Raw genomic sequence first — 72089 nt, 5'->3', positions numbered from 1 at the left:
ATGATATATAACTAATATTTAAACGACCTTCGGACGGATACCCGATATTCCACCAGACCACATCTCAAGCGCAAAAAGGAAATAGGGTGAATAGCCTTCCTAAGTTCTTTAAATATTTCTTATATAACCATACATATATAGGCATGCAATTGACAATATAAAAGCATAAAATAAGTTTTGTAAAACCATTTGAATAGGATTACTATCTAAGAAAAGATCGACTTGATGTCAATCTATAAAACAGGTTGGAAGTATTTATCTAACAAAACAATTTTAAATACAAAGAAACATTTGTTTGAAACACAATTGTAAATGAGTTTGAAATGAAACATACAGTGTATAATGAAAAATTAAATCAGGAGTTTTAAACATATAAAACGTATATGAAAATCCTTTAAATAACAACTGTTTGGTAAAACAGCTAATGTGTAGCAAATCATTTATATGTTGCTTATTAATCACATGTGATTGATATAATAACTAGCATGATTCTACTTGTATCCCCCCCCCCCAATAAAACATTTAAAAACATTTAAATCATTGATTAAGGGGTATGAACTCACCTGTTGTGGGTGATACGGATGAACTGAAGAGGTAGGACTGTTAGGTGTCAAGTGAAGTCTTGAACACACTCTATGATCCTAGTTAACATATAATATCACATATATGTAACAAATTAGTCTAAAAACAACTAATAAACAAGTCAAGACACCCTAGGAGATCCTAAACACCTTTATCAAGTGTTATTAGCCTCTAGGATTGCATCTAAGTGTTTGTAGGGGAAGCTATTGTGTGTAGGGCTCAAGGAAAACTCCACCATGAAGTTCACGGCCCTAATGACACTACCAAATGAGTTTACGGTCGTAAACTCATGAGTTTACGGCCGTAAGCTCATACTTAGGTGACCATGTTGTGTTTGATGCTCTACAAGACGCTAAGAAGCATTTCTACTTAATGGCTTGGTCTTTGGAAGAGTTTAGGGCATTATACAACTCCTTTTAGGAGTTCACGGCCCTGGGACCATATCCCTTGGAGATTACGGCCATAATCTCCCTTGGGAGGATGTTTTTGGTGTTTTCAAGTCCCTAATTTAACTAGGAACTAAACTAGGCTATTGTACAAGGCTTTAGAAGAGTTTATAGCACCATTTGGCACTATTGCTTGGAGTTCACGGCCCTGGAACTTCTTGGGCCGTGAAAACCTTACTCTTGGTGTTCTAAAGGTGTTTGCTAGTCCTAAACTCATTAGGGTGAAGTGCTATGCTAGTCTCTTGGCTTAAGGAAGACATTTGGGGCATTTTGACACCTTAAAATGGAGTTCATGGCCCAAGAACATCCTTGGTCGTGAACTCACTTTCAACCCTTGATTCTTAATGTTTTGGATGTCTAAACTAGCAATGGGTAGTCTCAAGGTTCATTTCCAAGGTTTGGAGGGACATTGGGCACACTTTGGCCCTTATAAAAGAGTTTACTCTCCAAGTGTTCTTGGGCGGTAAACTCTCAAATCTTGGGGTTTTGATCCGATTTTGATGTTATTAGGCACAATCTAAGCTATATAATACAACTAGATAGAAGTACCCACGATGTGGGATGAAAACCCGAAGATCCGTGAGAGAGAATTTGGCTTTTCTCTAGTTGGAAATGTAACTAATGAATGAATATGGTTCAGATTTCTATATATAGTCCTGGGATTTTTGGCAGAAAATATTTTATTCCCGGAATAAACTCTAATATCATAGAGTTTTGGAATAACAGTGTTGCACAAAACCCTAGTGCATCCACTCTCCTGATATCTCCTTAAGTGCAAATCCTGAAATACTCAAACTTATACCCAAAGTCTGGAATTTCACTTTAACTGTTCTAACTTCTATTGACTTGATATGGTTTGTTCAGAATGGAAATTTCGGGTTGTCACAGTCTTAAGGGTAAGTCGGGTATTACTCCTACTCCTATCAACTCCGCCCATGTCTTGGCAATCGGGAAAGGGAAGGGTAAGAAGAGGAAAATTCCCTCGAAGGGTACCAAGGGTAAGACCCTTGAAGGCTCCTCTTCCAATGGAACCAAGAAAGGTTTCGTCACTCCTTCTGCTGACCCAAAAGAGGTTGAATGCTTCTATTGCCATGAAAAGGCACATTGGAAGCGGAACTGCCCAAAGTACCAGCAAGATGTGAAGGATGGGAAAGTTAAACCCAACCATCAAGGTATTTACACTATCTTATCTAATAACTCACCCTATTCAAACTCTTGTGTCCTTGATACCGGTTGCGGTATTCATATTTGTTCTGATTTGCTGGGACTAAGAAGAAGTGAGAATGTGGAGCATGGAAGAATAAACTTGATCATGGGGAATAGGAAAGTTTCACATGTCACCAAGATTGGAGTTTATACTTTATCGCTAAGTAGTGGGTTTAGTTTAGATTTGAATAAATGTTGTTATTCGCCAGAAATGGCAAGAAATGTTATTTCCTTTCATGCATTGTACAAACAAGGTTTTACCTTTTCATTTGATAATGAAGTTGGTTCGATTAATGCTTTCTTTAATAATGTTCTTTATTTTAAAGCATTACCTTGTGATGGTGTGTATGAAACTGTATACGTGGTTGATAACTTAGGAAATAATGTATTGTGTATTGATTCTGTTAATGAAAATAACTTGGATAAAGCATCATTATGGCATTGTCGTCTTGGACATATAAGCAAGAAACGTATAGACCAACTCCAAAGGGATGGAGTCTTGGAGTCATTTGACCTAAAGTCAGATGATAGTTGCGAATCATGCTTACTTGGAAAAATGACAAAGTCACCCTTCACAGGTTCTTGTGAAAGGGGTGAAGGTTTGTTGGATCTTGTACACACGGATGTGTGTGGACCCGTCAAACATGCCACAAGGGATACTAATCATTATTATTTAACTTTCGCTGATGATTACAGTTTATATGGATATGTCTACTTAATCAAACATAAGTCAGAGACTTTTGAAAGGTTTAAAGAGTTTAAACAGGAATTCGAGAATCAATTGGGCAGGAACAATAAGATGCTTCGATCCGATCGAGGTGGTGAGTATCTTAGTTCAGAGTTCCTCCACTATCTTAGGGAATGTGGGATTGTCTCACAATTGACAACTCCCAGGACACCGCATTTGAATGGTGTGGTTGAGAGGCGTAATCGAACCTTGTTGGATATGGTTCGTTCCATGATGAGTTGAGCTTCGCTACCAATTCATTTTGGGGGCATGCCTTAGAGACTGCCGCCCATATCCTTAATCTAGTCCCTACAAAGAAAGTTGTTAAAACTCCTCATGAGATGTGGACTGGTAAAGTACCCAAACTAGACCACATCAAGATTTGGGGTTGCGAGGCTTTCGTGAGACGCAAGACTCATGATAAGCTCGAACCTCGAAGTGAGAGGTGTATTTTCATCGGCTACCCATAGAAATCCTTTGGTTACCTCTTCTACAGACCTAGTGAAAATGTGGTCTTTGTAGCTAGGAGGGCTGTCTTTCAAGAGAGAGAGTTCATAAGCCAAGGAAACAGTGGGAGGCAAATTGACCTTGAAGAAATTCAAGAGTCAAGTGGTGAAGGAACTTCAAACCCTAGCACTCAACTTGAGGAGGAAACTCCTGTTGATCCAATTGACAAGTCTGTGATGGGTTGGGTACATACAATCCTATGTGTGCATGCAACCCTAGATTTGGGTCTATGTTTTCACTATTAGATACACAACATTATGAACACATGAATAAAACCCTAATGTGGCCTACTATTTTTGAAATTCACATAGAAGGTTAGATCATATACCTCTTGTTGTTATATTGCAATAACAACTTAAATCTTCAAACCCTAAGTCTTGAAAGCAAGTACCACAAGTGTAGTACCTCTAATGGCTCACAAACACCACAAGCAATTGGAGAGGCTATAGAGAGATAAGGGGAGAGGTAGAAATCGGCCTTGGGATCTCTTAGAAGCAAGTGGACGAATTCTTAAGGCCTTAGGGGTCTTTATATAGGGTTGAGATTAGGGTTTCAGTCCTTATCCTTATCTAGTTGCTTGCCCATCAAGCAATCATAAGATAAGCCTTGATAACCCTTATCTCTTGGACCTTTGGACGATTTCAAGGATATCTTATCCCTTGAATTCTTCCATCCTACAACTAGGATAACCATTGCCCTATTTTGCAACTATCACATAATTACAATTCAGTCCCTCTAGTTTAATTAATTACACTTGATCACAAAATTAATTCCTAATTAATTATTGACCAATATTAATTAAACAAATATGATTTCTCCTTTAATATATTATTCTTATAATATATTAATAGATCATAATAACCTCTCTCTATTTATTTCTCCAGTCAAGTTGCTTTGGTGAAGGCAACCCAAAAGGACCATGCACAACTGGGTCAAGTACTTACCAAATATGGTTACGGGCTTAGTCACTAATCCAACAGTCTCCCACTTGGATAAGTCTAGTAACCACAAATGCAACGTACAACTCGATTAGCAATCGTAGCTCTCAAAGACGCTGTCGAACTCTGATCTTATCAGTAACATGTCCTTTAGATAAGGGATCGTACAGTCCTCTGTTTTGATACCGTGTAGACAATCTCATGAAGCATTGTCATACTTATTGTCTAGCAATTAGTTTCTCGATCTCAGATTTATTTGACATAGAACTTAATTGAACACATCAATTCAGTCCTGACCGGGCCCGGCACATAAGTCAAATCAAATCATCGAGTGGCCGTGGTATCGCTTTTACCCTTTTAGGATAGAAGTAACAGATAAACTTCGACTTATATGCATTTATTATTTACTAGTCAATCATACACAACAATGCGTTTTATGACATCAATTTACTGATGCGGTTTCGCATTATCAATGCACAACCAATTAGTAAACAATAAACCATATATCTTGGTTTTAAGACCATATGATATTATCGTCTTGCGATCACTTGCGGTACATTCCATAAAGTGATTCCAACAAGCGTGGGTTTATTCCAATGCTCAAAACTTGTTCATAAGCACTTATGAACGTTGCAGCAAACCTTTGCTATGTCTAATACCATTTAGACAATCTACACACCAATTCATGACAATCTTCATTCATACCTACTTCCAACATATGAACGATTGTGGACTGTTTGAATAATTTGATTATTCTTAATAAACTCAATTATTATGGAAGTCAAAACATGCAAAGTGAAACAATAGTTAAACAATTAACATAAGACAAAACCCTTAAATAATACTCCTTTATTTAAACATCAAATGTCAATTACATTTATCTATTGCATGTTTCTAAACTATCTAATCCAAACTAATATCATCCTTCAGCCCAATGCTCCTAGCGTGCTGCAAGTGCTTAACCCTACTCAGTCCCTTCGTAAGAGGATCTGCTGGGTTATCTTCTGATGATATCCTCTTAACTACGAGTTGTCCTTCTTCTACTCGATGTCTAATAAAATGATACTTTCTGTCGATATGCCGAGATCTACCATGATCCCTCGGTTCCTTGGTCAAGGCAACCGCTCCTTCATTATCACAGAAAATTTCCATAGGCTCCTTTATGGCAGGCACAACTCCAAGGTCACCAATGAAGTTCTTCAACCATATCGTCTCCTTTGACGCTTCGCTCGCTGCAATGTTCTCTGATTCGCACGTTGAATCAGCTACGGTTTCTTGTTTGGAACTTTTCCAAGTCACTGCTCCTCCATTAAGGGTAAAGACCCAGCCCGACTGCGAACGGTAGTTGTCCCTGTCGGTCTGGAAGCTTGCGTCACTATACCCTCGCACCTTTAAGTCATCACTCCCTCCGAGGACTAAGAACCACTCCTTGGTCCTCCGAAGGTACTTAAGTATATTCTTGACCGTAATCCAATGAGCTTTGCCCGGGTTCCCTTGATATCTACTGACCATGCTCAAAGCAAAGGCCACATCAGGGCGAGTACAAGTCATAGCATACATGATCGAGCCAACTGTGAAAGCGTAAGGTACTCGGCTCATTTCTGCTATCTCGGCTTTGGTACTCAGACTTTGAGTCTTACTCAACTTGGCATTACTCTGTATCGGTAGTTCTCCCTTCTTCGAGTTTTCCATACTAAAAAGTTTTAGTACCTTATCCAAGTAAGTATTCTGACTAAGTCCTATTAGTCTCTTACTTCGTTCTCTCACTATCCTTATTCCCAAAATATAGGAAGCCTCTCCGAGGTCCTTCATAGCGAAGCACTTCCCGAGCCAGGACTTAACTTCCTGCAGAGTCGGGATGTCGTTTCCTATGAGTAGTATGTCATCAACATACAAAACGAGGAAGCTAACTATACTCCCACTGGCCATAACATATACACATGATTCATCTTCACTTCATACAAATCCAAACTCTTTGACTTTCTCATCGAAGCAAAGATTCCATCTGCGAGATGCTTGCTTAAGTCCATAAATGGACTTCTCAAGCTTGCACAATCTATTGGGATGCTTCAGATCGACAAAACCCTCTGGCTGAGCCATGTAAACATCCTCAGCCAACTTCCCATTAAGGAAAGCGGTCTTGACATCTATCTGCCATATCTCATAATCATGAAATACAGCAATGGCTAGCATCACCCTAATAGATTTTATCTTAGCAACTGGTGAGAAGGTCTCATCATAGTCAACTCCAGGAGTTTGAGTAAAGCCCTTCGCCACCAGTCGTGCCTTATACGTGTGCACATTCCCGTCCACGTCGGTCTTCTTCTTGAAGATCCATTTGCACCCAACCGTCTTACGTCCGGGCACATTGTCAACCAAATTCCAAACTTGGTTGTCATACATGGACTGAATCTCGCTGTCCATCGCCTCTTTCCATTTTGCAGACTCTGGGCCTGCCATGGCTTCCTTATAGCTATTAGGTTCATCTAGATTTATTAGTGTACCATCACTAATATATGTGTCCCCTTCGGTAGTAATATGAAAACCATAAAACTGGGGTTGAAATCTAACTCTTTCGGAACGTCTAAGAGGTAAGGACTCGTCAATTGGTTCAACCGGAGTTTCCTCCTCGGGTTGAGCGCCAGCGGTAGAGGTTCCTTCATCGCTCGATTCTTGAATCTCTTCAAGATCGATTTGCCTCCCACTGTCTCCTTGGCTTATGAGTTCTCGCTCTCGGAAAACCCCTCTCCTCACAACGAAGACAACATTGTCACTCGGTCTATAGAAGAGATATCCAAAGGATCTCTGCGGGTAGCCGATGAAAATACATCGCTCGCTACGAGGTTCGAGCTTGCCGTGAGTCTCTCGTCTTACGAAAACCTCACAGCCCCAAACCTTGATATGTGCCAACGGCTTTGCCTGTCCACATCTCGTGAGGTGTTTTGGCAACCTTCTTTGTAGGGACTCGGTTAAGGATATGGGCGGCAGTCTCTAAGGCATACCCCCAGAATGAGATAGGTAGTGAAGCACGACTCATCATTGAACGGACCATATCTAACAAGGTTCGATTACGCCTTTCTGCCACACCATTCAACTGCGGTGTCCTAGGTGGCGTCAATTGCGAAACTATTCTGCATTCCTTGAGATAGTCGTGGAATTCAAGACTTAGGTACTCTCCTCCTCAATCGGATCGAAGCATCTTGATTTTCCTGCCCAATTGATTCTCCACTTCATGTTTGAACTCTTTGAACTTTTCAAACGTTTCTGACTTGTGCTTGATTAAGTAAATATACCCATATCTACTGTAATCATCGGTGAAAGTCACGTAGAAGCGGTTCCCATCCTTTGTGGTGGATCTAAAGGGCCTACACACGTCGGTGTGTATGAGATCCAATAAACCCTCACCCCTCTCACAAGTGCCAGTGAAGGGTGACTTGGTCATCTTTCCAAGTAAACAAGATTCGCATGTGTCATCTTCCCTAAGTTCGAATGAATCCAACACTCCATCCTTTTGGAGTTTGGCTATGCGCTTCTTGTTGACATGTCCAAGATGACAATGCCACAAGGACGCTTTATCCATACTATTGGAAGAATCTATACACAATACATCATTTCCTAGGTTATCTACAACCATAACAGTTTCATAAATTCCATTACAAGGCATTGCTTCAAAATATAAAACACCATTTAGATAAGCATAAATCGAACCATTCTCATTATTAAACGAATATCTAAATCCTAGTCTAAATAAACCATGAAAAGAAATGATGTTTCTTGCCATATCTGGCGAGTAGCAACAATTATTTAAATCTAAATTCAATCCATTACTAAGCACTAAAGAATACACTCCAATCTTGGTAACAGGCGACGATCTTCTGTTCCCATGATTAGATTTATTCTTCCAAGCTCCACATCCCTATTTCTTCCTAGTCCCTGCAAATCAGAACAAATGTGGTAACCACACCCTGTATCAAGAACCCAAGAAATAGCATGAGATGAATCATTAGATTTAATTGTGTATATACATGCGAAAGATGGCTTGATCTTCCCATCCTTGATGGCTTGCAGATATTCCGGGCAGCTTCTCTTCCAATGCCTTATTTTGTGGCAATGGTGGCACTCTGCCTCCTTTGGGTTAGAGTTAGGCTTAGCAGGGCCATCCTTGGTCCCACTAGCAGAGGAACCATCTTGGGACTTTCCCTTTTGGTGGCTATTTGACGGAGCCTTCTTCTTCTTGCCCCTTCTTTGCCCAATTGCCAAAACAGTAGCAGCGGGTGGAGCGGGAGTAAGTGCAACAGACTTTTCCTTGAGGTTGCTCTCAGCATTCCTTAGGAGCCCTTGGAGTTTGCTTAGGGTGACCTCTTCCTTGTTCATGTGGTAGGTCATCCTAAATTGGTTGTAGAATGAGGGCAAGGAGTGAAGAACAATGTCGATGGCCAAATCCTCCCCAAAGTTAACATTTAACTTGCGAAGACGATCAACATATCTTTGCATCTTTTGCAAGTGCACGGTAAGAGATTCTCCACTTCCCATTTTAGCAGTGATCATATTCATGATGATCTCATAGCGCTCTTTCCTCGCGCTTTGGTGTTACCTCTCCATTAAGTCTTGATGCATTTCATACGGATACATGTCCTCATAGAAATTTTGGAATTCTTGGTTCATTGTGGCTATCATGATGCAATGGACTTTTGTTGCATCACGTTCGTGGGTCTCAAAGACAACCATTTACTCGGGAGTAGCGACTTATGGATTGATCTTCTCGAGCTTCTCGTCGAGGGCATACTCTTTGTCCTCGTAGCGCGCAATCGTGCGAATGTATCTTATCCATTCGCTAAAGTTCGATCCATCAAAAGTCACTTTTTGATAAAGAATCATTAGCGTGAATGAGTTAGCAGCAGCGTTGTTCGCGTTAGCCATCTACAAATAGAAAGGACAAAGTTTGATTAGAATTGAATCCCTAATTAAACACCCAAAATGAAAAATTAGGGCTAGGACCCAACAACATTATTTACATATTAGAAAAGGGATGTCGTAATCTAACACACAAATAATTTGGAGGTAAGTGAATGACGATTCACTAATTCTTCACCATGAAAAACATAAGCTTAAGTTTTAAATGTTTTTGAGAATTCCTAGATTTTCTTGTAGATTCATTGAACTTTTCAATGACATGTTTAAATCTCGATATGCCCCTCTCGTTTGTGACTGGGATGCCGAGGATCACAAAGTGGGTGTGAATAACCATGTAAATCTACATGGTGCCTTCATTGTTACAATCACCTATTCGATGTGCCGGTAAACCACACACGCTCCATCGAACTATGATAAACAATGAATAACCCTTTGCCACCTTTGCTTAGAACCAATTAGTGTGCTGGTAAACCACACACGCTCCACTAACTTCTTAGCAAGGGGGCAAAGTGTAATTTCATGGGATTGCATCAATTTCACTTTTGCCTAAAGTAACTAGGATTGGGAATTTGTAAAAACGTTTAGTTACTTTATATAGATTCATTATACTTATTAATGAAGAGAGGATTGCCCTATCCTACCCGTTCGGCTAACGACCCTTCACCAGTCAAGCAAGCGGTGGGTGTGAGTGTACACCCATTAAGCGCCATTTTATAGGCAGCAACCTTATACCCACCTTATAGACCGGCTTCGTGAATGAGGCCTACTAACGGCAAGACTAACATTTTAATTATACATATATATTCATTAAGCTTGTAATAATATAATAGTATAGGGTGTATTTTAAACATTTCAAAATACTAGGGTTTTAATTTTCAATTTAAAATTTTCGAAATTTAATACCATTTAAATTAAAATTTTAAATATTAAAACTCTTGATTTAATAATTATCTCAAATTAAACTATTAATTTAAATTATTAAATCATAAGGGATTATTAAATCTTAAATAATAATTATCATCTAAACAATTAACTTATCCTAATCCCTTTTATCCCTCTAAATTTCGAAAATAATGGGAGGGGATAATTCAAAATCTTTAATTACCATATTTAACCATTAAAAGATAATTACAAGATATGGGATTATCCAAATCCCTAAAATTTAGGATCTTATCTTGGGGAAGGAGGCTAATTCGAAAATCCTAGGGTTTGCAAACCCTAGATTTCGAAATCTTGCACTAAAGGAAAGGATTTAAAAACCCTTTCATAAATTTCGCAAATTAGAGTTAGGAAACCCTAATCTTGAAATTTCTTGCCTCCTAGGGTTTATTGGCTATAAACCCTAATTGTCAAGTTCATACAATTGTATAATACTAATTGAAAACAAGTTAACCAAAGGCTCTAATACCACTGATGGGTTAGGTACATACAATCCTATGTGTGCATGCAACCCTAGATTTGGATCTATGTTTTCACTATTAGATACACAACATTATGAACACATGAATAAAACCCTAATGTGGCCTACTATTTTCGAAATTCACATAGAAGGTTAGATCATATACCTCTTGTTGTTATATTGCAATAACAACTTAAATCTTTAAACCCTAAGTCTTGAAAGCAAGTACCACAAGTGTAGTACCTCTAATGGCTCACAAACACCACAGTCAATTGGAGAGGCTATAGAGAGAGAAGGGGAGAGGTAGAATCGGCCTTGGGATCTCTTAGAAGCAAATGGACGAATTCTTAAGGCCTTAGGGGTCTTTATATAGGGTTGAGATTAGGGTTTCAGTCCTTATCCTTATCTAGTTGCTTGCCCATCAAGCAATCATAAGATAAGCCTTGATAACCCTTATCTCTTGGACCTTTGAACGATTTCAAGGATATCTTATCCCTTGAATTCGTCCATCCTACAACTAGGATAACCATTGCCCTATTTTGCAACTATCACATAATTACAATTCAGTCCCTCTAGTTTAATTAATTACACTTGATCACAAAATTAATTCCTAATTAATTATTGACCAATAATAATTAAACAAATATGATTTCTCCTTTAATATATTATTCTTATAATATATTAATAGATCATAATAACCTCTCTCTCTATTTATTTCTCCAGTCAAGTTGCTTTGGTGAAGGCAACCCAAAAGGACCATGCACAACCGGGTCAAGTACTTACCAAATATGGTTACGGGCTTAGACACTAATCCAATAGTTTGTACCTCTAAGGCGTTCCACGAGAGTTAGGAATGCCCCTGAGCCTTACTATGGATTCCATATTACTGCGGAAGGTGATACACTTATCAGTGATGAGACACTGATAGGTCTGGATGAACCTAACAGTTATGCGGAAGCCATGGCAGGCCCTGAGTCAGCCAATTGGAAAGAGGCAATGGACAGTGAGATACAGTCCATGTGTGACAATCAAGTTTGGAACTTGGTTGAGAATGTACCAGGTCGTAAGACTGTAGGTTGCAGATGGATCTTCAAGAAGAAGACCGACATGGATGGTAATGTACACACTTATAAGGCATGACTGGTTGCAAAGGGTTTCTCACAAACTCTAGGAGTTGATTATGATGAGACCTTTTCTCTAGTGGCCAATATTAAGTCTATTAGGGTTCTGTTAGCCATCGCTGCATTTCATGATTATGAAATATGGAAAATGGATGTCAAAACCTCTTTCCTTAATGGAAAGTTGGCTGAAGATGTATACATGAGTCAGCCAGAGGGTTTTGTCAGTACAGAATACCCTAATAGAGTGTGTAAGCTTGAGAAATCCATTTATGGATTAAAGCAAGCACCTCGCAGATGGAATCTTTTCTTTGATGAGAAAGTCAAAGAGTTTGGCTTTTCTAGGAGTGAAGATGAATCTTGTGTATATGTCAAGGCTAGTGGGAGTATAGTTAGCTTTTTGGTATTGTATGTGGATGACATACTACTCATAGGAAATGACATCCCAACTCTATAGTAAGTTAAGTCCTGGCTTGGGAAGTGTTTATCTATGAAGGACCTAGGAGAAGCTGCCTATATTCTAGGGATAAGGATCTTGAGAAACCGGAGTAAAAGACTAATTGGACTTAGTCAAAGTACCTACTTGGATAAGGTGCTGAAGAGATTCAGCATGCAGGACTCCAAGCAAGGAGAGTTACCTATTCAGTGTAATGCCAGATTGAGTAAGACTCAAAGCCCGAGTACTGAGACTTAGATAGCAGAAATGAGTCAAATACCTTATGATTCGGTTGTAGGATCGATCATGTATGCTATGACTTATACTAGACCTGATGTAGCCTTTGCTTTGAGCATGGTTAGCAGGTATCATGGGAACCCTGGCAAGGCACACTGGATTGCGGTAAAGAATATCCTCAAGTACCTACGGAGGACTAAGGACTGGGTCCTTACCCTCGGTGGGAGTGACGACTTGAGAGTTGTAGGGTATAGTGATGCTGGCTTCCAGACTGAAAGGGATAATTTCTGCTCTCAGTCAGGCCGGATCCTTACCCTAAACGGAGGAGTTATCACTTCGAAGAGTTCCAAGCAGGAGACAGTAGCTGATTCTACTTGTGAATCAGAGTATATTGCAGCAAGCGAGGCAGCAAAGGAGGCTATATGGCTAAAGAACTTCATTGGAGACCTTGGAGTTGTACCAGCTATAAAAGAGCCTATGGAAATTTTCTGTGATAGTGAAAGTGTTGTTGCCTTAGCCAAGGAACCAAGGGATCACGGGAGATCCAGACACATCGACAGAAAATATCACTTTCTCAGACATCGCATAGAAGAAGGAATCCTCGTGGCAAAGAGTGTATCATCAGATGAGAACCCAGCAGATCCCCTCACGAAGGGACTGAGTCGCGTTAAGCATCTTCAGCATGTTCGGAGCATAGGGCTAAAGGATGATATAAGTTTTAGTAGTTAGATAATTTGGAAATTTGTAAAGTTTAATTGACATTTGATGATAAATAAAAGTTGTGTTTATTTATGAGTAAAGTGTTGCTATCTTTTGTCAATCGTTTACTATAATTTCTTTTGCATGTTTTGACTTCCAAAATATTATGTTGTGTTTTACATATTATTTAAATTTTCCACAGTCGGTCATATGTTGGAAGTAGATATGAATTAAGACTGTCATGAAGTTGGTTGTAGGTGTCAAGTTTTGGGACAACACTTCATGAGTACTCATAAGTTCTGAGTATTGGAATCAACCCACGCTCACTGGTATCACTTCATGGAATTTATCTCGAGTGATCGTGAGACAGTAATATCATACAAGTCTTCAAACCTAGAGATATGATTTGTTTCCTATGAGTTGGTTATACATTGATTGTACGAAAACGCATTGGTAACTCGATGTTATAAAACGTGCTTTTGTGTATAATTCAATAAGTAATAGAGCAAACATATGAGTCGAAGTTTATCTGTTCCTCCTTGGATTAGAAGCTGATATCTGGGCCCCTCGATGATTTTGTTTTGACCTATGTACCTGGCCCGATCAGAACTAAGTTGATGTGTGCAATTAAGTTCTCTGTCAAACAAATCGGAAATCGGGAAACAAACTGCTGAACAATAAGTAAGACATTGTTCCATGTATCAACTGATATCTAGAACAGAGGATTATATGATCACTTATCTTAAATGGTGTATCATCATCTTCTCAGTTCCGAAAGACCTTGAAAGAGCTACGATTGCCAATCAGTTCCTGAAGTCATACTTGCAGTTATAGTTATTAGACTTATCCAAGTGGGAGACTTATCCTCCCCATGCACCAATCTCATATCCCCATGCATGTCACCTCATCTTTCACCTCCTCTCTCTTTATCTCCTACTCTCGGCCAAAGGAAGAACACACACACACACAATTCACTTAAGTTTTCTCTCAAGATCTCACAACAACTTCTCCTCTTCTTCATCAAAATTTCGAAGATCTTGGGCATTACAAGTAGAATTGTCCACAAAAATCATCATACTAGGTAAGTTGATGCTTGGATCCATGATCTAGATTCTTTGTTTTATCAAAATTCTCTTCTTAACTCATATAAACTCATGACCATCATCCTAGAAACCCCTAAGATCGAGATCCACCCAAGAAGGCTTGTTAGGACCAGATTTTCTTCATTTCTTTCTTCAAAATCGTGAGCAACAAAACAAGATGAGTTCATACCCCTCTATTTTTGGTTTTCACAAGTTTTATGGGGGAGAATACAAGTAAAATGTGTAGATCTATGTGTATGTGTATGTTATGTGTGATTTCATGTGTTTATGTGGTATATATGTGCCAAAAAGGAAAGAAATCTCGAGATCTATAGCTCAAGGAGGAAAATAAACGTGATCTAAGATATATTACATTAAACAAGTCAAGAAAAATTACCCTCTAAGGTTATATTAAACATATTACAACATAAAACTCATTTTTGGGCTATATTTGTCAAATAAATAAAAGTTTGGTTAAAGGTTGTCATTCACGATTTTCATAAGGACCAAAAGGGTCAAAACAGTTAAAATAGATGTTTTTATGAATATTATGCTCTTCAAAGGACTAGAAATGTAAATTGTAGCCTAATGGGCCAATTTTTGGGCTTTCGGCCCATAGGCCCAAAATTGCAAAAAAATGTGTTTTAAGGGGGTTGAAATGGTAAATTTCTCAAAACAGTGGGTAAAAGGGTAAATAAATCTATTTCAGGGGTTAAAATGACCTTTTTGCCAAAAAGTATCAAAAATGCAAAGTTTTTGGATTTTGGGTCAAAATTGTAAAATTTGCGAAAAGTTTGGACTTTAAATGAAAATTCTTTACTAAAGGGGCTGAAACTGCCAAAGAGTAAATTTTGAGTTAAAAACATTATTTAAACAAGTCTATGGGCCAAAAATGTCAAGAAAATAGTTTAAGGGCCTAAAATGTCATTTTTTTTTTATAAAAAGGGACTAAGATTGTCATTTTTAGTAAAGAAGGGCTGAATAGGTCAAACCAATATTTTTGAGTCAATTATTTTATTATTAAGATATTTGGGTCAAAAATACCAAATTATAACTTATGAAAATAGAATGAAGAATATACATATATTTTCAAATATCATTATAAACAATCGACAAGCTTCGTGCCTTTGCGATTTAACAATTGTTCAATCAAACTTCCGACAATTATACTATACCTAATGCATGTAAATATTCAAATTGTTGGGCTTGAAAGATTCTAATCATGCTTATTGGGCCTTCGTGACCCATTGACATGACTTTTGGGCCTAACAATAATAATACATGTCTATTGGGCCTCCTGTGACCCAATTACATGCTTAAGGGACCCTCAATGGCTTTTACGTGCTATTAGGCCTCAGTGGCCCATTAGCATTGCTAGTAAGGTCCAAATAAATCATATGCGAAATGGGCCAACGCGTCCTTTGTATACCCAACAGCCTTAAATAACATACATAATTAGTAGGACCTCGTAATCCTCTTCTCCTCGTTTGTTAGGCTTACCTTCAATTCAAGTAAACAAATACAGGTCGTTAATCAATGGTAATCAAATTCTTTTGGATTAAGTGAGTAATAACGGGCGACACCTTTAAGTGTCGGTCGTAGTCTGTAGTTATAATCAAAGTCTCCTGGAGGGAGAGCGAGAGTTTGTGTATAGATCTATACGGGGGTGACCCCCCCCCCCCCCCCCACACCTCAGCTGTTCGCTACAGTTAGACTAGGCCAGTCTAGGGTGACACAATCTTAAGAACAGTTTCGGCGTTCGCTAGAATGCTAAGACAGACGAACTAGTCATTATCATGCATGGTTATAACGACTCACATAATAAATCCAATGCTATCCGAGTAATCAAGGAAAATCATAATCATTCGTTGTGACGGTATAATAATTCGAAACAATCATATTATATTATCGGAAAACATCGGGTTTTTCGAGGAAATCAACACCATTCACTTGTATTTTCAAAAACTATTATGCAAAACTTCTCATTTATACACGCTTTGAAATCATTCATGCATAAACCTATGGATCTTCACACTTTAGTATAAACAATTGTCTTTTCAAAAAATATCGGATTTTCTGGGTTTTATAAACTGCACAAAACATTTTCATAACAACCCTGCTTATGAACTCACCAAATTCCACATGTTGACGTTTTTCAAAATGACTCGTATTCTCAGGTAACAGATAAGCTGAAGAGTAATACCAAGTATGTTTAGGATGTTATGTTTTGAAAACTTTCAAACAATTTATGCTATGGATATGTAATATTTAGACAATGTACTTGATGTGAACAATGTCAATTGTAATGTATTAATGCGTGGTGATGTTTATGTTATGTTTCATGTATATTCATTGTGATGATATTCAATTTAAGTCACACGAGCCCTCGGACGTTTCCGCCGTTTGGTTCGGGGGTGTGATAGGTTGGTATCAGAGCTCTGTTTATAGTGAACTGGCATATCTAACCACACATTGATATGCAACTATAAACCAAAAAGGGACTAAACAACTCTGAACAAAACAAATAAAATACAACGATAAAACACCTTTACATGCTCGATATAGGAAAAAGAACATAATACCAAATCAAATAAGATGATACTGGCATCTCGATTAAGTCGGGACTGTTCATAGTTGTATTGAGGGGTGAATGTAGCCTGATCAACTACATTTCCTCCGGAGTAAAACTATCACATGCCCCGAGGAAATCGCGATGGTCGGTAGACTTAAAAACATACCCCTTTGTTACCCAGAAGAACGCATCAACTTAACCTTTTAAAAATACATGAATAATAAACCTTAGGAGTAATAATAGTTTATTCATATACCTCCTCTCAGTCACCACGGAAGGGGAGCACCAGGGCATGATCGAGGGAGAACCCGAGGGAGATTAGGGGGAGCACACGACGATGGGCCCGACGAGTACACGGACACATACTACGATTTTTATGGGGCCGATGACGACATGGAGGAAGAACAAGACACAGACGAGGCCTCTGTCACACCACCTACCAGCGAGACGCAGCAGAACCACCCTGCCCCACCAGGGAATCCCGCGAGGGAGAATCGTTCTCCGGAAGCTGAGATTACCGCTCTGTGGCAACATCTATTCCCCATGGAAGCACGAGCGGTGCAGGCTGAACAGGAAAGAGATGAAGTCATTGGAGAAATGACTGAGATGGCCCAGTTGTTGGCACAACACTTCGATATATGACCTCGCTGCCGCCGTCGGGCGCTCCTTAGAGTATTAGGACCAGCTTTACCCCACTAGTATTATGTTCCCTTACGTACCATCGACTCTATGTTTAAGTGATTACACTACTCATAGAGTCGTTACGCTGCCGAACTTGTACTCTTTATGTATGCTCTTTTGAGCAAATTTTCATGTATCAAAGTACGGATATTATTAGTGGAAGAATATATGTGTTCTATTGTGATGTTGTTATCTGTTATGTGTTATTTTTTCATGATTGTATGTTAATATGTGAAACTACTTAAGTACATGCAATACACCTAGTTTATAGGACCACGAACTCACAAAAATCTTAGGCACTTAACATCTTTCCGTTCCATGACAGAAAAATGCCTCAACGACCAACCCGTGGAAACCCTGAGCCGATACCACCAGAAATCAACTCAGCTGCATTTCAAGCAGCTGTATCTGCAGCGGTCACAGCGGCACTAGAACATATCCACAATGGGAACAATGGTGGAGGCAATGGACAAGGGGCTGGAAGTTCGAACAACGGAATAAATCAAGGACCTACCAAGACATGCTCTTACAAAGATTCCACCAACGCCAAGCCATGAACCTTTAATGGAACAGGGGGAATGATAACCCTAAAGAGATGGATTGAAAAGGTGGAATTGGTATTTGAGATATGTGAATGCCCCGAGGAGATGAAAGTGAAGTTTGCCGCATTCACATTCGTTGACTAAGCTCTCACCTGCCAGAATGGACACGTAAAGGCCACGACTCTCCCCGTAGCCAATGCCATGCTGTGGGCGGAGTTGAAAGAAATGTTGATGGCTGAATACTGCCCGCATGGCGAAATTCAGAATATGGAGCAAGAGTTATGGAATCTCACCGTCCGAAACTCCGACATTGATGCATACATATCAAGGTTTAGCAAACTGTCATTGTTGTGCCCTGGCATGATTACTTCGGAGGGAAAGAAAATCGAATGATTCATATGGGGATTAACCTCCCCAACTCAATGAAATGTGATAGCTGCAAATCCTGAAACCTTCGACAGTGCCAAGAGGTTAGCCAAGAAGCTGTACGACCACAACAACAAGAAGGGTGAGAAGTCAAGGGACACTGAAGGCAAGAAGGAGAGGGACAACAAGAAAGGAAAGAATAACAAGAGAAAGGGGCGACAAGGCTCAGAGTCGTCAAAGAAGCAACAAACAGTGACAGTCAATGCTGCAACCACCCAAGTTCCCTCCACACCACATGCTCTAGTCTCAGCTACTCCAAGTGCCCCTAGGCAGTATTCCGGGAATCTCCCAAAGTGCAACAGGTGCAGTCTCCATCATAATGGTGAATGCAGGGAGATGCATTGTACCAGTTGCAATCGAAAGGGTCACACAGCGAAATACTGCAGGACCTATCCTCCCCAGAACCAGCAGCAGGGAAACAACAACAACAAAAACAACCGCAACTACAACACCAACAACAGCGGCAACAACGCGGGACCAAGCCACACCTGTTATGGATGTGGAAAGACTGGGCATTTCCGTCGAAACTGCCCCAACGTCAACAACCCTGGGAGTAAAGGAGCAGGGAGAGTGATGACCATGGGTCAAGGAGAAGCGGTTCAGTATCCCGTTGTAGTCACTGGTACGTTTCTCCTAAAACACACATATGCATGCATCCTATTTGATACCGGGGCAGAACGAAGCTTTGTGAGTAATAAATTCAAGCACTTGTTAAAACAACAACCCCAGAAGCTTAATGAAACCTTTACGGTGGAAATGGCTAATGGGAAAACAGAATCAATTGGGAAATCTACATAGGATGTACCCTGACCTTAAATCATCACGTCTTTCAAATGAACTTGATGCCTGTAACTATTAGGAGTTTCGATGTGATTATCGGCATGGACTGGTTAAGCCCCCACCATGCTGAAATTATGTGTCACGAGAAGGTCGTTCGCCTTCACCTCCCAAATTACGAAACCCTAATTATATACGGAAACAAACCTAGCACGAACCTTCGTCTTATCTCATGCATTAAGGCACAGAAGTATCTATGAAAGAAAGACTTGACGTTTCTGGCTCATATAGTGGATAAGTCCAAGGAAGAGGTTAATATTCGAGACATCCCAGTGGCTTGCGATTTCCCGGATGTCTTTCCTGAAGTTCTTCTGGGGATACCCCCAGAAAGGCAAGTCGAGTTCCGAATTGACCTTGTGCCAGGAGCTACACCCATCGCCAAATCGCCCTATAGGTTGGCTCCTGCGGAGATGCAAGAACTGTCCAGCCAACTCAGTGAACTTTTGGACAAAGGATTCATCCGACCCAGTTTCTCACCTTAGGGAGATCCGATTCTCTTTGTTAAGAAGAAGGACGGTTCCTTTAGGATGTGTATTGACTACAGGGAATTAAATAAGCTCACTATCAAAAATCGATATCCACTTCCGCAGATCGACGATTTATTTGACCAGCTCCAAGGAGCAAGTTACTTCTCTAAGATAGATCTGCGATCCGGATACCACCAACTCAAAGTCTGGGAAGAGGATATCCCCAAAACCGCTTTCCGAACTCGTTATGGACATTACGAACTTATTGTAATGCCCTTCGGTCTAACGAATGCCCCTGCCGCATTCATGGACCTAATGAATCGAATTTTCCGACCATTCCTCGACAATTTTGTCATTGTTTTCATTGATGATATCCTAGTCTATTCTCAAAGCGAAGAGGAGCATGGCCGACATCTCCGGCAAATCTTGGAAACCCTACGAACTGAAAAGTTATACGCAAAACTCTCAAAGTGTGAGTTCTTGCTCCGTAGTGTGAACTTTTTGGGTCATGTTGTTAGTCAAGAAGGGATACTTGTGGATCCTTCTAAGGTCAAAGTCATTGAAGGATGGGTGATCCCAACGACACCCACATAAATTCGTCAATTTTTAGGTCTCGCAGGTTATTACAGGAGGTTCATTCAGAACTTCTCCAAAACAGCCAAGTCGCCTACCATGCTTACGCAAAAGGGTGTACCCTTTGAATGGACAGATAAGCAAGAAGTTGCATTCCGAACTCTAAAGCAAGCACTATGCAGTGCACCGGTACTATCACTACCAGTGGGAATAGAGGACTTCGTAGTTTATTGTGATGCATCGAATCAGGGTTTAGGTTGTGTACTCATGCAGCGTGGGAAGGTGATAGATTATGCGTCCCGAAAACTAAAGACACATGAGGTGAATTATACCACCCATGATCTCGAATTGGGAGCTGTGGTCTTCGCCTTGAAGATTTGGAGGCACTACCTTTATGGTACAAAGTGCACCATTTTCACGGACCACAAGAGTCCCCAACACATTTTCAATAAAAAGGAGTTAAACATGAGGAAGCGAAGATGGGTTGAACTGCTAAACGATTATAAGTGCGAAATCAAGTACCACCCAGGTAAGGCTAACGTGGTAGCCGATGCCTTGAGTCGGAAAGAATACTCAAATCGTCGGGTAAAAAATCTTTCAATAACCATTCAATCCCATTTGTCCACGCAAATCAAAGCAGCCCGGTTCGATGCTATGAAGATAGAAAACAGAACAAGCGAAGTGTTACGTGGAATGGAAAAGAATTTCGAAGCGAAGGAGGACGGAGCATATTGTTTCATGAACCGAATTTGGATCCCTAAACTTGGGGGATTCAGAGAAGTAGTCATGAATGAAGCCCACAAGACACGATACTCCATCCATCCGGGTTCAGATAAAAATGTACTTGGATATCAAGCAACATTATTGGTGGCCTAACATGAAGACAGAAATTGCCACTTGCGTTAGCAAGTGCCTCACCTGTGCTAAAGTAAAGGTAGAATATCAGAAGCCCTCGGGATTATTATAGCAACTAGTAATACCCGAGTGGAAATGGGAAAGGATTACGATGGACTTTGTGACCAAACTACCCAAGACAACTGAAGGTTTGGATACCATATGGGTAATAGTTGACAGGTTGACAAAATCCGCTCATTTCCTGCCAATAAAAGAGTCATACAAGATGGAACGACTGACAAGAACCTATATCAAGGAAATCGTGAGACTCCATGGAGTGCCAATATCTATCATCTCAGATAGAGATAGTAGGTTTACTTCACGCTTTTGGCAATTGTTTCAGAAAGCTATGGGAACAAAACTTAACATGAGCACTACCTACCACCCACAAACGGATGGTCAAAGTGAGTGAACCATTCAAACGCTTGAAGATATGCTTCGCGCCTGTGTGAGAGACTTTGGAAGGTCGTGGGATACCCACTTGCCTTTAATCAAGTTCTCATACAACAACAGTTATCACCCAAGCATCAAAGTTGCTCCATTCGAGGCATTGTATGGGCGTAAATGTAGATCACCGTTGTGTTGGGCTAAGATAGGTGACACTCAGCTAGCAAGAGGACAGACACCAAGAAATGCATTAACAGGACCAGAAATCATACACGAAACGACATAGAAGATAGTTCAAATCAGGGATCGACTTCAAGCATCACGAGACCGACATAAGAGTTACGCTGATAAACGGCGAAAGCCCTTAGAATTTCGAGTCGGGGATCGGGTGTTGTTAAAGTATCTCCCAGGAAAGGGGTGATTCGTTTTGGGAAACATGGAAAACTAAACCCACGATATATTGTACCCTTCGAGATTCTTGCCCGAATCGGTCCAGTGGCTTATAGACTGCAGCTACCCGCTGAGCTTAGCAGTGTACACCCCGTGTTCCATGTTTCCAATTTAAAGAAGTACTTATCCAACGAAACCCTCATCATTCCATTAGAAGAAATCGAAATCAACGAGAATCTCCTATTCGTCGAGGAACTAGTCGAAATCATGGACAGGGAAGTGAAGTGTACTAAGCAAAGTCGCATTCCGATTGTGACAGTTCGGTGGAACGTGAAACGTGGACCAGAATTCACATGGGAACGCGAAGACCAGATGAAGCAGAAGTACCCTCACCTATTCTTGCATTCTCAAATCTAGCTTTAAAAAGAATTTCGGGACGAAATTCCCTCTAACGGGGGGATGATGTCACAACTAGGAATTCTGATGCTTTGTAAAACCCTTAACCAAGATAACATTGTAGCTACAACTTGAAAACATGTATGGTTCTTATTCAATGACAACAAAATTCCATCAAATACTCTATACAAACATTTAAATAGTCAACACATGGTTGGAAACCCTAAAAATCCCGGATTAAGTCCATTTTGGACTGGCACTTCCTTATTGGGCCTAATAGACCAATAAGCTTCCAATTTGACTATTTTGGGCTTAGAGCCCTTAAATGGGCTCTAATTCGACCCACTTCATAAAATTTAAAATTTTGGGCCATAATGGGCCTAAAATAAAATAAAATTTTCTAATAAGCCTTATTGGGCCATAACTAATCTAATTAGCTTTAATGGGCCATAAAACCCATTCCTTCATGCAATTGGGCCATGATACAACCTAGAGGCCCAATGGGCCGAAAAATGTTATTTAAGCCTCATAAATTCGAGCATAGGCCCAAAATAACTCATTTCTCTCTTCTATAACCCAAATCTCGGCCCATATAAACAAAAAAAAGGGGGAGATATATTTTTGGGCTAAACAAACATGATCTAAGATATATTACATTAAACAAGTCAAGAAAAATTACCCTCTAAGGTTATATTAAACATATTACAACATAAAACTCATTTTTGGGCTATATTTGTCAAATAAACAAAAGTTGGGTTAAAGGTTGTCATTCACGATTTTTATTAGGACCAAAAGGGTCAAAACAGTTAAAATAGATGTTTTTATGAATATTATGCTCTTCAAAGGACTAGAAATGTAAATTGTAGCCTAATGGGCCAATTTTTGGGCTTTCGGCCCATAGGCCCAAAATTGCAAAAAAATGTGTTTTAAGGGGGTTGAAATGGTAAATTTCTCAAAACAGTGGGTAAAAGGGTAAATAAATCTATTTCAGGGGTTAAAATGACCTTTTTGCCAAAAAGGATCAAAAATGCAAAGTTTTTGGATTTTGGGTCAAAATTGTAAAATTTGCGAAAAGTTTGGACTTTAAATGAAAATTCTTTACTAAAGGGGCTGAAACTGCCAAAGAGTAAATTTTGAGTTAAAAACATTATTTAAACAAGTCTATGGGCCAAAAATGTCAAGAAAATAGTTTAAGGGCCTAAAATGTCATTTTTTTTATAAAAAGGGACTAAGATTGTCATTTTTAGTAAAGAAGGGCTGAATAGGTCAAACCAATATTTTTGAGTCAATTATTTTATTATTAAGATATTTGGGTCAAAAATACCAAATTATAACTTATGAAAATAGAATGAAGAATATACATATATTTTCAAATATCGTTATAAACAATCGACAAGCTTCGTGCCTTTGCGATTTAACAATTGTTCAATCAAACTTCCGACAATTATACTATACCTAATACATGTAAGTATTCAAATTGTTGGGCTTGAAAGATTCTAATCATGCTTATTGGGCCTTCGTGACCCATTGACATGACTTTTGGGCCTAACAATAATAATACATGTCTATTGGGCCTCCTGTGACCCAATTACATGCTTAAGGGACCCTCAATGGCTTTTACGTGCTATTAGGCCTCAGTGGCCCATTAGCATTGCTAGTAAGGTCCAAATAAATCATATGCGAAATGGGCCAACGCGTCCTTTGTATACCCAACAGCCTTAAATAACATACATAATTAGTAGGACCTCGTAATCCTCTTCTCCTCGTTTGTTAGGCTTACCTTCAATTCAAGTAAACAAATACAGGTCGTTAATCAATGGTAATCAAATTCTTTTGGATTAAGTGAGTAATAATGGGCGACACCTTTAAGTGTCGGTCGTAGTCTGTAGTTATAATCAAAGTCTCCTGGAGGGAGAGCGAGAGTTTGTGTATAGATCTATACGGGGGTGACTCCCCCACACCTCAGCTGTTCGCTACAGTTAGAGTCGGCCAGTCTAGGGTGACAAAATCTTAAGATAAATTTCGGCGTTCGCTAGAATGCTAAGACAGACGAACTAGTCATTATCATGCATGGTTATAACGACTCACATAATAAATCCAATGCTATCCGAGTAATCAAGGAAAATCATAATCATTCATTGTGACGGTATAATAATTCGAAACAATCATATTATATTATCGGAAAACATCGGGTTTTTCGAGGAAATCAACACCATTCACTTGTATTTTCAAAAACTATAATGCAAAACTTCTCATTTATACACGCTTTGAAATCATTCATGCATAAACCTATGGATCTTCACACTTTAGTATAAACAATTGTTTTTTCAGAAAATATCGGATTTTATGGGTTTTATAAACTACACAAAACATTTTCATAACAACCCTGCTTATGAACTCACAACATTCCATATGTTGACGTTTTTCAAAATGACTTGTATTCTCATGTAACAGATAAGCTGAAGAGTAATACCAAGCATGTTAGGATGTTATGCTTTGAAAACTTTCAAACAATTTATGCTATGGTGTAACGCCTATAGATCCGGGCTAGTCAATTTAGAGATAATAGGGGTCGAAAACGACTTTTCGAAAAAAGATTATTTAGAATAAATAATCTTAACTAAGTTGTAGAATATGTCTCAATGGTTCCGTACATATAAAGAACGCCGAAATCCGAGTTATAACGAAGAAGTTATGGTCCGTCGAAGTTTTTTAGCCTTAGTGAACTAAACAAAAGTTGTAGTATATGTTAAACCGAGAACATACAAAAAAAAGAACGCCCAAATCTGACTTCGTATGAGGAAGTTATGAATTTTCTAAGATTTGGCATAGCAATATACAACCCGAAACTCGAATTTTATTTCGAGCGGTTTTTGGCTTACGCGACCTAAATGAGAGTTGAAGATCTCATTAATAGGAACTCAAAGGTAAAAAGACAGACGAAAACGGAGTCCGTATTAAGGATTTATGAATTCTTCGCGGTCATTCAACAGCCTAATCTCCTCCTACTGTTAAATTTAATATCGGTCGAGAATTAGCCAATGGAGTCTAAATGAAAGTTGTGGATCTTGTTTTTACCTACGCGTGGATATAAAGAACGTCGAAAACGGAGCTCGTATGCGAAAGTTACGGGGTTTAGAAGTCGGCAGGTTGTTGTGCGAAATGGGGTGACATGGCTGAATAAGGGCCAAGGCTTTCTCCCCAAGGCAAGCCACCAGAGGGTGACACCTGGCATGGACTTAATGAGTAGGAGGACCTACTCGACAAGTAGAGTTGTTTTCCAACCTATAAATAGAGGTGTCGGGCTCCCTCATTCTTCACACCTTCCCAACTTCACTTTCTCTCTCTAAACTCTCTCTCTAACCCCCCAAAAAACCTAGGGAACCTCCCTAGCACCCGAAGGAAGCCCCGAGACTCCCGGAGTCTCGAGAAAAGAGCCTTTCGGCTCGGAAACGCTGCTCCAGCGTAGCCCGGTTTTCGATAAAACCCGTTGTAAGTGAGTTATGCCTACCCTATCTTTAGTATAGCTTATGTTTCAATATAGTAATGTTATTAGGACCTTATAAGGAGTATTTGGGCTATTATTATGGGTTATATAAGTATTTTTTAACGCTTATATAATAGTAATAATAGCCATACTATTAATTAGTCTCGGTGAATATTAGACTAAACTCTAGTGGTAATGATACTAGGTTTTGTCCGAGGAAAATTGTGTTGAGAGTATCGAAGTGTTGTTCAAGTGCCGGGTCACCACCTTCCCAGGTGAGTGCATAGTCTCTTTCATCTTACACATAGATATGAAGTAATTAATATAAATTACGTGCTATGTGTGCATATTGTCTGAATACTTGCTGTCTATGCTGCTGAAAGATTTTTATACATGTTTTAAATGATGTAAACTGTATAAAGTATTTTATATCTACAAAATATGTTGGGTAAAACATGGGAAGGTGAATGATGAGGTGTAAAAGCTGAAATAGAGGAACATTAGTAGTATGGACCTAGTGCCCTATAGGTAAACATTGGCAGCAATGGACCTAGTACCTTATAGATGAGCACTGGCAGCTGCGCCACAACCCGTAGATGTTTTAGATCTACGGTAAACGTCCTAGCAGTTGCGCTCTAAGGACAATATCAGCAGCTGCGCCTAATAGGGAGCCTTATGACCATGACAATAGCGTTTAAAGGTCAATACCGGCAGAAGCGCCTCATAGAAAATGTCTCAATTCTGGCAGCTGCGCCTAAGTGGTAATATTAGCAACTTCGCTTGACCACTGCGTCACTGGCAACAATGGACATCATGTTGTTTCCTTAGGATGATCCTTAGGAATGAATGAACAAGGATTAACTGATCCTTAGGGTAAATCCTTAATAAGATAATGGGAATGGGTAATTGGGTTGATTGTTTGATGTTTAAATATAATAATTATATTATTGTGGGTTGAAAACCCTATGTACTCACCAGGTTTCCCAACCTGACCCACTCTAGCTTATTTGTATCACAGGTGTCGATATGAAGCTACTTTACACTGAGAGATTTAAAAAAAGATGTAGATCACTAGTGTAAATGAATGTAAGTTCTGTTTATGCTTACGTTCTTGTATTGACGATGACATCCCAATGTTTTAAAATGAATAAAAAATACATTTCTTCGGAAATGCTTTGATAACGTAATTATCATGTTTTTCTGGGGACAAATTCCGCAACACTTTTATTGAAATAGGTACTCTGATTTTTATAAAGCATAAACAAAATCAGTCTTTTCTGGCTGTGAAAATGGGGATGTCACAGCTGGTATCAGAGCATTAGTTTAAGCGAACTAGGAATATGGATTTATTTCTGGACTTAAACTTAGAGTTCTAAGCGATGATTGTGAGGTGTGAGCACTAGCTTATTTTAGGAATTGTGCCTATGTGTTAAATGCTTGTGTCTGATATGCTGTTATTTGTTCGGATCTATGGTCTATTGCCGACCGGATCTGGAAACCTTATGTGTTTAGGATTCTAAGCGTTTAACTACGATATTAGAACTAGCATATAAATGTTTCGGAGTGATAAGGATGACTTAAATATCAATCCTAAATAAAGATCTAGATTCACCTTATTCGGTGTATAGATCAAGATGGCAAGGACCCGTAGCGGAAACATGAATGCAAATGGGAACCGAGATCAACCCCCAGTGATACAGCAAATACCAGTCGTAGTAGAAGTTGCACCTGAGCCAATCACCATGGCTGGAGTACAAGCCATGATGCGGGCTATGTTAGCTGAACAAAGGGAACAAATGAGGCGGATGATCCAAGTGAATAGGGATGAAGCCACCGTGCCCATTGTGCAACCGGAGCCGATTCCCGAACAATCGGAGGAAGGAAACTACAGTATGTCAGTGGGCCAAGCTGATCCGCCAGTTAATAGGAGAAACGGCCAAGATGATGTAGTCAAGAGAAACAGATGCAAGTACAAGGATTTTCTGACTTGCAAGCCATCGACTTTCACTGGAAAGGAAGATCCAATCGGAGTCATGGATTGCATCTCAGAAATGGAGTTAGCCTTTATGACGTGCGGTTGCAGAGGCAAGCTGCAAACCACCTTTACAGTGCGTCAGTTCCGAGGAGGTGCTGTACGTTGGTGGAATACCTTGGGGAAGACTCTGAGCCCCAATGAGCCCCTGCAACTGACATGTGTAGAGTTTTTGGTGCAGTTCAAACGTAAGTACTGCTCAGCCCAAAATCTACTCGAGCTAGAAAACCAATTCCTTACCTTGAAGAAAGGAAGCATGTCTATTGATGAATACACCAACAACTTCACAGAGAAGATGGAGTTCGCCTTGCATCTTGTTCTGGATGACCTGACGAAAATCGACAAGTACGCAAAAGGACTTCCATGGGAGTATGCGGTGTCAGTGCGTCAGGCACCTACTCTGGAAGCAGCTATCTGGGCTGTCAAATCTGTGGAGGATATGATTAAGGGAAGAGCTTTTAGCAAGGTTGAGGTTGGCGAAAAGAGGAAATTCGAAGGATCGGCAAGGCCCGATGAGATGAGAAATTCCAATACAAGAAAGTTTAGAGGAGGATGAAGCGAAGAAAGATGGTGCGAAAAGTGCAAAAAGAAACACACTGGAAAATGCGGTGAGGAGGTGACTTGTTTCAAGTGTGGGAAGCATGGGCATTATGCCAACGAGTGTACATTCAACAAAAGGTTGTGTTACGGATGTACGAGGAAGGGCTACAAAGCCAAATGTACCCAAAGAGAGAGGGGGCTACAAAGCCAAATGTGCCGCCAAAGCCAAAGGCGAGAGCATTTCAAATGATCCTTGACGAAGCAGATGACAACGCAAGGATTCAGGAGTGAAGGCTTGACATCCAAAGATCGAGTTATGAAGTAGTCGTGTAGATAGTACCATGTGGTGTAGCCTATTAGAGGCATAGTATAGGTTGAACTTGAACACCTATGTAATCGCTTCAAGGAATAATATAAAACCTTCGTTTTGTTATCTGATGTGTTAAACTATTATGTGATTTTCTTGTAAGGTGACTTGGAAAACTGCGAGACAATACTAGGGACGAGTATGAGTAGGTGTGAAAGGTAGTAGATGCATATACTACCGGAAGCACAGGAATCACGCTTGGATCAGGAAAAGTCACAAGGTTACCAAGAAGCTAGTGATTGATACTGTTTTATTTAAATATGTCATTACCATTGTTTCGGTAATGACTAAGAAGATGATTGTTATTCTGACCCTATTGGTCATATCGAATTGAGTCTGACTACGATGAGTATGTTACATGGTTCAGAGAACCAAGTTCGATGTAGCATCTGACTTAAGCCATAGGATTTAAGTAAAAGATAATCGAAGTGATCGGTAGAGGTATCGCGACGGTTGCTTGTAGCAAGAAATGTTACATTTTAAGATGAGATTAGAACATGAAGTAAAGTATAGTCTGTTCTGGAAGACTCTAAGAGACCTGAGTCTAAGCATTGCAACATACGATGATAGGTCATTAGAATATGACACGTCATTCCATTGTAGTAATAAAAGAACTTATCTTATGTTCGAATCCAGTGAGGATCATGTAACATCCCAAGTTCGGAAGCAATAAGTTAGAGGGTGCTGAGTGTAAATTAAGGAAGCTACTCGACGAGTAGGTATGCTACTCGTCGAGTCGGAGCGGGATTGATCGCGGGTTTAAGTGGCCAACTCGCCGGGTCAGCGGTTTGGACTCGACGAGTTGGTGCTGAAGAGAGAAAACCCTAATCCCGAGGGTTGCACCGTATTTAAAGGACTTTATGTCCTTCCCCCAGCCTCCTAATCCCCCTGAGAGTTCCAGAAACCCTAATTTTCGTGTGAGGCTTCATTGTTGAGGAGATTGGAGCTTGGAAGAGGAATTTTGTGGAAAGAGCTTGAGGAATTAGAGTCTAGCATCAAGGAGCTTGTGTAGATTCGGGATCTACTTCAATTGGAGCTGATATTGGAGGTAATAATTTGTTGCTTGGGCTCTTTTGCATCTAGATCTATTATCATGTGAGATTTGGGGCATTTTCGGTATGATTAAGAGCTATTTCGAGTTAGAGGCTTAGATATGAGGTTGCTACTTTAGATCTAGGGGTGTGATGGTCCATAATGTCATAAAGCTTCAGTCCTTGAGTTGTTGGTGAAGCCCCTTTGTCTAAAACCCAAGACCTAGTGTGTGTTTTGGGCCTATATCTCCTTGGTTTCACGTAAAGGTTGCAACTTTATGTGAGGGTTAGGCTGTAGAAGAGTGGATCTATGGATTGGAGCCCCTGCATGGCTCGAAAAGCCTCTGTATGGATTGAGAACTGAAGAGACTCGGCGAGTCACATGGGTGTACTCGACGAGTTGTATGAACATGTGCATGGACTCGGTGGGTTGAAAGAACAACTCGGCGAGTCTGATGAAGATTGCCTTGGACTCGGCGAGTCTGTTCTTGGACTCGGCGAGTCTGGTCGTAGAAACCAACCTCCTGTGGTTAAAGCGTTGGATTAGTGAGTTGGTTGGCGACTCAGTGAGTTGGACAGGATGGAATTCCGAGATCGTTCAACTCGACGAGTCTTGGGGCGACTCGGCGAGTTGAGTTGTGATATGAGAGTTTCTGGGAATGGGAACTCGGCGAGTCAACGGGTTGACTCGGCGAGTAGAATCAACCAGGAAGGTTGACTTTGACTGAGGACTTTGACTTTGACCAAGAGTTCACCAGTTTGATTTCCAAGGGTATTTTGGTAATTTTGGTATTTATGGAATTGGTTCTTTGGTAGTGTTCTGTGGTGGAGTTCGTGTCGGTGGTCGGAGCAGCTTGGTTTCATCTCTTTAGTCGGCATTGCAGCTGAGTTATCCTCACTATATTGACAGGGTCTATGGCACCAAGGCCGGCCCTTTATCGGATGGAAATTCGGGTATTGTTTGTTATGTTTTTTCTCTGCTAGATCTGCATCCTGGTATTTAGGATGGTGTTATGTTAGTGACCTGGTTAAGGTCGGTACCCGGTATTTAGGGTAATGCTATGTTAGTGACCTGGTTAAGGTCGATACCCGGTATATAGGGTAATGTTATGCTAGTGATCGGTTAGGTCGGAATCCTGGTTAGGATGTTGATATGCTATGTGATCTGTTAGACTGTTTGTCTGGTTAAGGATTTGTTATGTGATTAACTGTTATATGTGCACATGGTTGTTTGATGGGGGTTGGGTTGGGGCGGGTCCTGCTTTGTGCTGTAGGCCAACATACCCAGGGCGGACCGGATATTCCGAAGGCCCAGCGAGCGGTCCGGATAGGCTGAAGGCCCCAAGAGGGCGGACCAGACATGCCGAGGATCGGAGAGTGGACCAGGCCGACTGAAGGCCCGGTGTGGGCGGACCTGTCATACTGTAGACTCAGAGAGTGGACCATGTGGATTGAAGGCCTGGTGCGGGCGGACCAATCACACTGTAGACTCGATGTACATGGCTAGACTCGGAGGGTGGACCAGGTGGACTGAAGGCCCGATGCGGGCGGACCAGTCACACAGTAGACCCTATGTGCATGGTTGTTCTATTTGTGATATGTTATGAGTATGTTTATGTGTGGTTGGTATTTTGGGGGTAACTCACTAAGCTTTCGGGCTTACAGTTTAGTGTATTGTTTCAGGTACTTCTGGAGATCGTGGTAAGGCGAAGGTGTGATCGTACCGCTCCTCATGTTTATGATATATGTGATATGGTTCTGGGAGATACTCTGATGTTTGAACTATTTTGAAAACAAATGTATGAACTTAATGGTTTTGAATGGGATAAAATGTTTTAATTTGGCTCAAAATTTATGGTCGTTACAAGTTGGTATCAGAGCCTTGGTTTGAGTGAATTGGAGGAACATTCGTGTGAATCCAGTCTCAAATCAAGGAGGGATTTTCTAAATGGTTTTCAAAAGATTTTTCGAAATAAGTAAAGGAGGATGCAGAGGGTACGATTAGCCAGAGCCAGTAAGTAGACCCCAAAATACCATACAAGTTATCTGATTATGAGATATGTTAGAACAGCATACTAGTACTAGGCTAGGGATCTTCAGGAATTGCATGATAGAATTGCTTGATTAAATGATGCCTGCTAGCCTAGGGTTTCCTTTGTATGAAATTGACATCATTACTGTGGTTATTTAGTGTATGCATCATGGTTATACCTAATTAAGATCTTATAGCCTGAGAATGTTTGATTTGGCCTTATGTTCTGTTCTTGTATGATTGGGAGCTTAGGGTAGGATTGGATATTCGAAAGTCTATAGGGTCCAGCGTTATGTATGACTAGCATACACTAGTGCTGCAGGGTTGGTGGAAGTTTCACGGATGGAAGGGTTGCGTGATACCGGTAGGTCGGTTATGGGATAGTGGTGCTCCTTTAGGAGTGGGGATCGAGTGTTCGTTATGTATATGCTATTGTTAGGGTGTTGTGGTGATACTTGATACAAATATGGGTAGGTGTGGAAGGTAGTATGGGCCCGTACTACTGAAAGCATAGGACCCATACGCGTATCCAGGAAGTCACAACCCCTAGGGTTTTGTTGGGAGCTAGTTCTCGGGGTTATTATGAGGAATGCCTAATATCTTGTGGCGTATTTTCAGTATGGCGATTACGAGACGTCTCGAGGCAGGATCCGATTCGGGATCGGGATCAGGAGAGTGTGGTCAGGATGGACCAGTACTACCCGAGGTCATTGGTCAGATGAGTACGGATGAGTAGGATGTCAGGATTCGTGAGATCCTGCATGATGAGGTTGCTGCTATGTTCCGGGCAGAGTTGCCGGAGATGTTTGGGTCGATCAAGACCGCCATGGTTGAGTACTTTGATGAGCGCTATGCAGCTCTTGCGGAGGCGGCTGCCGCGACAGCTACAACGGCTGTAACAGCGGCAGGGGGAGGAACCGGTCGAGGTTTTCAGTATCGGGACTTTGATAATACGAAGCCCCTACCTTCGATGGAGTTCAGGATTCGATCGTTGCTATGAGATGGTTGTCAGATGTGGAGGGTTGTTTCTTCACGTGTTCTTGCCCTCCGGATCAGAGGGTGAGGTGTGCTCTGAACCTTTTGAGGCTCGGGGCGAAGGATTGGTGGAGGTTGACTACGGGATCTTATTCGGATGCGCAGCGGGCTGCGGTTACTTGGGATCAGTTCTGGGAGATGTTTAGCACTCGTTATGTTCCACGGGTTGAGAGAGAGAGGTTGGCTCAGGAGTTCCTGGAGCTGAAGCAGTATTCAGAGTCGGTGACGGAGATCGCCAAGATGTTCAATGAGAGGGCGATGTTTTGCCCGGAGTTTGCTTCAGAGCAAGCTCAGATGTCCCGATATCTGAGTATGCTCAAGAGGGACATCAGGCAGTTTGTGTCCACGCAGAGATGTGATACCTTGTTAGAGTTGCTGGAGGCCGTCAGGCGGCGGGAGTTAGAGATGGAGTTGCAGTTGCAAGAGCAGAGGCAGGCCCCGGTGCAGTCGCAGCCGGCGCCGAAACGGTCCAAAACCGTTGACTCTAGGGTCGGAGGTCAGAGCAGCCGCACTTGTGAGAAGTGTGGGAAGGGTTATGCCGGAGTTTGTAGGTCCGCTGGTGCGTGTCGCAAGTGTGGGAAAGAGAGGCATTATGCGATGGATTGCTGTCAGTCGGTCCTGGCTCAGGATATGAGGATTTGTTATCATTGTCATCAGGTTGGACACTCGAGGGTCAACTATCCACAGCTTGTTGCTAGACCGGTGCAGGCTCCAGCACCGACCCCTTTGAGGATTATGGGTGGAGGTCAGGGTGGAGCAGAGCCTCCGAGGGCTCAGGGACGCACTTTCCAGCTTACAGCAGAGGAGGTCAGATCAGAGCTAGATGCAGTTGCGGGTATGTTTCCATTTTGATATTTTGCTATTTGCCGATTATGTTGTATTGTAAATCTGTTCGCATTTTCGCATGATTTGTAGTATGATTGAGGATCTTAGTAGTTAGGAGTTGTAGTTGGTTAGCGTCCAGGAGGATTCTTGGTCAAAAGATTAGGTATATGATCTCGTTGCTTGGAATAGCAACTGCCATGCGAGAAGTGTTCAGTTAAGGTTTGAACTTCCTTGGAGTTCGGTATGCACGATGTCGGGAGAGTGGCCATGAAGGTTGCTCACTCCGGAAGGATTTAGTTCCTGGAGAAGATGGGGAAACTTTATCAAGTAAGGTTGATCGTGTTATGCCGGTTTGTCAGCGGAAGTTGGTGGCAGGTACACTAAGTGGGGAGAATTGGAAAATTCTCTGGTGAAACAAGCATCCAGGGTTGGTTAGTTGTATGGATTTATTAATGTTGTTAGCCGAGAGTGTGGCATGATTGGAGCAAGTGATAGTCAAGTGGGGTAGGGAACAGACCATGGTTTCAGAAAAGGTAGTTGGTCGATGTGAGGCCTGGGTTAGGCCTGGGAAAGGAACTGGAGTTCGGAACCCCAAGAGGGCTAGAACAGACTGCATGGGAGAGATTCCCGGGAAGAATGGTTCAGGGCGATGTACGGAAGTTTTGAGCGGCTGGGATATACTGAAGGCCGGAGGGCATACCAGTCAGGCCGAAGGCTCGGGGAACGGTCCAGACAGGCTGAAGGCCCAGGAGGGCGGTCCAGACATACTGAAGGTTCTGAGATTGGTCCAGATAGATTGAAGGCCTGGAAAGGCGGTCCAGTCATGCTGCAGACTCTGTATGTGTTAGTGGATCGGTATGAGGAGAATGAGTGAATATGTCGCCATGCAATGGTAATCGATATGATCTGGCCCCAAGTATTAATCATGATGATGGAGTTGATTGGAGGCCATGCGTGGGCCTAGTTAGTTATGTGATCGGATTCGGAGTATATGGGAGTTCGAGAATAGCAGTTGCTCTACATGGAAAGTGTAGAGTGGAGTTTAGCTCTGTGGCACTTATAGGTGCGGTAAGGGTTGTTGAGTAGACTTCCTGAAAAGGAAGGGTATGTAGCTCCGGAAGGAGTGTGGGTCCTCTGAAAGGGAGGCAGCAGAGTAAATGATTGATCGAAAGTGCTTCAGTTATTGGTAGTAAGCACTGGGGTTGTACCAGATATATGGAAGCACATACGGGTTGGATGCCCGTTGAGGTTGTGGCAATGTTGGATTATGCACATGCATGTTTTCAGTCTCCTTGGAAGAGGAGGAGGATAGTGGTTCCAGATTGGAGATTGGGACAGAGGAAGGTGAGACAGCAGGTTAACAGACTAGGGAGTAGTCTGGACTGGTGCTGAGGACGGTATAAGGATATTTCAGTCGAAGGTCAAGGACCTGGAGATCGTGATAGGGAGGTGTGAGTGGGTTACACTCCGTTGTGTCAAACCGAAGGGTTCGAGGGAAACACAAGGACAAGGTCCTTAGTTCCAAGTATGGTTGTAGGCTTGAGTTATGTATGTGGGGGTATTCCAATCTGGGGTATTCCATCATGAGGATAACCGGACCCTATGATTGATTGGGCCTGGTGTGTTTGGTATTCCGGCCAGAGGCTGATTGGGCCAGGTACGAGTGGTTACGCTATATGTTGGTTGATGGGTTATGGGAGCTGAGGGATACAGTATCCTTTCAGCGCGTAAGGGATAGAACCAGAGGATGGAATAGGATTCGTTCCAGGTTGCAAGTTATCAGGGTTATCGCCAATCTTGGGCGAAGGAAGATGGACGAGTATCTTGGCGGAGCACATTGGGTGTTGTGGTATCCAGTTTTCGCAGGTGGTGAATGAATGCATAAGACGGAAGTAAGGTAGTGCCTTCAGGTGGCACATAGTTGATGAGTGTTGGCATCAGAGAAAAGAAGTTGGTGGCCGGCTTGAAGCAGTTGATCAGGACCCTGCAAGGGAATATATGGATTTTAGGGTTTCGATAGCAGTGTTTGAAGGAATCTGGGTTGGTCTGAGACCAGTGAATGCATTGTGGGAGTATCATCCGGAAGTTTGTGTTGCCGCGGGCTTCGAGGACGAAGCCTAATTTAAGTGGGGGAGAATTGTAACATCCCAAGTTCGGAAGCAAGAAGTTGGAGGGTGCTAAGTGTAAATTAAGGAAGCTACTCGACGAGTAGGTATGCTACTCGTGGAGTCGGAGCGGGATTGATCGCGGGTTTAAGTGGCCAACTCGCCGAGTCAGCGGTTTGGACTCGACGAGTTGGTGCTGAAGAGAGAAAACCCTAATCCCGAGGGTTGCACCCTATTTAAAGGACTTTATGTCCTTCCCCCAGCCTCCTAATCCCCCTAAGAGTTCCAGAAACCCTAATTTTCGTGTGAGGCTTCATTGTTGAGGAGATTGGAGCTTGGAAGAGGAATTTTGTGGAAAGAGCTTGAGGAATTAGAGTCTAGCATCAAGGGGCTTGTGTAGATCCGGGATCTACTTCAGTTGGATATGATATTGGAAGTAATAATTTGTTGCTTGGGCTCTTTTGCATCTAGATCTATTATCATGTGAGATTTGGGGCATTTTCGGTATGATTAAGAGCTATTTCGAGTTAGAGGCTTAGATCTGAGGTTGCTACTTCAGATCTAGGCTTGTGATGGTCCATAATGTCATAAAGCTTCAGTCCTTGAGTTGTTGGTGAAGCCCCTTTGTCTAAAACCCAAGACCTAGTGTGTGTTTTGGGCCTATATATCCTTGGTTTCACGTAAAGGTTGCAACTTTATGTGAGGGTTAGGCTGTAGAAGAGTGGATCTATGGATTGGAGCCCCTGCATGGCTCGAAAAGCCTCTGTATGGATTGAGAACTGAAGAGACTCGGCGAGTCACATGGGTGTACTCGACGAGTTGTATGAACATGTGCATGGACTCGGTGGGTTGAAAGAACAACTCGGCGAGTCTGATGAAGATTGCCTTGGACTCGGCGAGTCTGTTCTTGGACTCGGCGAGTCTGTTCTTGGACTCGGCGAGTCTGGTCGTAGAAACCAACCTCCTGTGGTTAAAGCGTTGGATTAGTGAGTTGGTTGGCGACTCAGTGAGTTGGACAGGATGGAATTCCGAGATCGTTCAACTCGACGAGTCTTGGGGCGACTCGGCGAGTTGAGTTGTGATATGAGAGTTTCTGGGAATGGGAACTCGGCGAGTCAACGGGTTGACTCGGCGAGTAGAATCAACCAGGAAGGTTGACTTTGACTGAGGACTTTGACTTTGACCAAGAGTTCACCAGTTTGATTTCCAAGGGTATTTTGGTAATTTTGGTATTTATGGAATTGGTTCTTTGGTAGTGTTCTGTGGTGGAGTTCGTGTCGGTGGTCGGAGCAGCTTGGTTTCATCTCTTTAGTCGGCATTGCAGCTGAGTTATCCTCACTATATTGACAGGGTCTATGGCACCAAGGCCGGCCCTTTATCGGATGGAAATTCGGGTATTGTTTGTTATGTTTTTTCTCTGCTAGATCTGCATCCTGGTATTTAGGATGGTGTTATGTTAGTGACCTGGTTAAGGTCGGTACCCGGTATTTAGGGTAATGCTATGTTAGTGACCTGGTTAAGGTCGATACCCGGTATATAGGGTAATGTTATGCTAGTGATCGGTTAGGTCGGAATCCTGGTTAGGATGTTGATATGCTATGTGATCTGTTAGACTGTTTGTCTGGTTAAGGATTTGTTATGTGATTAATTGTTATATGTGCACATGGTTGTTTGATGGGGGTTGGGTTGGGGCGGGTCCTGCTTTGTGCTATAGGCCAACATACCCAGGGCGGACCGGATATTCCGAAGGCCCAGCGAGCGGTCCGGATAGGCTGAAGGCCCCAAGAGGGCGGACCAGACAGCCGAGGATCGGAGAGTGGACCAGGCCGACTGAAGGCCCGGTGTGGGCGGACCCGTCATACTGTAGACTCAGAGAGTGGACCAGTGGATTGAAGGCCCAGTGCGGGCGGACCAATCACACTGTAGACTCGATGTACATGGCTAGACTCGGAGGGTGGACCAGGTGGATTGAAGGTCGGGTGCGGGCGGACCAGTCACACAGTAGACCCGATGTGCATGGTTGTTCTATTTGTAATATGTTATGAGTATGTGTTTGTGTGGTTTGTATTTTAGGGGTAACTCACTAAGCTTTCGGGTGTACAGTTCAGTGTATTTTTTCAGGTACTTCTGGAAATCGTGGCAAGGCGAAGGCGTGATCGTACCGCTCCTCATGTTTATGATTTATGTGATATGGTTTTGGGAGATACTCTGACATTTGAACTATTTTGAAAACAAATGTATGAACTTAATGGTTTTGAATGGGATAAAATGTTTTAATTTGGCTCAAATTTTATGGTCGTTACAGATCGAGATTGTGACTTGAAGGTCATAATTTGAAGTCTAACGTGAGATAGGGAGTAAGTGCAAGATCGAGCACCGCCTGCAGTCAAGGAGTCCAAGAGTTAGATACTCATTCGAAGAAACGAGGAAGTTATGATTATTACCTAGGATGAAAAGATAACGTATGGAGTCAATATATTGTCCTGTTTCGTTGATGATTCTGGGACGTAATCATCCTAAGGGGGAGATAATTGTAACGCCTGTAGATCCGGGCTAGTCAATTTAGAGATAATAGGGGTCGAAAACGAATTTTTGACAAAAGACTATTTAGAATAAATAATCTAAACTAGGTTGTAGAATATATCTCAATGGTTCCGTACATATAAAGAACACCGAAATCCGAGTTATAGCGAAGAAGTTATGGCTCGTCGAAGTTTTACAGCAAAACCGGCACGACACCGGGAGACGTAAATAGTGAATTTACGATAGAGGACTTTTTAGCCTTAGTGATCTAAACAAAAGTTGTAGTATACGTTAAACCGAGAACATACAAAAAAAAGAACGCCCAAATCTAACTTCGTATGAGGAAATTATGAATTTTCTAAAATTTGGCATAGTAGTACACGGCCCGAAACTTGAATTTTATTTCGAGCGGTTTTTGGCTTACGCGACCTAAATGAGAGTTGAAGATCTCATTAATAGGAACTCAACGGTAAAAAGACAGACGAAAACGGAGTCCGTATTAAGGAGTTATGAATTCTTCGCGGTCATTTAACAGTCTAATCTCCTCATACTGTTAAATTTAAGATCGGTCGAGAATTAGCCGATGGAGTCTAAATGAAAGTTGTAGATCTTGTTTTTAACTATGCGTGGATATAAAGAACATCGAAAACAGAGCTCGTATGAGAAAGTTACGGGGTTTAGAAGTCGGCAGGGTGTTGTACAAAATCGGGTGACGTGGCTGAATAAGGGCCAAGACTTTCTCCCCAAGGCAAGCCACCAGAGGGTGACACCTGGCATGGTCTCAACGAGTAGGAGGACCTAATCGATGAGTAAAGTTGTTTTCCAGCCTATAAATAGAGGTGTCGGGCTCCCTCATTCTTCACACCTTCCCAACTTCACTTTCTCTCTCTAACCCCCCAAACCCCCCAAAAAGCCTAGGGAACCTCCGTAGCACCCGAAGGAAGCCACGAGGCTCCCGGAGTCCTGAGAAAAGAGCCTTTCGGCTCGGAAACACTGCTCCAGCGAAGCCCGATTTTCGAGAAAACCCGCTGTAAGTGAGCTATGCCTACCCCATCTTTAGTATAGCTTATGTTTCAATATAGTAATGTTATTAGGACCTTATAAGGAGTATTTGGGCTATTATTATGGGTTATATAAGTATTGTTTAACGCTTATATAATAGTAATAATAGTCAGACTATTAATTAGTCTCGGCGTATATTAGACTAAACTCTAGTGGTAATGATATTAGGTTTTGTCCGAGGAAAATTGTGTTGAGAATAACGAAGTGTTGTTCAAGTGCTGAGTCACCACCTTCCCAGGTGAGTGCATAGTCCCTTTCATCTTACACATAGATATGAAGTATTTTAATATAAATTACATGCTATGTGTGCATATTGTCTGAATACTTGATGTCTATGCTGGTGAAAGATTTTTATAGATGTTTTAAATGATGTAAACTGTATAAAGTATTTTATATCTACAAAATATGTTGGGTAAAACATGGGTAGATGAATGATGAGGGGTAAAAGCTGAAATAGAGGAACATTAGAAGTATGGACCTAGTTCCTTATAGGTAAACATTGGCAGCAATGGACCTAGTACCCTATAGATGAGCACTGGCAGCTGCGCCACAACCCGTAGATGTTTTAGATCTACGGTAAACATCCTAGCAGCTGCGCTCTAAGGACAGTATCAGCAGTTGCGCCTAATAGGGAGCCTTATGACCATGACAGTAGCATTTAAAGGTCAATACCGGCAGAAGCGCCTCATAGAAAATGTCCCAATTCTGGCAGCTGCGCCTAAGTGGTAATATTAGCAGCTTCGCTTGACCACTGCGTCACTGGCAACAATGGACTTCATGTTGTTTCCTTAGGATGATCCTTAGGAATGAATGAACAAGGATTAGCTGATCCTTAGGGTAAATCCTTAAGAAGATAATGGGAATGGGTAATTGGGTTGATTGTTTGATGTTTAAATATAATAATTATATTATTGTGGGTTGAAAACCCTATGTACTCACCAGGTTTCCCAACCTGACCCACTCTAGCTTATTTGTATCACAGGTGTCGATATGAAGCTACTTTACACTGAGAGATTTAAAAAAAGATGTAGATCACTAGTGTAAATAAATGTAAGTTCTGTTTATGCTTACGTTCCTGTATTGACGATGACATCCCAATGTTTTAAAATGAATAAAAAATACATTTCTTCGGAAATGCTTTGATAACGTAATTATCATGTTTTTCTGGGGACAAATTTTGCAACACTTTTATTAAAAGAGGTACTCTGATTTTTATAAAGCATAAACAAAATCGGTCTTTTCTGGCCGTGAAAATGGGGATGTCACATATGGATATGTAATATTTAGACAATGTACTTGATGTGAACAATGTCAGTTGTAATGTATTAATGCATGGTGATGTTTATGTTATGTTTCATGTACATTCATTGTGATGATATTCAATTTAAGACACACGAGCCCTCGGACGTTTCTGCCGTCTGGTTCGGGGGTGTGACATTTTATCAGACCGAGGAGTTCGCCATGGGGAACCCCGATCCTGTTTGTGAAGAAAAAGGACGGGTCACACCGTATGTGTATAGATTACCAGGAGCTAAATAAGGTGACGGTGAAGAACCGTTACCCACTTCCGAGGATTGATGATTTGTTTGATCAGCTGCAGGGAGCATCTTGGTTCTCCAAGATTGATCTGCGCTCCGGATATCACCAGATGCGGGTCAGAGATGATGATGTGCAGAAGACCGCCTTTAGGACCCGCTATGGTCTCTATGAGTTCGTGGTGATGCAGTTTGGGCTCACCAATGCTCCAGCCGCGTTCGTGGATCTCATGAATCGAGTATGCAGGCCGATGCTGGATCGGTCTGTAATAGTGTTCATTGACGACATCTTGGTTTATTCCAAGACCCAGGAGCAGCATAAGGAGCACTTGATAGAGGTTCTAGAGACAATGAGGAGGAGAGACTTTTTGCAAAGTTCTCTAATTGTGAGTTCTGGTTGCACGAGGTGCAGTTTCTTGGACACCTCGTTAACGAGAAGGGTATTTTGGTGGATCCATCCAAGATAGAGGATGTGATGCAGTAGGAGGTTCCGAGGTCTCTTCTAAGATTCGGAGTTTCCTGGGCCTGGCAAGGTATTACAGGAGATTTATTCAAGATTTCTCCAAGATAGCAGTTCCGCTGACCCGACTGACCAAGAAGTCGGTAGTGTTTCGTTGGGGCCCTGAGCAGCAGACTGCCTTTGAGACGCTCAGACAGCGATTATGTGAGGCTCCGATTCTCACTCTGTCGGAGGGAGTAGATGATTTTTTAGTCTACCATGACGCTTCGATCATAGGAATGGGAGCAGTATTGATGCAACGAGGCCATGTAATAGCTTATGCTTCGAGACAGCTAAAGCCTCACGAGGCTAACTATCCGACACATGATTTGGAGTTGGGGGCTTTGGTGTTCGCCCTCAAGATTTGGCGTCATTACCTTTATGGGGTCCGGTGTACCATATACATGGATCATAAGAGTTTGAGGTATCTCATGGATCAGCCTAATCTGAACATGAGGCAGCGTCGGTGGTTAGACGTGGTGAAGGATTATGACTATGAAATCCTTTATCACCCAGGCAAGGCCAATGTGGTGGCAGATGCCCTGAGCCGCAAGGTAGTGGCGGCCCCGATTCGCGATATTTGTTTGAGGATGACGGTGGTGACTCCATTGTTGGAGAAGATCAGGGAGGCACAGGTTGAGGGATTAAAGGAGGAGAGACAGAAGTGCAAGAGGATCGTGGGCCGAGTAGCCTCATTTGATTATGACAGTCGTGGATTATTGACCCTGCATGGGAGGGTCTGTGTACCGTACTGGGGCGTAGTATGGCAGGTGTTGATGGAGGAGGCCCACAAGTCTCGGTTCTCCATCCATCCAGATGCGACGAAGATGTATAGAGATCTTAGACCTGATTATTGATGGCCCTGCATGAAGCTGGATGTAGCTTGGTATGTTGAGAGATGCCTGACCTGCATGAAGGTCAAGGCAGAGCACCAGAGGCCCCACGGAAAGATGCAGCCGTTAGACATCCCTGTGTGGAAATAGGAGGATATCACCATGGATTTCATTACTAAGCTTCCCAGGACCGCATGCGGGGTTGATTCGATTTGGGTCATCGTGGATCGGTTGACCAAGAGTGCCCATATCATACCGATCCAGGAGAGCATTTCGGCTGAGAAATTGGTCGAGATTTATGTGCGAGAGGTAGTGGGACGTCATGGGGTGCCCGTTTCGGTGGTGTCAGACCGAGATGTCCGTTTTACTTCCAGATTTTGGAAGCAGTTCCACGACGAGATGGGTACTCGTCTCCATTTCAGCACCACTTTCCACCCTCAGACGGACAGTCAGAGTGAGAGGACGATTCAGACTCTCAAGGACATGCTACGGGCATACGTCCTGTACTTTGGTGGTAGTTGGGATAAATATATTCCATTAGCGGAATTTTCATATAACAACAGTTACCACGCCAGCATAGATCGACCTCCCTTTGAGATGCTCTATGGGAGGAAGTGTAGGACCCCAGTTTCTTGGGGCGAGGTGGGTCAGAGAGTAATGGGGAGTACCGAGGTGGTACTCAAAACCACGGAGTTGATACAGCAGGTCCGTAGCAGACTTCAGACTTCTCAGAGTCGGCAAAAGAGTTACGCCGATAGGAGGTGATCAGACCTGGAGTTTCAGGTGGGCGTTATCGTTCTCCTGAAGGTGTCACCCTGGAAGGGTGTCATCAGATTCCGGAAGAGGGGCAAGCAGGGCCCCAGGTTCATTGGTCCATCTAGGCTTTTGGCCCGAGTGGGTCGGGTTGCTTATTAGTTAGATCTCCCGGTAGAGCTCAGTCAGATCCATAGCACATTCCATGTATCGCAGTTGCGGAAGTGCTTAGTAGATGATTCAGCAGTGGTACCCTTGGAGGATATTCAGGTTGATGACAGCCTGAACTACATTGAGAAAACAGTGGTGATTCTGGATCGCAAGACGAAGGAGCCGATGAATAAGAAAGTCGAGTTAGTAAAAGTGCAGTGGCAACATCGAAAAGGGTCGGAGTGGACTTGGGAGTCCGAGCAGGAGATGAGGGAGCATTATCCAGAGTTGTTTGTAGAGACAGCAGACTTCAAGGACGAAGTCTAAGACAAGTGGGGGAGAATTGTAACACCCCGTTCTTGGTACGTAATTTAAATAGTGATTATTTCTTTTTTTGAAGGCTACTCGACGAGTCAGTGGCCCTAACTCGTCGAGAAGCATCGGGTTTGCACATGAAGATTTGGGGGGCGACTCTGCGAGTCAATATGCCCGACTAGGCGAGTCGGCCAGGCTAGATGAAACCCTAATCTTTAGGGTTTTTACCCTATCAAAACGTCATAATATCCCATTTTTCCAGCCTCCATCACCCCTCAGAGCTCATTTATGAAACCCTAGACCTCCATAAGTGATTTTGAGTGATTATTGCTATCTTGAGTAGTTTTTGGTGCATCTTGAAGCTAGAGGAAGAAAAACAAGGTAGAAGACTCAAGGAAAGAAGAAGTAGATCCAGAATCTACCCCTCTTTTGGCATCATTTCTGGTAATCAAGCTCTCATCTTGTTCTTCCTTTCTTTTAGATCCATTTGTCACCAAAATAGGAAGGTTTTGGCCCAAAAACCTTAATCCATGGAAGTAGGACGTCTTAATGCTTCATGATTTAGATCTGGACATTTTGGAGCTCCAGGAGCTCAAGGAGATTACCTTTAGGCAAACATAGTTTCATACTATGCAATAAACTTTCCTTATTAGTTAGATATGGTGTTATATCTTCAATACCATGATGCATGCACGTAAAGTTGGCAAGTTTACGTGTCATATTAGCCCTAAAAGCCCAGATCTATGAATTGGATGCACTGAAACTGTTTAGAATCGTCTGAATGGAGATTTCATGCAAAGGACTCGGCGATTCGTTCATCTTACTCGGCGAGTCCGGTTGCGAACCCTAAATTTCTGGTTTGGTGAGTTTGTGAGTTGAATCAGTGAGTAGAGTAGGTAACTCGGTGAGTTGGACAGGACAAGGACTCAGAGATTTGAGGACTCGGCGAGTCATTGGATGACTCGGCAAGTCGAGTCGCGACTTATAGGGTTGGTGAGCTACAGAACTCGGCGAGTCCATATATGAACTCGGCGAGTAGAGTCAACCTGGAAGTTTGACTCTGACAAGGACTTTGACTTTGACTAAAGGGTAAATTGGTCATTTACTCATGAAGAAGTTAGCAGTTTTTTACTAAGAATATTATTGAATTGTAGCCGGAGAGTCACCGGGGCAGCAGTCAGGGATTCCTCACTCAGGTTATTGTCAGTCAGTCATACGAGGTGAGTTTCCCTTCAGTAGGAACGGGTCTAAGGCACCAAGGTTGGCCGCAGTATGTTATGCTAGTAGCCGAGTGTGGGCGGGGCCTGTATCTCGTAGTTGTAATAGATTATGACATAAGGATAGTAGATTAGCTTACTTGTTGTCTGTGTGATACTTGTATGTTTGTTTTAACACCATGAGCGTGGGCGGGGCCCGTACCTCGGGGATAGCGGAGTGTGGGTGGGGCTCGTATCTTCTGACCAGCGGAGTATGGGCGGGGCTCGTATCTCCATGAGTGTGGGCGGGGCCCGTATCTCTTAGTTGCATGTATAATTGTATGGTATGTGGTAGATTGAGGGAGACTCACTAAGCTTTGTGCTTACGGTTTCAGTTTTGGTTTCAGGTACTTCTACTAGCATAAGGAAGGGCTCAGGATGATTGCATGGCACACACCACAGCTTTTAGCCTGGGATTTTCACTCGGATATCTTATCATTGGTTTTATTCAGTTGTTTTGATGATGTATGAGAGATATGAGACATGATTTTCAATTTCACACTTTCAGATATGGTTTTATAATAAATAAAAAATGAAATTTTTGGGTTGTGTTTTATGACTGTTTCACTTCCCATGACCTAGTCAAACACCATTTATTCAAAATAGGTAAATCAAACAAATACTAAATATTAACCAATACCCATCAAGATTATCCAACATTCACCCCTTAATCTTGATGATCTTGACCCATTATAGCAAAGCTGGCTCTTCTTCTTGGACCAAGTTTGCTTCAGTGTCTTTGTCTTTCCACTTTGTGCATTCATAGCTAAAGTGCCCAAAATCTCCACAATCATAGCACCGAATTCCACTTTTGTCACCTCGACCTTTTCCTCTTCCTCGACCTCTTCCACCTCTTTCATAGTTTCCTCCATTTCCTCTTCCGTGTCCACTACTTTCACCATGCATTTGTTCACTTGCCATAAAGAGTTGATTTCACTCTTCTTCCTTTTCATCATGGATTTTGAGCCTATCTTCATAGGATTTTAACCTTCCTACCGCCTCTTCCAATGGCATACTTTCAAGGTCGGAGTATTGTTCAATAGAAGCTACAATTGGCAAATACTTTTTCAGAACGGAATTAAGGAATTTTCTAACAATCACTTCTTCATCAAGACTTGAACCAAGACTTTTGAACTTCTCAACTATACCAATTATCTTTCCCGAAAAATCATTGATTGTCTCGTCATCCTTCATTTTCAGCCTCTCCATTTCACCCCTTAATGTTTGCAACCTTGCCTTTTGTACCCGTTCGGTACCTAAATATTGAATCTTAATGGATTCCCAAGCATCTTGTGCATCCTTATATTTAGCAACCTGCAAAAGAACATCTTCCGGGAGAGTGGGATAAATTATAGCTTTTGTAGTACAGTTTTTTTTCTCGTCCTTATCTTCTACGAGTACCGTCTTCCAAAGGTCATGTGCTCTCAACACAGTTTCAACCAAAATTCACCATGAAGTGTAGTTTGTTTTCGTCAATTTTGGACACTGGAGTGTGATACTCCCTTGCTCACGAACCGTTGATGCACCTGCATTTTCTTTCATTTATTACAACACTTTCGAGTTTTAATACCGGTCTTGCTATGAATTTTTTGGTCCTTTCTTTCTTCCTTAAATGAGCCTACAGTCTCCGGTCACTTGTATCGGTTTAGGATTAGTCGTTGGTCCTTACTGCAGCTTAACGGTCTTCTCCTCTGTCGGTCTTCGGTCTCTTTACACCGGAATTTCCTTTCCAGCCAGTCTCTTCGGTCTTTGTTTCTCCTGCTGTGAATCACATAAATTGTCCCCTTTTCTTTTACCCGATACCCAACCTGAGAGCTCTGAGACCAAATGTTGGTTCATCCCCCCCCCCCCCCCCTCCTTCAACCTATGAACGAATGAGATAAAAGAAAACATATGTTTTCTGTTGTTGTTGTACACGAGAAGAAGAAAAGAAAAAAGATAGTGAAGTAAAGTATTTTGGACTCAAAGACTGCACACACACATCTTATTTAGCAAAACAAACAAGGCTATAAATAACCACTACATGTTCAATGAAAATAAGCATAACACCCTAAAGCTAAACTAACTATTCCTAGATAATAGGTTTCTTTAAAGACCCAGTACACCCACGTGCATATGCACTTCCCATGACCTAGTCAAACACCATTTATTCAAAATAGGTAAATCAAACAAATACTAAATATTAACCAATATCCATCAAGATTATCCAACATATATATATATATATATATATATATATATATATAGACACACACTAGTAGTCAACCCATACAATGCGACGGCGACAATAAGTTTCATTTCGCTTCTTAGTTTCAGGTGACAAATAGTTTGCTTTCTTTGGGTGGTGAATAGTTTGCTTGTGGTAAATTGTTAGCATATAGTGATTAGTTTCATTTAGAAATATTTCATATTTTAAAGAACTTAAATCCAATGGAAAATATTATTAGAATTATTATTATTATTATTATTATTATTATTATTATTATTATTATATATAGAGATAATTTTGTCGCTTTGGGTTAAAAATATTAGTATGTTGTTATTTTTTGTTAAAAATAAATATACATTGCTATTTTGCGTTTGAAAAATATATGTATTTTTTTTGTTTTGAGTAAAAATAATAATATATTGATGGTTTTTATTAAAAATATAAGTTCGTTGATGCATTTTGTTAAATTTTTTATATTGTTGTTTTGGATTAAAAAGAAAATATGTGTTTTTGGTTTTTGGCTAAAAATAAAATGTTGTTACTTTTGTTAAAAGTAATAATATGTTAATCTTTTGAGTTTAAAATAAAAATACTTTTATATTTTTATTTTGAAATAAAAGTACGTGCAAACAATACTATAAAAACAACTTCATTCCGATCAAAAAAAATATTTTGTGATGAAGATAAAATCATTTTAATATATAACATGTAGTTTTTAAATATTATGCAATGCAAACCTATATATATTGCTAACATGGTTGATATGAGATCAAGTTATTCTAAAAGCCTCTTATTTACTAAAAAAAGTTGGTATTTAAATATATTGTTTACTGTCAGTCTATAACCATTAATTCATATATATTCTTTAATTTTGAAAACATTTTAAATATTGACAAAAAATATCAAATAATTAAAAAAAGTAAAAGCTTTTCTTATCTCTTGTTTGTTGTATTGTCACTGTCCAAAATGCAAATTTATTTGTATTTTTGTTATGAAAATTCATAATTAAAGAAAGTAACTCAATAGTCGTTTAGACATAGGCAATAGATATGTTTATATTATTAAGGAAAAAAATAAATAATTTTAAAACATAATAAATGATATTTCTCGATTATTGAATTTTTAAATGTTTGTATCCTCCTTAATAAATGATTTTTTTTTGCCACATGTCAATCTCTCATAAGTTTGACACTTGTCATTTTATGGTATTTTTTAAATAAATATTATACACTTGTCAATTTTTGAGTTGTTTCAATTTTTAAAATTAAAATCATATACTTATATATATAAATGATTAAATTAAATATAATATATATGATATTAAATTGCAATAAATATGTTTCTTCTTTTCTTATCTTAAAATTGTACATTAAAAAATATTTTATATTTACACTTTAATGTTTAATCTTTTTTAAATCAACTCGTGTAATACACAGGTCTCACACCTAATGACTTTATATACTGTATACGAACCATGCTTTTGCATTGATTTGACATTTATATATCTCTACTTCATGCAAATATCATATTACAATATATTTATTTTGTACTTTGGACTGCTAAAAAATAACATCCTCCTAACAAACTAAATCACTTATGCTTTTAAACCTTACAATAAAATCTCATTTTTTTTTACTTTCGATTATTTTGCACTTGTATCAAAAACAAAGTAATACACTTTATCAAACTATACATGTTGTAATCAATGAAGACCAATTGTAAAAATCTTACAAAGATGGCATGATCATGTTAACGAAAAGTTGCTTGGATTTAAAAATTACAAATTTTCTCAAATATAAAATATATAAACTGTTTGTGTGGTTACATGACACCATAACAATATTAAAATAATAATAATAATAATAATAATAATAAGATCATCTCCATATCAATGTAAAGTTACAAAACACTATTATATTGAAACATATAAAAGGAACATTATTATATTTAAGGGTACTACCTTGCAACCTATGGACACTTGCACTACCAAGATAAAGAAGCAAGAACCCAAAACATCACATTTGTATACAAGAACTCTGATGCGTATCTGTAAAGGTAGAATTTTCTCAACCTAAGTACGTTTACAATACTCCTAATCGACATCAAACTTACGCATCGGAGAACAATATCGCTTCCCTTGGTATCTCTTTCTAACCTAACATTTGTCTACCTTTTGCAGTGTACCTTCCAGTTTGTGCATTAAAAGAAGATACCAACAACTCACTATCAAGCATCCAGAAGGCTACGTAGCAACGATATTATTGTATGAGAATCATTGGTGGCTTTGTCTGAATTGTGTTCTAATTGTCAGATGCGGATGGACTTTCTCAAGAGGAAGCAAACATAATACACATGAAAAATGGAGAAGATGTCTAGATATGCGAATAGATTTAGCGGCAACAACCTATAGCGGCGATGAAACAGTTTTAGTGGCGGCACATTGGAGGGAAGTATTCACGATATTTTTTTTCGAGTATTAGCGATGACATATGTAGCTGCTATTGTCGTCGCTGGTATTGTTGTGTACGATGCGTGTTTTCAGTTGTTAGATTAGGCACAAAATCAAACGGTAGAGTTTAACACCTGAGATTCTGAGATAGGGTCGCTACTAAAGCCCAATATTCTTCTTATAGTGCTTTTAAACTAAAGTCCAATAGTTTGTCATGATGATATTAACCTAACAAAATAAATGACAAACACGGAACGGATGGTTACCGTATATATTTATTTAATAGTATCAATTGTTTAAAAAAATAAAGAGTTTGAGGAAGGAAGGATATATTACATAATTTACTTTTCTTTTAAGGAAAATTTTTATAGGATATTTAGTTATCAAATCTCACCTATATATGTATGTTTATCTCTTGTGATCTCAAAGAATCCTGAGTCTATAAGGTTAGTCGATGGTTACCGAGTATCAACTGTTTAAAAAAAATAAAGAGTTAGAGGAAGGAAGGATATATTACATAATTTACTTTTCTTTTAAGGAAAATTTTTATAGGATATTTAGTTATCAAATCTCACACCTATATATGTATGTTTATCTCTTGTGATCTCAAAGAATCCTGAGTCTATATGGTTAGTCGATATGTTTAGTATAAATATCGGCGACATGATGCATTTAGGGTTTGAGTTATAATATTTATTCAAACAGATCGGCCCTATATATACCGCATGTATCTTAGATACCCTTCAAAAAAGCGACAGAGACAGTGACAGACATGGGTCATGAGTTGCCGGCAGACCTCATCTACGACATCCTGTCAAGAATGCCGGTAAAATCTTTGGATCGTTTCCGGTGTGTATGCAAACAGTGGTGTAAGTATATCGATGAACCTAACCTTGCCATCATCCAGATGAATCGAGTAGCAGAAGAACCCATTCCGATCATGTTGAGAATGTACCCTGATCCTGGTTGCGACCTTCTAACTCTTTTTCGTATCACTAAATCCAAAAAAGATGTGGCGAAAAAGGACTCGATTTTGGAGTTTGAATGTAAGGCGCCGTTCTATGAGTATAACAGACACAGCATTAGAGGTTCTTGCAATGGGCTACTCTATTTATCAGAGTACAGCGACACCGACTTTCCTTCAACCACTCTGTCTGTGATCCATCCTCTAAGGAATCAACGTTATGAGTTGCCACCTATCAAGATAATGCAATCGTCTGGCCTTGGTTTCGATGCTTCTACCAACACCTTCAAGATGTTGGCCTCAGCCTTGGTGAAGATTGGGAAGAGAATGTATACAGAGCATACCATGGTGCATGTCTTGGGCACCGACTCATGGCGAGAGATAACCCAAATCCCACGTTATCTCATGAAGGGTAAGGGTATATTCGCACATGCATGTTTGCATTGGTTAGGGTTTCATAGACAAATGAGGCATACTGTAAGTTTTGGGTTTTTTGAGCCATTACCACCCAATCACAGAAAGAAAGTGATACGTTTTGATATAAGGAAGGAGGAATTCTGGCTGATTGATCCTCCTAGAAAAACAGGAGACGATTGGGTTGAAACTATGTTGGTTGATTTGCATGGTGAAGTTGGATTAGTGTATAATAGTACCCACTCCTTTAGCATGGAGTTGTGGGTATTGAAGCAGAATGATCAATGGATGATCCAATGTCAGTTTGATTCCAAACCACCTCTTACTTATCAATGTATAGAGATTGTAGGTTTTTGGAACATTTCTGGAGACATTTTAGTAACAGCCGAGGGTGGGAAACGGTTGTTTGTTTACAAAGTCAAAAACGGGGGTTTCCATGAAGTCAATCTTGTTGGTTGGGAAGATAGATGGTCATATGTTCATATGTATCGGGGTAGCCTTTTTTCAGTTCCTGGCATGAAGAAATGGGTGGCTTCTAGCTCTAAAAAAAGAAAAAGAAAAAGAAAAGAAAGAAAAAGAACTAGAATTCCATCAAAACTGATTTACCGTTTTTTGGATTTTTGTTAGGTAGTAGAGATTTAAGCAAGGGTCGATATTATCCGTTAATAAGTTTATACATTTTGTGTTGAAAATTTTTGCCTTGTTGCTTTGGTAATATACATTGGTTTCTACTTTAAGTTCTTGTCCAGTTGTCCCGGTACAATCAATCATAGATGATTATTAAACTTAGAAGCTCAACAAATAATATAATTGATGTGATGAGAATGTAACTTTAAATAAGATATAAGATAATCTTTAATGAACTCCTAGATAATACGACTTTAATGACATGCGAACTAGAAAAATACCGTCTCATCAAGACATAAAAAGATATAAAATAACATACTTGACATGAACTACACATTATCAAATATGCGCGAGTCTAATTTAACGACAGAAAAAATAAGAAAGTGCGAAGATTGGGATAAGATCATTACTCCTAAAGGCATCCACAATGCATTGAACTCTACAAGTTCAATTCAATGGAACATATTAAAAGAATATTTATTTAAAGATTTAAATATTTTCCTTTTTCCCATTGAAGAGTTCAATGGCCATTGAACTCCAAATCCATTGAATGCTAAGGTGGCATTTCACAATGGTATCCATTGAATGACAAGTAGGCATGACACCTCATTCAACTTTTTCATTAAACTCTCCATTGTGGATGCTCTAAGTTTATTTATTGGGAAGAATATAAGTGAACGGAAAAAAAAAGGAAGATCAATGTGAATACCTCTAATAAATTTATTGTAAATGAATGTTTATTAAGGATAAGGGATACGGTCACACCCAACCCATTCAAAAAGTGATGTCATCTCAGCATCATGTCAGCTCCACTACCAAACCACTAGCTCTCGGAAATGGTTACCACTCGACAACATTTTTTTTTCTTTTTTTGACATTATTAGATTAAAATAAAAATATAATTCAAATAAAAACACACATTAAATTAAAAACACATTACATTAATTTAAAACACACAAATTTAAATCCTAAAATACTTAAAAAACATAAAAATAAAATAAAATCCTAAATTACTTAAAAAACATAAAACATACCAACTAAAACATAAATATTAAAACCTAATTTTCATATTTATCGCGGACATGTTTTTGGATTTTTAGAAATATCGTTAGATTTTTCAGGTCGAGATCCGGTTGAGGCTTTGTGTTTATAATTTGAAGATCGGTAAGAACGATTTACCGTATGAGCTTCCTCCGTTGATTGGTATTTTTTCAAGAATACTTAGAGTTTTATTTATGGATTCCACAAGCCCGTCGTCGTTAGTTGCGGTTGCTTTTCCGCTTGAATACGCCGTCCGTTTTGCTTCGTCCCTTCCTAGTGGTCGACGAAGTTGGACTTCCGGTGGACCCTCTACCTCGGCAACCTCAAATTCATCATTGAGGTCTAGGCCAAAACCCACATCCGAATCGGAAGTTCTTGGTCTTTTGTTGGAGCCAGTGGTCGAGTCTGAATGCAACGTCTCCAGATTAAAGACTCATTTTGGACCCTTACAACAAACTTCCCATATTTTTTGGTGACCGAATGGTTTACCATTGTTGGTAACTATAAATTGGTAGCACACAGTTGACAAAATGTTGAAGTCGTTGCAACCACCTTTCTGTATATTTTTTAGATTCTCAAATATGTCATTAAACTTTGTGCAAGTCGCCCGTAGATCACACCATTTTCCGTTAACTGCATCGTACGACCGATCTGTTTGCCTTCCTAGTAGCGCTTGAAAGTGATCCAAAACATGATTCCAAAAACTTTCTCTGGATTGTGCGTTGCCTCTTCTTGAGTCACACGATATGAAAATCCAAACTTTCGCTAAAGCTTCCTCCTCTTCTTTGTTCCAAGCCACTGCTTTTTTTCCCTTTTGCTTTTGGTTGCCTTCTTCGAGATGGTTGTGGTGTTTCTTGGACCCGTTCGTCGTCATTGTCGAGGTTTACAATTTGGGGTTAGATAATAAACTTGAGATGACTGTGTTTGGAATTGTTGAGAAAGTTGAAAACCTTGAAATTGGAGTTAAATTAATTGTTGTTGTAGTTATGTTGGTAGAATTATGGGTCGTATGCAAGGTTAGTAAATAAAGATTGTTGGATTGGAGAGTTCAACAATTGCATGTAAGTTTGATAATCACTTAGATTGTTTGGGGTATTTGGAGTGGATGTATATTTTGGTTTGGGTCCATTTTTGAAGAATAAATAAAGAAAGTAGACTGCCTTAGAAGTGTAAAATATAGTTAAAATGTGTAGTATTTATAGGTAAAAGATGTAAGATGTTATTAAAATTTAAAAGCTTAATAAAAAGAAAATTAAAAGTCGATAAAACAGTCAAACATACAACTGTTAGTTTCTCTCTCCTCCGCCGATTTGTTGTCTTCATCCGTGGATGGTGAAGCGAAACAACACACAACCACGTTTTGTTGGCACTTGCAATGATGAAGCTCAAAAATTTAGGATAATTAAGACTTGATTTGAACTCATATAAGTAATTTGGTTGATTCTAAGTTTCTAAGGTCTCTTTCAACAAAAAGATACAAATAACGGAAAAGACAAAGACGCACTTGTCATTCTAAACGGACTTAATAGTGTTATCACGTTTAATTAAAAAAGTGTGTCCCAAAAGGTTACAAATAACTTTTGGAAGGACAAGCATTTACAATTGAAAAAAAAAAATAAAAAAAATTTGTTTCCTGTTGTTTGTTATCAAGTTAGAAAAATATTTATCGACGTTCAAAAACAAAATGCTGGATGTTTGGTAAAACCAAAAACACTCTCAAAAATAATTTTTAACTACTCTCAAAAAGCCATAATAAGCACTTTGTCAAAAAGTAGTTATTGAGTTAAAAATACGCAATCAACAAAACATTTCATAAAGTAGTAGTAGAACAATTAAGAACAATAACATCTCATCATAAAGTACATTGTCTACCAACCAACAATGTTTAACAAAACTTACTCACCTCTCAAGGGCTAGGAGAAACATCCACATCGGCTCCACCCCTCGAGAATCCACCACGAGCCACAGGACTCCGGCTCCGGTCCCTGGGTGCACCGCGCTGGTCCCGGTCCCTTACAGGGCTACGGCTCGGGCTCCTCGACCCGTTGTAGGGCGGCGGTGACCGCTCAACGGGCGGGCTCCGGCTCCGGCTCCTTGGCGGCCCATCATAAGGCGGTGATCGGGGTCTCACCGGAGATTGTGAGTATAACCTTTCTCGACTATGTCTTTTCTTTCGGGGAGAAATCGACCTATATAACCAAATTGTTAAATGAGAAAATTACCAAAATACCCTTGTGAATAATACAAGATTATATAAATTATAAAAGATATATTTTTTTAATTTATTACCTCGCGTGTTGCTTTCGCTTTGGAGGAGGGGAGTATTCGCGGCTGTGGGAGCGGGAACGAGCGTAGCGTGGCGGTGGTGAGCGGGAGTAGCGCGGTGGAGGTGACCGCCTGCGATCGTTAGGACGTCCGGATCCGTCTCTGAAATAATAAAAACTGTTAAAACCTCGGAATGGAATCAGTCAAGGAATGGAATGAGTGATTACATTCCGATTCCATAATCTAATAATAAGGAAGTAAATTTACCTCCTTTCTCTTTGCCTCATATCAGTAGGCTTCTTTCTGTTCTCTTCAGCAAACACAACAGTCAGCTGTCTTCCCATAAGAATCTGACCATCCATTTGATATTTAGCTTCAGCAGCATCAGCAGGATCAAGAAATTGAACAAATCCAAACCCTCTTGGCTCCTTACAAAATAAAAAATTTATAAAAACAAAAAATTATAATGTCAAAACTCAAAAATAAGTTTGTGTTATTACCATGTAAGATTAAGGCTGTTTGATAATGTCAGCGAGAAAGAAAGTCTGACAAGATTTTACAAACAGCCTCATGGAAGTAAAAATTTATATAAAAATTAAAACTTTTAGTGATTTGAATGGTGATTAATCTCCATAAGTTGGTTCTTGATCTTTTGGTAAGTTTTTCCTTACTAATCTAGTGATTTTATACACATATATACTAGTTTTGTTACAATTACACACATTAAAATGTGCTAATATCCATAGGATATTTCGACCTTCAAGTGTTCTTCAAGTGTCTTTAAGTGTTCTTAGCTTGAAATCATTCATCTTCACCTCTTTATCCACCAAGAAAAACACTCAATGTGAGTTCATACCCCTTATTTTCGTTTTTATCCAAGTTTTAGGGGGAAGTACAAGTAAAATTGTATAATAATACAAGTTGTTATAGATGCTTTATCTTTATGTTGTGTAAAAGTGTTATCGACATGAAATAATTTTATTACCTAGTATTATGAACATTTGTGTGTGGTATGTTGTTTAAAATACAAATATATGAAAAATGAGTATAAACATGATATATGTTCTTAAGGAAAATCATAAAAACAAAACTATAAAAACTAGGGTTTTTATTAACATAATATGACTTTTCTAGCAAAAATGGTTAAAACCAAGTTATTACTCTATTTTTGTGGGATATAAATCAAAATATGTTATTTTGGACATATGTTATGAAACTAGTTATAAATACCAAGGATTTGGTTTTACAAAAAGAAACCTTAAAAATTTATTATTTTCTATAAAAAAATAAGGTTTTCTAACAAAAATGGTCATAACCAGGTTATGGTACCATTTTTGTAAGATTTGACCTAAAATATGTTGTTTTATTCATATAAGGTTAACTTGACTTAAATGTCACAAAAAGGTAAAAAAAAAAAAATTTACAAAGTTCATAATTCAATATCTACCGTTTGGTGACGTAAAGAAAGTAAAAAACTAGAAAACTGACTTTATCATACTAAAAGTTCATATATTTATATTAGATGTATAATATATGTTATTTATAAACATCTAAAACATGTTACCTTTTATATATATATATATATATATATATATATATATATATATATATATATATATATATATATATATCCCTCTTATATTTCTCTCTCTCCATACCTCTTTTATTTTCTCTCTCTACATATCTATCTCATCATTCTCTCTCTACATATCTTTTGAGACCACCGTCACCATCAACAGACCTTCACCGTAATGACGTCGGAACCACCCTAACGTCGTCGGAACTACCTTAACGTCACTGGAATTACCGTAATGATGTCGAAACCACACTAATTTCGTCGGAATCATTGATCTGCTTCTTCACTCTCTTTGGATCTGTTTGGTTTCCCGATATCATTTCCCGATCTCCGGGTCTGCTTATTGTGGATCTGTTTGGTTTCCCGATATCATTTCCCGATCTCCAGGTCTGCTTATTGTGATCTCCGCCCTTCACATACCACCTCCTCTACATCTTCACGTACCGTCATTTCCTTCATCTCACTCTGTTTGAGTGAAGAGTAGAAGAAATGAGTGAACAAACCAGAAAAGGATCTGCAAAAATCATGGACTCAGCCACCTGGTCGTCGCTCGAAACTACCAACGATAGTGAGTCCTGGTGAGGCCTCACTTCCAACAACAAACTCATAAACCATTTCTGAAACATAAACTCGTACCTGAACCTTTTCGCAAGCCTTCATTCAATTTTTCACCGGAAAAGGCAGAAGACTGCCTGATTTATCATCTGAAGATGATAGCAAGGATCGAAAGTAAATGATAACGCTGCAACTTCAACCACGGTGACGACATTTGCTCTTTTATCGTTGTTTTTGCTAGTAGAAATCGGGTGCAATCTAGAGGATTTGAATCTCCAACTTCGCCGGAGAAGAAAGCTTTGCTGGAGGAGGGAGTCACCGAAGAAGAAGATGTCGCCGGAGGAGTTAGCCAGTCGTCTGCTTTGGAAATTCGTTTGGTAAGACAATTCTCTATTTTGACTTTTCAAGATTTAGGTTACATTTTATTTGGGTGGTATAAAAATTAGATAACTTTCGGGCTAATGCTAATGGGCTGTAAAAATTAGATAACTTATACGTAAAGCGGAGGCATCAGCTCCCCCATTTTTGGTGCAATAACTAACATCATTAAACATTTATGCAAATGTTTTCAAAAGTTTATCTAAACCATCAAGTGTAAGAGGGGACCATATTATATGGAATTATAGAATTATGGATCTTCAATGAGCTTTACAAAAAAAAACGTCATTTATGTTTTAGCTACTTTTAATACATGCAAGAGTAAATTACAAAAAAAACAAAAAACAAAAAAACAAAAAAACAAAAACAAAAAAAAAACAAAACAAAAAAAAACAAACAAACAAACAAACATGTCTTTGTGTTTTTTTTATGATTATTAAATTTTTTGTTACAAAATTGATTTTTCTTATGTCCTTTAAAACTTCAAATAATGATTAGAAATAATATGAAAACTAAAAATAAATATTAAAATAAAAAATAACATAAATATAGAACCAAAATTTAAAAAGTTTTCAATTTTCGACTAAACACTATAAAATTCGCAAATCATAAGGACCGTTTTTGTCATTATTCTATATCAAATAAAGAATATGGTTCATATACATGAGCTTGTAGAATTCAATTTTCAACATCAATGGTATGTTAATCACATGTGGTTATATATATATATATATATATATATATATATATATATATATATATATATATATATATATATATATATATATATATATATATATATATATATATATATATAATAAAATATGTTTAAATATACGAGAAATAACTATTGAATCGAGACCGCAAAAACAAATTGCGTCAATATAAATCATGTGTGGTTAGATATATATAATCACACGTGATTATATACACAAGAACACAAATAAATAATAGAGATAAAATTTTATTCTAACCACATACAATCATATTGACTATAGATGATTATATATATTTAATCACATATAATCATATGTGATTAAATACAATAGAACAACACTTGAATTGAAAATATGAAAATGAATCTTGTCCACATAAAATATAATCACATGTGATTATATGTATCTAATCATATATGATTTATGTGATTAAAATTCATATAATCACATATGATTTATGTGATTGTATGTATTTAAATACACGAGAACAACTATTGAATCGCATATGATTTATGTGGACAAGATTTATTATTGCGCTCTCGATTCAATAATTGTTCTTTGTCAACTTTAATCATATGTGACTAAATACATCTAATCACATGTGATTTTATGTATCTAATCACATATGATTTATATGGACAAAAAATAATTGTGTCTATATAAATCATATGTGATTTGACACATAAGATCACATGTGATTATATATATGAGAACAACCATTGAATCAAAAACACGGAAACAAATCTTTGTTCACACAATCACACTAACTATGTGTTGTTAAATACATATAATTAGATGTGATTAAATACATGAGAAAAACTATTGAATGGAAAATATGAAAACGAATCTTGTTTATATAAATCATATGTGATTAGATACATACAATCATATGTGATTATATACACGACAACAAATATTGAACCAAAAACACGAAAACAAATCTTTATCCAAATTAATCATATGTGATTAAATATATCTAATCACGTGTGATTATATGAATCTAATCACATATGATTTATGTGGACACAATTCATTTTTGTTTTGTCGATTCAATAGTTGTTCTAATGTATTTTATCACATGTGATTATATGTATAATCGTATGTGATTAAGTACATGAGCACAACTATTGAATCGAGAAGACAAAAATGAATCTTGTCCACCTTAAATCATATGTGGTTATATACATATAATCATATGTGATTATATGTATACAATCACATATGATTTACGTTGACAAGATTCGTTATCATGTTCTCGATTCAATTATTGTTTTTCTCAACTTTAATCATATGTGATTAAATGTATCTAATCACATGTGATTATATGTATCTAATCACATATGATTTATATGAACAAAAAGAATATTGTCCATATAAATCATATGTGATTAGATACATATAATCACATGTGATTATATACACTAGAACAAATATTGAATCATATGTGATTAAATACATATAATCATATATTAATAAATACATGAGATAAATTATTGAATAGAAAATACGAAAACGAATCCTTATCCAAATATTGAACCAAGAAAGCGAAAACAAATCTTTATCCAAATTAATCATATGTGATTAAATACATATAATCACATGTCTAATCACATATGATTTATGTGGACATAATTCATTTTTTCTTTGTCGATTCAATAATTGTTCTCATGTAATTTATCACATGTGATTATATGTATATTGTATGTAGTTAAGTATATGAGCACAACTATTGAATCGAGAAGGAAAAATTGAATCTTGTCCACCTCAAATCATATGTGATTATATACATATAATCATGTGATAAATATAATCACATGTGATTAATTACACAAAAGAAATTATTCAGTCTAAGCCGCAAAAATAAATATTGTCTACATAAATCATATCTGATTAAATACATATAATCACATGTGATTATATTTATCCAATCATATATGATTTATGTGGATAAGATTCATTGTCACATTCTTGATTCAATAATTGTTCTTTGTCCACTGTAATCATATGTGATTAAATACGTATAATCATATGTGATTATATGTATCTAGTCACATATGATTATACGGACAAAAAATAATGATGTCTATATAAATCATATGTTATTAGATACATATAATCACATATGATTATATACACAAAAACTAGTGAGTCGAGAACACAAAGATAAATATTATCCACATAAATCATATGTGATTAAATGCATATAATCACATGTGATTATATGTATCTAATCACATATAATTTATGTGGAAAATATTTATTTTGCGTTCTTGATTCAGTTGTTGTTCTTGTGTGCTTAATTACATGAGATTATATGTATCTAATTAGATATGATTTATATGGACAATATTCATTTTCACATTCTTGTTCAATAGTTGTTCTTGTACATTTTGTCACATATGATTTCTGTACACAAGATTCATTTTCTCGTTTTTGATTAAATAGTTTTTCTTTTTCCACATTAATCATAGATTAATACATACAATCACATATGATTAAATACATAAGAAAAAAATATTGAATCATGAATATTATCAACATAAATCATATGCGATTTGATACGTATAATCACATGTGATTAAGTACATGAGTACAACTATTGAATTGAGAAAGAAATAATGAAACTTGTCTACATAAATCACATGTGATTAAATAAATATAATCACATGTGATTAAATATATTAGAACAATTATTGAATCGACGAAAGAATAAATATTTTACATAAGAATATATGTGATTAAATAAATATAATCACAGGTGATTAAGTATATAAGAACAACTATTGAATCAACACGTGAAAACAAATATTTTCCATGTAAACCATATGTGATTAAATATATATAATCACATGTGATGTAATGCACGATGTCAATTATTAAATCGAAAACACGAAAATGAATACGACCCAAGTAAATAATATTTTATTAAATACATATAATCACGTGTAATTATATGCATCTAATCACATACGATTTACATGGACAATATTCATTTTTGCATTCTCTAGTCACTAGTTTTTCACGTATATTTAATCACATGTGATTATATGTATTTAATAACATATAAATCATATATGATTCGATACATATAATCACATGTGACTCGATACATATAATCACATGTGATTATATACACGAGAAAAACTAATGAATCAAAAATACAATAACAAATCTTTGTAGGTGGGGTGGTGGTGATAGGTGGTGGTGCTATGTGGTGATGGGTGGTTGCAAGTGGTAGTGATAGTGATGGGTGGTGGTTTTGGTGGGTGTGTGTGGGTGGTGGTGGCGGGTGGTATGACGGTGGGTGGTGATGGTGGTGGCAGTTGGTGGTGGTGGTGGTGATGGTGGTGTCGGGTGGTGGTGGGTGGTGGGTAGTGATGGGTGGTGGTGGGTAGTGATGAGTGATGGTGGTTGTGATGGTGGGTGATGGTTATGGTGGGTGGGTGGTGGTGGTGGTGGTGGGTAGTCTTGGGTGGTGGGTAGTGGTTGGTGGTAGTAGGTAGTGATGGGTGGTAGTGGCGGTGGTGGTGATGGGTGGTAGGTAATAGTTGGTGGTGGTGGTGGGCGGTGGATATGGGTGGTGGAGGTGGGTGGTAGTGGTGGGTGGTAGTGGTTGGGTGGTGATGGTGGTAGTGGGTAGTAGGTAGTAGGTAGTAGGTAGTGATGGGTGGTGGGTGGTGGTTAATGATGGGTGGTGGTGGCGGGTAGTGGAGGTGGGTGGTGGTTGGTGGGGATGGGCAGTGATGGGTGGTGGTGGTGGCGGGTGGTGGTGATGGCCGCTAGGTAGTCGTTATGGGTGGTGGTGGCAAGCGGTGGTGATGGGTGGTGGATGTGGGTAGTGGTGGTGGTTGGGTGGTGATGGTGGTGGTAGGTAGTGATGGGTGGTGGGTGGTGGTGGTTAATGATGGGTTGTGGTGGTGGGTGGTGGTGGTTGGGTGGCGGGTGGTGGTGGGTGGTGGGTAGTGATGGGTGGTGATGGTTGGTGGTAGTTGTGGTGGTGGGTGGTAGTTGTGGTGGGTGAGTAGTAGGTGGTGGCGGGTGGTGGTGGGTAGTGGTTGGTGGTGGTGGGTAGTGATGGGTGGTAGTGGCGGGTAGTGGTAATGGGTGGTAGGTAATGGTTGGTGGTGGTGGTGGTGGGCGGTGGTGATGGGTGGTGGAGGTGGATGGTTGTGGCGAGTGGTGGTGGTGATGGTGGTGATGGTGGTGGTGGTGGGTAGTGGGTAGTGATGGGTGGTGGGTGGTGGTTAGTGATGGGTGGTGGTGGCGGTGGGTGGCGGTTGGTGGTGGTGGTGGGTTGTAGGTAGTAGTTGTGGGTGGTGGTGGCAGGTGGTGGTGATGAGTGGTAGAGGTGGGTGGTGGTGGTGGTTGGGTGGTGATGGTGGTAGCTGGTGATGGTGGTGGCGGGTGGTGGTGGGTGGTGATGGGTGGTGGGTTGTGGTGGTTAGTGATGGGTGGTGTTTGTTGGGTGACGGGTGGTGGTGGGTGGTGGGTAGTGATGAGTGGTGATGGTTGGTGGTGGGTAGTGGTTGTGGTCGGTGGATGGTGGGTGGTGGCGGGTGGTGGGTGGTGGTAATGGGTGGTAGGTAATGGTTGTTAATGGTGGTGGTGGGCGGTGGTGATGGGTGGTGGAGGCGGGTGGTGGTGGCGGGTGGTGGTGGTTGGGTGGTGATGGTGGTGGTGATGGTGGCGGGTGGTGGTTGGTAATGGTGGTGGTGGTGGTGAGTGGTGGGTAGTGATGGGTGGTGGGTGGTAGTTAATGATGGGTGGTGGCGGCGGGTGGTGGTTGTGGGTGGTGGTGGTGGGTGGTGGTGGCGGGTGGTGGTGATGGGTGGTAGGTAGTGGTTGTGGGTGGTGGTGGCAGGCGGTGGTGATTGGTGGTGGAGGTGTGTGGGGGTGGTGGTGGTTGGGTGGTAATGGTGGTGGGTGGTGATGGTGGATGGTGGTGATGGTGGATGGTGGTGGGTGGTTATGGGTGGTGGGTGGTGGTTGGTGGTGGTGGTGGTTAGTGATGGGTGGTGGTGTTGGTTGGGTGGCGAGTGGTATTAGTTAGTGGGTTTTTTAATTGTTTATAACTATTTTTTGATTTATATGAATATTATTTTATAAATTTAATTAAAAACATTGTGTTTTTCAAATTTGTTCTCAAATGTTCTCGCGATAAGAAATGTTCTCGATTGAACGCTCTCATATATATATATATATATATATATATATATATATATAGAGAGAGAGAGAGAGAGAGAGAGAGAGATCCGGTAAGAAATCTTTTTTGGTAGGAAGGTAAGAAATTTTTTTTCGACTTATTTTTTTAGCGAACAAAACAAATGAATCAATAATAACATGATTCATCAAAAAAAAATCCCGAAAAAACGTTTCGATGATTCATTTTTATGATGATTTTGTTGATATTCACTAAAATTGTTATAAAAGTGAATTTTTTTCTTGATTTACCTAAAAGTGAATCATGAAGGTGTTCTTTTCGGAATTATTTCTTGTGCATCATCTTACTTTTGAATCATCTAATAATTCATTTCATTTTTTTGCTAAGAAAATATACATATAAAAAATTTCTTACCTTCCTACCAAAATTTTCCTTCTTATTTGATCTTGACTCTATATATATATATATATATATATATATATATATATATATATATATATATATATATATAGTTTATGTGTCATTAACACTATTATAACATTTTGGGGACAAGACAATATAATTATATAAAAGTATATAATTATTATACACTATGTGAATGCTATGGAAAAGTGTCACATACAAGGGTTTTCATTACACTAACACGTAAACTTGTTGAAACAATTATGTGAGACAAAGTCTTCACCGTACCTACGAGAGTACACACTAAAGTCCTGAATGATAACCAGAATCTCGGTAAGAGAGCGTGACACTTGTGTATAGATCTATATGGGACTGACAATCTCGCACCTAAGTTGCTACCTACAGCTAGACCGGCAGGTCTGGGGTGGCAAATGCTTAACATTCCGACGCCTGAAGAACGTCGCAGCAGGCCAACTTCGGTTTTAGCATGGTTGTAACAACTCACATGGGAAATCAACAATACATTTAGTTTATGGGGTAACATGCATTCAAATGGTTTTATATAATAACAAACCTACGTAATACTATTTTAAGTATAAAAATACATATACATTTTCGATCTTAGGGTTTTTAAGACTACAACTCATTTTAAGGAAATATTGGATTTTCTGGGAAAAAATACTGTCAATTTACAAGGAAAAAAATTTTAGATTTTTATCCAGACAAAACTCTTATGAACTTACCAACTTAATTGTTGACACTTTTCAAAACTACTTGTATTCTCAGGAAACTGTTAACCGGGTAGTCACAAGGCTTTTAAGGATGGGACGTTACGGCGTCGTACTATTTATTTTTGTCATCATAATGTAATTGGTTTTGAAAGATACAATACATGGAAACAATGTAATATTCTCAATTATATTTATGATGGTTGTGTTCCCTTTGATCACTATTGTACATTATGTTGTGATATTGTTCATGAAGTCATCCACCCCCAGACGATTGCGTCATCCTGGTTTGGGGGTGTGACACTCTCCATTCATCTTTTCAATAAAAATTGAGGGTCAGGGTTCATCGTTCCTAACATTTCTAAAATCTCATGAAGTTTAGTGGAATCAAGTGCTTTGGTGAAAACATCGGCTATTTCTTCATGTGTCGGAATAAAGATAAGTTCGATGTTACATTTTAGGATATGATCCTTGATGAAGTGATACCTTAGTTCAATTTGTTTCGTCTTGGAGTGTTGAATAGGATTGTGTGAAATGGTAATAGCACTCTATGAATCATAGTGAAATGGTATTTAAAGCATTTGATGGCTGTAATCCATGAGTTGTGCTTTCATCCATAATACTTGTGAATAGTAGGTGGTTGTGGCAATGTATTCTGTCTTTACGGTGGTGAGTGAGATTCAGTTTTGTTTTCTTGATGAGCAACTCACCAATCTTCCACCGAGGAATTGGCATCCTCCAGAAGTGATCTTGCGGTCTAATCTGCATCCCACGTGATCTGAGTTTATAAAGGCTTGCAGACTGAAGTCGTTTCCTGATGGGTACCAAAGACCCAAAGTTTTGCTCCCTTTGAGGTATCTGAAAATCTGTTGACTACATTTGTAACGCCCGTAAATCAGGGCTAGTCAATTTAGAGACGATAAGCGTCAAAAATGACTTTTTGATGAAAGATTATTTAGAATGAGTAATCTTAACTAAGTTATAGTATATGTTACAAGGATTTCGTACATATAAAGAACGCCGAAATCCAAGTTATAACGAAGAAGTTATGACATGTCGAAGTTTCGCGAAAAAACCGGCACGACACAGCGCGACGTAAAAAATGAATTTACGTTAGAGCGATATTTAGATTTAGCAATCTAAACAAAATTCATAGAATACGTTAAACCGTGAGCGTGCATAAAAAGAACGTCCAAATCTGACTTCGTATGAGGAAGTTATGATTTTTCTAAGTTTCGACTTAGCGGTATGCAGCCTGAATACTCGATTTGAGATCGATCGGGTTTTAGCCGAAACAATATAAACGAGAATCGAAGATCTCGTTAATATTGGTGAAACGATAAAAAGATAGGCGAAAACGGACGTCGGATGAAGAAGTTATGAATTTATAACGGAGTTTTTCTGTCCCGACCTACTAAAAATAATATAATAAAAATAAAGTCAAAATTAACCGACAGAGTCTAAATGAAAGTTGTAGATATTGTTTTTACCTACGCGTCGATATAAAGAACGTCGAAAACGGAGTTCGTATGCGAAAATTATGAATTTCTGAAGTTCGGGGCGCGAACCTCAAAGTTGTGTCAGAGACCACGACGTGGCAACAGTGGCCACGACGTGGCATGACTTCTGACGCATTCTGGAGCCTGACAGAGCAAGTGGATGATGACGCATGCAGTGACGACCAAGCCCACGACGTGGAAAAAGGTACCATGACGTGGCAAGGGCAAATTTTGCCCTATAAATAGATTTGAAGGGCCAGCCGAGTTTGGTTGCTCATTCTCTCATCTCTCACCTGTATTGCATTGATTTACGTGCAAAGAAATACCCCCGAAGCCCCGATAACATCCCGAGACCCGAAGCGAGTCCCGAAGCCCGAAGATCCCGAGAAGAAAAGAGTTTCCGAGCCGAAGTTCTGTCCGCGAGAAACCCGGTGTGTGAAGATATCCCGGTTTCACCGAAGAGTTCTACTTGAAGAGCCGTAGTGTTGTCCGAGCATCGTCTAATCAAGTAAGTGTATAGTCACTTTCATCTTACACATAGATATGATATATGTTATAAAAAACGTGTTATGTGTGTGTGTGTGTGTGTATATATATATATATATATATATATATATATATATATATTGTTGTTTATATGCGTGAGTGTGTGGTTACTTTCTTCTAACACATAAATACAAAGTATGAGCTATGAAATACGTGTTATGTGTTATGTATTATTTGTCTATTTGAGATGGGCTTGGAATTGATGTTTTTATACGGGTGTTAAATGATTCAAACTATATATGTATTTTATATCTACAAAATATGTTGGGTAGAACATGGGTAGATGAAATAGTGGCAACTATGAGACGTAGTGCCTATTATATAAACCTTGGTGACTATAGAGTTAGCGCCTATTGTATAAACTTTGGTGACTATGGAGTTAGCGCCTATTGTATAAACCTTGGTGACTATGGAGTTAGCGTCTATTGTATAAACCTTGGTGACTATGGAGTTAGCGCTTATTGTATAAACCTTGGTGACTATGGAGTTAGCGCTTGTTAAAGTAAACCTTGGTGACTATGGAGTTAGCGCCTGATAGCTATGGATTTAGTACCTGATAGATAAACTTTGGCAGCAATGGACTTCGTGCCGATTCCTTAGGTAAATCCTTAGGAACGAATGGATAAAGGATAGTTGATTCTTAGGATAAACCGTTGAGAAAATAAAGGAGATATGGGGATGGGTATTTGGGTTGATTGTTTAATAATTCAATATAATAAATGTATTATTGTGGGTTGAAAACCCTATATGCTCACCAGGCTCCCAAGTCTGACCCACTCAGTTTTCTTTGCATTACAGGTAATGGCACAAGGGTATAAGTTGATGGACTTGACGAGAGATTTTGGATTATAGATCAGTAGTTATAAATAACTGTTGTAAGGTCTATTTTATATTGTTTATGATTTTGGTCTGTATCGGAACATGACATCCCAAGGTTTTATTATTAAATAAAATACATTCTCTTTGAGAAATGTTTTGATAAGTTATTATCATATATTGTTTTGGGAACAAATTCCGCAACTGTTTTCTTTAAACGATTACTCTGATTTATGAAACAAAGCATAAACAAATCGGTCTTTTCTGACCGTGAAATTGGGGATGTCACAACATTCATATAAGAGACCTTGGGATCAGCTTGGTATCTGGCACGCAAATCCGTTGCGAAGACAATATTCAGCCTACTTGTTGTCAGGTACAATAGACAACCAATCATTCCTCGGTATACCTTCTGGTTAACAATTATCCATAGAGTAATGATCTAAGTTAAGATATTCCATTTAAGTATCCTTACATTGTGGTCCTAAAATTACATATCCAATCCTTAACTTAGTTTTTTTACATTTTTTTACCTAAAGATACCTTTACACATGTTCCTACATGTTTATGGATCATACAATATGCAATTATGCATGCAAATGTAAGAAAAATACAAAACAATTTCAAGTCAACCATAAAATGTGTTTTCATTTGTCTGGGTTACATGAGTTTACATATATGTTAATAAGTACATAGCAGTAGATTACATCCAAAACTTGGTTTCCTAACTATTACAACCAATTTAGGGCACGAATGGTTGTTATATATGGAGGCGTGTAATGAACAGTCAGAGTATTGTGATGTAACCATGCAAACGCAAAAACAACGTTGTTCCATCCATGTCAGTGTTAACCTGCCTTTATTTGATGATGTGTCTCTTTAAACCAGGTAAAATAGGTTGTAATGACTAAAACGACAGGTCACTTCCAACTTTATGCCCCATAAAACACCAAAAATAGTTTTGAGACTAATTCGACAAATTCCAAAAACATTATAGGGCTAAATTGTCATTTTCCCTAAAAAAAATATATTGCATCATTTTGTAGGCGGAATCACAAAAGTTAAACAAAAAAAAATACATGATAAAGAATTATCAATTGGGATTACAAACCCACTTACCATGGAAGATAGCGCCAATGACAAACAAAACAACGTGTCCTCTTTGTGAGAATGATGTGTATTGAAGAAGGTGACGGGTATCTTGAAGAGGTGTTCCTCATTATGTGGCGGCAAATTTAAAATTTCAGAAATAAGTAATTGTTTAGTCCAATTACCCCTAAGAAAGCCCTTGTTTTGACAATATTGTTAAGTATGCTTACTCATAATAGATGTAAGTGTTCTTTTAGTTGTGTCACATGGTTGCAAATCACTTCTTTGGTTGTCAAATAATCGTTTGACTTTCTTTTATCCCTAGCTTCTTGCTAGTTTTATAAAACCATGCCATTCTAAAAAAACATATATGGTGGATAAAGTAATTTTCATCCCACCAAAATTAAGTTTATGCCACGTCATCGCCACATCCCCATATTAGAATATTATAGATTCTCTCTATATAGTCACAATTAAGCAACACAAGATTAAAATTGTCTAACCAACACAATTCGAAAACAAACATTCATAAAGTAGTAGTAGTAGTAGAAGAACAATTAAGAACAATAACATCTCATCATAAAGTACATTACCATTGTCTACCAACCAACAATCATGTTTCACAAAACTACTCACCTCTCACGGGCTAGGAGAAACATCCACATCGGCTTCACCCCTCGAGTATCCACCACCCCGAGCCACTGGGCTACGGCTCCGGCTCGCGTCTCTGGGTGCACCGCGCCGGTCCCTTACAGGGCTACGGCTCGGGCTCCTTGACCCGTTGTAGGGCGGCGGTGACCGGTCAACGGGCGGACTTCTGCTCCGGCTCCTTGGCGGCCCATCGTAAGGCGGTGACCGCGGTCTCACCGGAGATTGTGAGTATGACTTTTCTCGACTGTGTCGTTTCTCGCGAGGTGAAATTGACCTATTTAAAAAAAAATGTTAACAAGAAAATTACCAAAATACCCTTGTAAATGAAAGAATTTTTAATAATTTATTACCTAACATGTTGCTTTCGCTTTGGAGGAGGGGAGTATTCGCGACTGTGGGACCGCGAACGAGCGTAGCGTGGCGGTGGTGAGCGGGAGTAGCGCGGTGGGGGTGACCGCCTACGATCGCTAGGCCTTCCGGATCCGCCTCTGAAATAATAAAAATTGTTACAACCTCGGAATGGAATCGGTCAAGGAATGGAATGAGTGATTACATTCCGATTCCTTTTAAGAAAAAAGACTAGCTTTTGCAATCAACTTAAAAAATCTACTTGTTATAAAAACTAATAAAAAAATATAGCCAGATTTTTAATTAAATTAATAATTTAATAATAATTAATAAGGAAGAAAATTTTACCTCCTTTCTCTTTGCCTCATGTCAGTAGGCTTCTTTCGGTTCTCTTCAGCAAAGACAACAGTCAACTGTCTGCCCATAAGAATTTGACCATCCATCTGATATTTAGCTTCAGCAGCATCAGCAGGATCAAGAAATTGAACAAATCCAAACCCTCTTGGCTCCCTACAAAATAAAAAAAAAATTATAAAAACAAAAAATTTATAATGTCAAAACTCAAAAAGAAGTTTGTTTAACAGCCTCATGGAAGTAAAAAATTATATAAAAATTAAAAGTTTTAGTGATTTGAATGGTGGTTATGGTTAATTGGTTATGATTATTGTTATTGTTATTGTTGTTGTTGTTGTTATCATCATAAGCAGATAAAGCAAGCACATGGCTGCTGACCTTGCAAATGTGAATATTAATATGACTTTGACTTTGACTTTGACTTTGACTTGAAATTCTTCAAGACTTGAAATCTTGATATCTTCCAAATGAAATCAAACTCTAATTTCCTTCTCTCATCTTCACTACTCTTATTACTTGAATCATGTCTTCAAAACTTTTAACTGTTGAATCTCAACAACTTAATAAAACCCAATTTGAAACATAATAACATGGTATCATACTTTTTAGTGTGTAGAAACTAAAAAACAATTTTGGATGAAGTTTTTACTTTTTAGTGTGTAAAAACTAAAAAAACATAAATTTGTTATGATTTTTTATTATTAGCTCACCCGCTATAATAGTCCCTTGGCAAATAGATGTCTTTTAAGGGACCAAATTGTCCAAATGGCCTTCTGAGATCTTCAGGCCTGAAAATATTAATATTAATAATTAATTATAAAATAATAAGAAAATATAAACGTATCACAATGTTTTGAAAAATAGTATGTGAGTAAGAACAAACCTGCAATCATGGCGAAGATTGCGAACTAAAAGACTGGTTGGAAGATCTCTATCTCTTCCCCGGCCACCACCACCGCCTCCACCACCACCGCCGCCATAGCGACCCCTTGGACTGGGGCTCCTTCCCCTTCTCCCATGGCCACCCCTGGGAGGTGAAGGAGAGTAGCTCCTTCCACCCATTTACTGAAAGTGATGTTCAATAATATGAGAAAACAATTGAAAATTTGTATCAATATAAGAATAGAAGAATGCTCCATATAAAAAGAAAGAACTATTATGAAGGAAGTGATACATAAGAATAATTTTAACTGGATTTCATTAAGGATATGGAAATAGATAACAGAAGTTTTCCAACAAAGAAACAAAAAAGGTCACAGAGATGGAGTTCTTATAGAATGCAACTCAACAATTGATTTTCAGATAGTATAAATGCTCAGATTTATGAAGATAAACACTTCATTAACAAGTATGAATGTCTATCTTCAACTATATCCCTTTCACTGAAAGATTGGCTAAAGGACCCAATATAATTGCAAAATAACGCCAGTTAACATGAAAATTTGAGGCTTTAGCTATGTAATACAATTACATTATTTCTTCACAAAGCAAATCGGTTAGCTAAGAACTCACAGCCGAAAAAGAATCAATACATAACCAAGAAAGTTATAAAGTTCGTTAGCAAACCCTAATACCGATAAGTAAATGAATAGAAGTTTGAAATTACGTGCGTAAGCAACTATCAGTGAAATATCCACCAAATTATCCAAAAACAAAGACGAATATGATATGAATTAGCAACCATAGAAGGAGAGAAAGATAACGAAGTTAAATATGACGATTCCGAATGTAAACGAAAACGAGATCCGGAAGAAATTAAAAGTGCTTTTCTAATGACATGAGAGATTGATTTGAGTTCAAAAGAAGAGCTAGAAAATACCTGTAAATTATGCAGAAGAGATCTCGACGATTTGGAAGAAGACCGCGAGAGGAGGACTCGAGTGATGAAGACGGCGAGGATAGGCCGACTGGGGTTTTTATTTGCTAGGGCAACTTTTCGAAAAGACAAATTGAAAGATATTCCAACAATTTCATGAATAGTCCTTCAACTATTTAAAGATATTTACTCAATTTTAAAGTTCCAAAATAAAATACAAATAAAGTCGGTGTTTGGGATTGTATTCTCAAAACTAATTATTTATGTGATTTTGTTTAAGTGGTAATTTAAAAAGGTGATATGATTGTTGTAATTTAAGTAACGAACTTTTGTAATAAGTTTTGGACCTATTGTAAGTTGCAACAGTAAGGATTACTGGACTTCAATAACCAAAAAAAAAAAAAAAATTATCACACATGGTAATCATGTTTCTTTTGTAGTTTGCACGATATGAGCATGATGTTTGTAAATCATGATATTACTTAAATATTACTATCATTTTTTAATGTACTAAGTAGGTAAATATTTTTCAAATGATGTTTTCCAAAGTTTTTTTTTTAAGTGTTCTTTTCTATCTAAAGTGATGTCTTTTTCATGAGTTTCTTATATAGACTTTGAAAATTATTATATTTGTTTTCTTTAAGAATAT

General features: G+C 39.2%; 4 protein-coding genes across 4 annotated transcripts; 1 reads left to right on the top strand and 3 right to left on the bottom strand.

The window, feature by feature from the left end:
• Positions 1 to 45769: 45769 nt before the first annotated feature.
• LOC145157912 (uncharacterized) lies at positions 45770 to 46378 on the bottom strand. The gene is made up of 2 exons (XM_079076886.1): positions 46352 to 46378; positions 45770 to 46150 (listed from the first exon to the last, which is right to left on the bottom strand). Exons 1-2 carry the CDS (start codon positions 46376 to 46378, stop codon positions 45770 to 45772), a joined length of 408 nt encoding a protein of 135 aa, XP_078933012.1.
• Positions 46379 to 50266: 3888 nt separating this feature from the next.
• LOC145157911 (F-box protein At2g23160-like) lies at positions 50267 to 51499 on the top strand. The gene has a single exon (XM_079076884.1). It carries the CDS (start codon positions 50267 to 50269, stop codon positions 51497 to 51499), a length of 1233 nt encoding a protein of 410 aa, XP_078933010.1.
• A 2947-nt stretch (positions 51500 to 54446) lies between these two features.
• Positions 54447 to 57490, bottom strand: LOC145157910 (uncharacterized). The gene is made up of 5 exons (XM_079076883.1): positions 57433 to 57490; positions 57217 to 57326; positions 55073 to 55230; positions 54830 to 54982; positions 54447 to 54729 (listed from the first exon to the last, which is right to left on the bottom strand). Exons 1-5 carry the CDS (start codon positions 57488 to 57490, stop codon positions 54447 to 54449), a joined length of 762 nt encoding a protein of 253 aa, XP_078933009.1.
• An 11292-nt stretch (positions 57491 to 68782) lies between these two features.
• LOC145159655 (serine/arginine-rich SC35-like splicing factor SCL30A) lies at positions 68783 to 71574 on the bottom strand. The gene is made up of 6 exons (XM_079078675.1): positions 71444 to 71574; positions 70508 to 70689; positions 70335 to 70412; positions 69619 to 69780; positions 69273 to 69410; positions 68783 to 69196 (listed from the first exon to the last, which is right to left on the bottom strand). Exons 2-6 carry the CDS (start codon positions 70684 to 70686, stop codon positions 68911 to 68913), a joined length of 843 nt encoding a protein of 280 aa, XP_078934801.1. The 5' UTR covers positions 70687 to 70689; positions 71444 to 71574; the 3' UTR covers positions 68783 to 68910.
• Positions 71575 to 72089: the final 515 nt, after the last annotated feature.

Source organism: Lactuca virosa, chromosome 2 (assembly GCF_052849685.1).
Source record: "Lactuca virosa cultivar CGN04683 chromosome 2, Lactuca_virosa_CGN04683_v6, whole genome shotgun sequence".
NCBI classification, from domain to species: Eukaryota; Viridiplantae; Streptophyta; class Magnoliopsida; order Asterales; family Asteraceae; genus Lactuca; species Lactuca virosa.
Note: the sequence above shows the minus strand (reverse complement) of the source record. Positions and strands in the feature narration are given on the sequence as shown.

Bases quoted from the DNA above. Each gene is read 5' to 3' on its own strand.
- LOC145157910 (XM_079076883.1), bottom strand. From the start codon at position 57,490: ATGTTTAATGATGTTAGTTATTGCACCAAAAATGGGGGAGCTGATGCC. The intron at 57,327-57,432 runs GTATAAGTTATC...AAGTCAAAATAG, and splicing joins AGCTGATGCCTCCGCTTTAC to AGAATTGTCTTACCAAACGA. The intron at 55,231-57,216 runs GTTGGAGATTCA...TTTTGTAAGGAG, and splicing joins AAGCTTTCTTCTCCGGCGAA to CCAAGAGGGTTTGGATTTGT.
- LOC145157912 (XM_079076886.1), bottom strand. From the start codon at position 46,378: ATGAAAGAAAATGCAGGTGCATCAACG. The intron at 46,151-46,351 runs GTTCGTGAGCAA...GTTCTTTTGCAG, and splicing joins AAAATGCAGGTGCATCAACG to GTTGCTAAATATAAGGATGC.
- LOC145159655 (XM_079078675.1), bottom strand. From the start codon at position 70,686: ATGGGTGGAAGGAGCTACTCTCCTTCACCTCCCAGGGGTGGCCATGGG. The intron at 69,781-70,334 runs GTGAGCTAATAA...TTTATTTTGTAG, and splicing joins CCAAGGGACTATTATAGCGG to GGAGCCAAGAGGGTTTGGAT. The intron at 69,411-69,618 runs GTAAAATTTTCT...TTATTATTTCAG, and splicing joins ATGAGGCAAAGAGAAAGGAG to AGGCGGATCCGGAAGGCCTA.
- LOC145157911 (XM_079076884.1), top strand. From the start codon at position 50,267: ATGGGTCATGAGTTGCCGGCAGACCTCATCTACGACATCCTGTCAAGA.